At 35.9% G+C, this 72,089-nt stretch overlaps 2 pseudogenes; both read left to right on the top strand.

Moving 5' to 3' along the window:
* The first annotated feature begins 14,758 nt into the window (after nucleotides 1-14,758).
* LOC100734123 (cytochrome P450 2C16-like) lies at nucleotides 14,759-37,875 on the top strand (annotated as a pseudogene).
* A 22,945-nt stretch (nucleotides 37,876-60,820) lies between these two features.
* On the top strand, nucleotides 60,821-61,742 carry LOC100734406 (olfactory receptor 5W2-like; annotated as a pseudogene).
* Nucleotides 61,743-72,089: the final 10,347 nt, after the last annotated feature.

Raw genomic sequence — 72,089 nt, 5'->3', positions numbered from 1 at the left:
TAACTAGTAATACTGAAGCCTCAGAAAATTGAGATATTTCCATTTTTTTCCATTTCCATTTTGTGATATTTAGGATACAGGCCTTCAATTTTTATAATCAAACCCCCATGTACCACGGTTATGTCTATATTCCCTTCTTCTTCTTCATATTACCCTTTCTAATTGGAAATAAAAAATAGAAGAAAAGGCAACAATAGCCTTATGTTTTTCCATTTTGAGAAATAATATGTGGCATGACTCACTGAGCTACAGAATCTCATGAGTGTAAATTAGAGGCTCCCAGGACTTGAGGATGTGGGAAGTGAAGTTCGGTTCACGTATCTACGGGCTTGTCATACCATACAGTAGTGAAGTTGACATTTCCATAGGTGATACTGCCTAATATTTCTGACTAGATACTCTTCAATATGACTAATCTTTCATTGTTTTGGTTCTGTTTTGACCAGTTTTATAACATTTTGAGTTACATTGGATTCATCATAAATACATATGCTCCAAAAAATTTGACAGAAAATAGGATCAATAGTTCCTAGGAAAAGCATATTAGAATTTAATTATAACAGTTTGATAATCATTGGTTCTCTATTGCTGTGGGGGCAACCAAAAGTACAACATTGAGATCTACTCTCCTGCATATTATAAAATATCCAGAGGTCACAGGTATGACCATCAAGTAAGAATTCTTGAAGAAGTCTATCATTACTCTTCTCCTTATGGTGGAATCTATTGTTACTCAGTTGGGAATCTTAAGCCTGATGGATATAATTGGACCATGTAGTGGCAAACAGTAATTGGCTGCATGGTAACAAAAAGCCATGTATGCCCCGGTGGGGGGGGAGCATACATACTGTAATTGATGGCAGAAGCTGAGCAATGATTGGAATGATTTGATATGTGCAGTAGACCTATGATGTTTGATAATTAATCCTTCTGTTCCTAGAAGTGGAACATATTGAGATCCTACTAAATTATTACTGCATTTGTATAAGCAGAAAAATCCTAGGGAAAACCAACAAAGATTTACCTTAAGTGCTAGCAACAGAGAATCGACTTCCGGGAGAACATGGCGGACAGATAGCAGCAGCTATGGAGGCTCTCTGAAACACCCAGCTTAGAATTCAGGAATGGTGCTGAGTAAGGAATCATAAGCAAGAGGAGATATGCCCCGGTGATCCAAGAACGAACTGGGCTGAGAGAAACCAACTGGGAATGCAATCCTGTGCTATAACAGGAACAGATAAAGCCTCCGCATGGAAGCTGGAGCCTGGGCCATTGGAAGCCGTGATTTGGGTTTCCCGCCACGCAGCGGCTGCGTCTACATTGGCTTGGCAGGGAGAGAGACACACGGAAGCTCTGAGAACGGGAATCGGTGAACGGAATTGAGAGCAGGACAGGCAGGGAGCCGTGCATCCATCTCTGGTGAGTGAGGGAAAACTGGGTCTCTTCCCCACGGTCTAGGAGACTCCAACAGAGGATAGTCTGGGACCGGGCAGACTTGCGGGAACAGGGCGCTGCAGTGACTTCAGTCACCAATCCGCCTCTCAAGCAGGATTGGTGAGCAGTGCCTAGCCCACATGACACTGTTGGCTGAGATGTAGTAGGCTAGCACAGCCCAGGTCCCAGCTCCTGAAGGTGACCTGGAGGGGTGGGCCCCGCATAGGCTGTCTGGTCTGTAACTCCCTGGTGTGCTGCGGTGGGCGGGAACACCTAGCCGGCGCAATTCAATCAGACTGTGGCTGACAGAGAAGGAAGTTGGGCCTCCTATATACGCTTGCATATATAAGCAACAAAGAATATGGGAAGAGGCAGCAACAAGAAAGGGTCCTCGGCCCCTAATCCTGAGAAAGAGGCAACAGCAGACACAGCACCAATAGACATAAAGTACTATCTCGAGAGCCTCATAGACAAGTTCAGGAATGAAGTTATTAATGACCTGAAGCTAGACATAAGCAGAATAGTTAGAGAAATGCTAAGCACCACCCAAGAAAAAACAGATGGTGGAATGGAAGAACAGAAAAAGAGGGAGAATTGTTTAATGGAGAAAATAGAGAAAGCATAGAATACGTGAAGCAGGTTCAAAGAGAATACCAGGAAACTAAGAAGTCTATTGAAAACTGGCATAACATCTTGAAATAAACTAAGGACAGATGATCTGAACTGGAGGGCAGATTTTTAATATGGGAGCATGAAATGAAAAACTTCTTAAAAATAACAAAGAAACAAACAGCAATAATACAAAGACTAGAAGATGATAAGAGGGTCTATAACTTAAGAATTAAGAACATAAAAGAAGTAGGGACACAAACAAATGAACTACAAAAGCTACTCACAGAAATAATCCAGGAAAATTTTCCTAATTTAGCAAAAGGAAAAGATACTCAGTTGTATGAAGCATACAGGACCCCAGCCACCTACAACCCAAACAGAGCAACACCCAGGCATATAATAATTAAAATTCTAGAAATCCAATATAAGAACAGAATACTAAAAGCCGTCAGAGACAAGAAACAGATCACTTACAAGGGAACACCCATCAGAATTACAGCAGACTTCTCAGCACAAACCATCAAATCACGAAGAGCGTGGGGGGAAATAATTCAAGCTTTGAAAGATAATAATCTCCAGCCAAGATTGATATATCCTGCACAACTATCCCTGGAAATTGATGGAAAAACAAGGTGCTTCCAGGATAAAGAGGAATTAGGGGAATATGCAACCACCAATTCAACTCTACAGAGAATACTGCAAAATATTCTAAAAAAAAATATGAAGAATCCAGAAGTAGCGGCAGAGAGGCCACAATTAATGGAGCAGAAAACAAAATGAAGAAGACAAACTGACAACTAATGACAGAAAAAAGAGCTCAACAGAAATGAGGCAGAGAAGATTGGATGATAGGAACAGCTATTTTGGAGAAAATGATGTCTTAAGAGGTAATACTGATTTAATATCATCTTGTTTTGAAGTCTCATCAAGCTTTTGTTCTTCTATCTCCATTGGTCTAAACAGGTGGTATCTTATTGGATTTTATTATATATGATACTATAAGTAAAACCTTTTATAGACAAGGAGATTATACAGAAACCATTGTTTATTTTCTGTTAGTTGATTCTAAATACCCTGTAATACTGTCATTCTCTTGAATGGTTTTACATTGTTTTGATATATTTGATGCTACAGTATATGAAGTTATGCTCAAAGATTTCAAGGAAAGAGACAATATGGTAACTACTTTTATGTCAGGATAATCTTGTGGTGAAACACTATTTTGCTTAAATGGTTATGTTTTGATCTGTGCTGATTTGCTGTTATGCCCTCTTTTATCTCAATCTCCATTTTATTATTTACTTTTTTATCCTTTTAATTAAGGGAAAAATAAATTTAAAAATAGCAGGATATATTATAGTAACCCACTTTGACTTTCCATTATCTTGATTTAAAGCCCTATATTGCTCTCACCATCTTGTTTTGACTGATGTTCCTCTATTCTGTTTTGCTTGATAGTACCAGGTTTGAAAGTTTAGGCAACAGCTGTGAAGATGGTAGGATTCATTATGATGCCCATTCTGGTTGACTATTATCTACTTTTGAAGACCTATAATGTTTTGGTTTGAAGACCTCCAATGTTTTGGTTTTGTTCTTTACTGTTTTGTTCAATTTTATTATAACTAATGATATAGGCAATTCTACTAGAGATAGCGGGAGGCATTATGGTAACCATTGTTGATCACCTAGTATTATGCTTTTACATTATCTATTACGTCCACCCTTTTGATTTGACTGGCTGTTCTGTTATGTCACATTTGGTTCTACTCTCTTCCAAAAAAGTAATAAGAACTGTGGGAGCAACAAAACCCAAAATGTGTAATTGTCATTGTACAAAAGAGAGGAAAAGAAAGTGCTCTAAACGATATAACTGCATGTATATTTAAGTGTATAAGATAAATAATGATATTACTGAGTTTTGCTGGATCATTGAACAGAACTGTTTGCAGTCTCACTGTTGGAATGTCCACTTTATAAGCTTTAATTTTGTAACTTGAACAATTGTTTCTGGGGTGACAAAATGTAATCCATTAACTAGTGATTTCCTACTGTTTATTTTTTTCTGTAAATCTGTATAACTTGTACCCTTTCTCCACTTTTTTTTTCTTTTCTTTTTCTCCTTAAATAAAATTAAAAAAAAAAAACAGAGAATCATGGCTCTTCAACCAGTTCCCAGACTTAAGCCACTTTATAGAATCAAAAATTTTTAAATGTCAGTATACTTCGGATTAATGACATTCATTTCCTGCTGGAAAGATGCAACAAGGTATCTTGGAAAAAGCACAATCTGTAAAATCAATCAATCAATCAATCTCCCTATAGCCCCAACCTTGAGAATTAAATCCAACTTGTCTGTTGATGGGTAGTGGCATGTGGCTTCAAAGATGCTTAATCAGATTGTCAGCCCCTGGGAGTGTCCAGTGGCCTACTGTTGGGAGTGAAGGTGTCTTCCACTCGGGTATCTAGGACAAGGCTACTGCCTCTCCTGAGTTTGGTAGGGTCCCATGAGAAGTGGGCACACCTCACAGAGCTGTCACACTTAGTGATTTGACCTTCACTTGAGGTAATACAGTTTTCTCTTGTCTCTGTGAAGCCACAGATTGTTTCCCATGAAGCCACCAAGACAAGCTGACTGTTATGCTAATGGATTAGATTTTCTTCCTTTTCAGGAGTCCACCGTCCCCTTAAACTCTCCATGAACTTATTCATATGCTGATTGTATAAATAAATGTTCTGTGGGTGCTGGGCAGTTCCTTTCTCCCATCAAGTGAGAGGGCTCATCTGACATCAACTTTTGTATATTGAATCCTATCTTCATTCTCCCGACATGCTTCCTCCAAAGCTTCAAGGGATATGCTACATGTGGCACCTGTACAAACACTTGAATCCAGTTTTGAAGGGCTGCCTCCCCTCTTTGCCTCTGCACTTTAATAAATCACTGTGCTGGTTTAAAAAAACTGACAAGCTCAATTTAGGTTGAGACCTAACTGTCCAGTGCCATACATTATACTGAATTGCCTGAATAAGAATCCCACCACATACCTGCCCACCAAGGTGGACCCACCAGATATAACTGCCTGGTACTGACTGGCAAACTGTTCTCAAGCCAACCAGACTTAAAAACAAACCCCCTGAGAGGTGCTAAGTACACTCTGTTTATGGATGGAAGTAGCTCTGTTAGGATTGAAGTCTGGCAGGTGCTGTGGTCACCTTAGACAAAGTTATTTTGGTTGCAGCTCTCCTGCCAGAATGGTCTGCACCAGAGACCTTTCAGGGATCTGATTGACTGGAACACCAGTGACAGCCAGAAAACTCCCAAAGAGCCATCTTAATTAGAGACAAATATGTTTCCATTGTATATTCTGCGAACTCAAGCTGCAGCACTGGCACCTCTACCCGTACAACTAGCTCAGGTTTCAGCGTCTATGTCATTGGCCCTGACTCCACCTGGCATGCAATATAGTGAACTATCCACATTTAAAGATAGACTTCACAGAAATAAAACCTTACAGAGGTTACAAATATCTGCTTGAGTTTGTCTGCACCTATTCAGGCTGGCCTAAGACATTCTCTACCCACACTAAGAAACCAACAAGAGTTTATAGGGTCTAGCTGTAAAAAATCATTCCCAGATCTACAAAGCTAAAAAAAAAAAAACAAAAAAAAAAAAAAACCATAATCCTATAGGAATAACTTGCAACCAGTTCCATAAAGTTGAGCCAAAAAACCAGCAATACCTTAGATACTGTTGCATGCCCCTCTAGAGCCCCTTAACATTTCAGAAATCCAATCTTTGATTCACCATTCCAGAGTTAAAAGAGCCCATCCAAATGACTGCTGGAGAGTTTGCCTGAACCAGGTAGCTCCTCCAGTAAAGAGATGATGCACTCAAAACCCTGCACTAGTCTCTCCAGATGCTAAGCAGTCCATGCACGCTGAAGCCTATCAACACCTTTCAGAGGACCGCTCCATATTTTAAAGCCCCTTAATTGTGTGCCTTTTCACTGCTTACCTCAGTGTTTGCTTCAACTTACATATATGTAATTGATATTGTATTGTCCTCACCTTCTTGCTAGTTGTGGGTTTTGCCTTAGCTCTATGAACACTTGCCCCAAGAGAATAACAAGCATTTGAGGAATATTGGACATGCTTCTGGGTTAAACTGACTTCCTAGCCAGAGTAATATTATAGAATACACAGACCTAAGTAAGTATTTTCATCAAAGCAAGTTAGAAAGAGAGACCCTATAAGAAGAGAAACCAGTCACAGACTCCCGATGGGAAAACTTTCCTATCTTGGAGCTCAAGGCCTATTTTAGGAGTACTGACAACTCTAATGCTACTGCTTCTAGTTAGGACTTATCTCAGAAGATCACATGGAGTATACCCAGCAAGTATTTGCCAAGAAAACTAAAAGAAGTAGGAAATGTAACAGAAAAGTGGTCCCTTCCAACCAGTACCCCAGATTTCTGCTACAATTCCTATTATTTGGGTTTCTTACAAATAGCTGATCACTGTGATGCATACCTGGTCACTATGATGTACACTGAATAAACCAATTCCCAGTTGACAAGCCATTCTGCTTCTGTACTTGCTACTTGCTCATCCTATATAAGCCTTAGACCACCAGAGATCAGGGCCTGATATGGGAATGGTCTAAACAGTACCTGTCAATGTAAATAAATCTACCTCCAAATCTTGGGGGTAGTTTTAGTGTTTCTGTTTGCAAAAGCAATCTTATTCAGATTTCAAATATATAATATGACCAGGGAAATGTTATTTTCTTACCACTCATGATTGTTTTAAAAATTGAATTTCTATAGAATGTTAACATGACAAAAGTTTTTTAGAGACTTGAGAACGTAACATAACATGACTAGCAATCATGATGCCTTCATTATATTAAATGACATGAAAAAATTTTACTTAAATTTTTCATTCTTCAATATAGTTCCATACAAGAATGTACCTGTCCATAGATTTACCTTATGTGACATTGCCTGGACCACACAGTGTTTGAGCTTCTCTAAGTGTTGTAACATGGGAGAGGAGCAAAGATGGCGGATAGATAACAACTGGCTACAGAAGTTTCCTGAGATAATCAACTTAGAATTCAACATAATACAGAATGGGAAGCCCCAAACAGAGGGAGATGAATTCTTTCATCCCAAGAAGAAATTAAGGCGACTTACCAACCATCCAAGGTCTTGCCACTTCGACACTGGGTTTGGGGATCAGTGAGCCAAAAGGAGAGCTGAGGTGGCAGGGTGCCTACGTGGACCTGTGGTGAGTGACGGAAGTAGAGCCATTCCTTAAATAGGGAGCTCCAGTGGATGCTGGACTGGGAAGACTGGCAAGTACAAGGGGCAGCAGTGACTTCAGTCAATTGCTCCCTTCCTGAATGGGATTGGTGGAGTGAGCTAGGCCTGGGTCATGTGACCTGGCTGAGACCCAATAGGTTATCCAAAATCAAGTCCCTTCAGTAGTGGCACACACTAACCATACTAACCCAGTGAAACCTCAGAAGTTTGACTGACAGTGCAGGCCACAGCAGCTTGACTGACCTGGAGGGGAAGTGGTGCAGAGAAATACAGTGCACAACACACCAACTTGACTGATCCCCTCCGCCATGCTCCAGCCACTGCCTCCAGTGCCTCTGGGCTGCTGGAGAGGCCTGTCACCACTGCCCAGGAGTGACTCAGCACCCACCAGCTGCCCCAACCCTGCCCCCACCACCGCTGCCAACCCAGAGGGCACGTGGCACAAAGTCCACTGCCACCACTGCTGCCACGGTGCTCCAGCCACCACCACCCAGAGGGGAGGTGGTGCAAAGTAATACAGTGCAGCCCACATCATTTGACTGATCTGGAGGGGAGGGGCCAGCACATGCTCTCCCTGTCTGCAACTCACTAGCACACAGCAGTGTGAGGGTCATCTAGCCAGCACACTTCAGAAGAATTGCAACCAACAAAGAAAGAAACTGGGGCCTCCTGGAAGAAACAAAAAAGATGGGAAGAGCAAGCAACAACAAAAAGTCCTCAGGCCCCAACCCTGAGAACATTGACCCAGGACAAAGGAGAATGAGAACAGCAAACATGCAATAATAGACACAGCACCAGTGGACATAAAGAGATACCTTCAGTGGGGCTGGGGATTTAGCTCAGCGGCATAAGCACCTGCCTTGCAAGCAGGCAGTCATGAGTTCAATCCCTGGTACCAATAAAAAGGAAAAAGACCAAAAAAAGAGAGATACCTTCGGGACCTCATAGACAAATTCAAAATAGAAATACTTAGTCAAGTAAAGCAAGATATAAGAAGATTAATAAAAGAGATACTAAGCACCCCTCAGGCAGATACAGACTGAAGAAGGCAGGAACTCAAACAGAGAACCATTTGCTGAAGAATATAAAAAAATATAGAATACATGAAGCAGATTCAAAGAGATTACCAGGATATTAAAAACTCTATGTAAAGATGGCAAATCTGCTTGAAAGAAACTAAAGATAGATTATCTAAACTGGAGGACAATTTTGTAATGTGGGATTATGAAAGGGAAATTTTTAAAAAACTAACAAGGAAACAAGCAGTAACAATACAAAGGCTAGAAGATGACAAAATTCCCTGTTTATGGAATGGCTCTATAACTTGAGAATAAAGAATGTGAATCAAGAAGCAGGGATACATAAAAAGGAACTACAAAGGTTATTCACAGAAATAATTAAGGAAAACTTCCCAAACATAGGAAAAGGAAATGATATTCTGATATATGAGGAAAAAAAACCTCTAGCCACCTACAACTAAAACAGAGCTAAACCCGAGCACAAAATAATCAAGACCCCAGAAATTCAATATAAGAACAGAATATTAAAAGCTGTTAGAGACAAGAAACAGATCACCTATAAAAGAAGGCTCATCAGAATAACAGCAGACTTCTCAACACAAACCATGAAGTCAAGAAAAGCCTGGAGTGAAATATTCTGATCCCTGAAAGAAAATAACCTCTATACCAGATTGATATGCCCTGTTAACCTGTCTCTAGAAATTAATGGAGAAGCAAGATGCTTCCAAGACAAAGAGGAACTTGGGAAATTCGCAACCAATCCAAATCTACAGAGAATACTGTAGATTCTAGATCTACAGAGATACTGTAGATTCTACAGAGAATACTGTAGATTCTAGATCTATAGAGATACTGTAGATTCAGGGCATTCTAGAGAGAGAGAAAAGCACTAGTATTACAGGAACAGAGAACAGTGGCAGAGAGGCCTCCATGAATGGAGCAGAAAACAGAATGAAGAAGATAAGCAGACAACTGATGGTGAAAAAGATCATAACAGAAATGAGGCAGAGAAGATTTTATTCAAAACTGATATGATTGATAGTATCAAGTCTGAGAGTATAGGCAACTATGCTGAAGATGACAAGACTCTACGATACACATTCTGGTTTGATAACTGCCAGATTTGAAGTTCTATACTATATGCAATGATGTGTTTTTATTAATACTGTTATGTACTGATACATTCAATTATACTATGTCTGATAACATAGTCAATTCTGTTGGCAAGAGACAACACAGGAACCATGGTAGAACTCTTTGTACATGGTCTTATATGTTTATTTCATTTCATGTGTTTATAGGAATATGTTTTGTTTTGCCTTGCTTTGTTTTGTTTCTCCCTCTAATGTAGAAAGGATAAAAATACTTGTTAAGACTCATGAATGCGGGGCTGGGGATTTAGCTCCACGGCATAAGTGCCTGCCTTGCAAGCAGGCAGTCATGAGTTCAATCCCCGGAACCGATAAAAAGGAAAAAGACAAAAAAAAAAAAGACTCATGCGTGTGTACAATATATAAACAGTTTATGAGAACATGACACATGACACATGATGGACAGTTACTTTGAAGAAAAAGAGACACCAAAATACCCAGTGCTGATCCTGGAGTGTCATAATGTGAAACCCTGCAATAGTATTATTCTTTGTTCAGTGATATTAGCTTGCTTGGGTTTGTTCAATTTTAACATAATTGAAGATATAGATAACTGCATGTAGTTTAACTGTATAGGATTGATAACCATATTTCTAAGTTTTTGTTGAATAGTTGAACAGAACTGGTTACAGTCTCATTGTTTTAATCCCCACTTTATGTGCTCCACTTTATTATCTTGAATAAGTATTTGTAAGAAGACAATCTGTAATCATCAGCTAGCGATTTCTTACTGTTAATTTTTCTCTTTGAAAGTATGTATTATTTCTACCTATTTTCTGTTTTGTTTAGTCTTTCTTTAAATTAAATTTTTTAAAAAGACACTACAGTACCCAGTGCTGATCTTGGAGGGTCATGATGTGAAATCCAGCAATACTATTATTCTTTGATCAGAATGATTTCAAACTGCTTTATTTAAAATTTATTTAAACATAAATGAAGATATGGATAACTGCATGTATGTTTAAGTGTATAGGATTGACAACCATTTTACTAAGTTTTTGTGGGACAGTTGAACATAACTGTTTGTAGTCTCACTGTTTGAATTCCCACTTTACATGTTCCACTCTTGTACCTTGAGCAACTATTCATAAAACGACAATATGTAAACATCAACTAGTGATTTCTTACTGTTTATTTTTATCTCTGAACATATGTATTATTTCTACCTGTTTTCTGTTTTGTTTAGCCTTTCTTTAAAATAAAATTTAAAAACAATTTAAAAAGTAAGTGTTGTAACACATACATAATACACACATCACCTAAGTCTTGCATCATCTGGCTGGCTGCCTCATGCTGAGTTAGCATACACATCTTATCACAAGTAGGTGGAAAACAAATCAAGGAAAGGTGAAATATTTGAACCTAACAAGTTTATCAACATAAACAACTCTAGCCTGGAAGTTAAATGAGCTTTTTTCAGTTTTTGTATCTTTGAAGACCTTTACTTCTGGAAAACATAAATATAATTAATACACCTTAAAGTCAGCAATAATGAGAATCACAAGCTACCTCAGAAGCCAAGGAGCCAACTCTGTGTTATTGACCAGTCTAGGTATTCATATTAATTATGGAGATAAAGCTCATTTCCATATCAATTTCAGAACTAAGAATTAAAGCATTTTTCAACTGGAGAAAACAGTTGGGAGCTGTGGAGAAGCAAGTGATAATCTGACATTAGACACCATATGTACCCTTCATCTCCTTTAAGCCATAGGGAGCTGTAGGAAGGAACATTTTGGGCTCAATGAAACCAATAAGCAAATGTACCTATTTCCTTGTGTAAACTGCATCTTCAGGACCCTTTCTGATATGCTTGAGCCTCTTTTTTTGGCCACCCTTTGGTTTAACTGGGATTTGTCTCTTTCTCTATCCTCTGTCCTTGCCATATTTCTCATAGTAATTTTTCTGATAAAAAGTGTTTTTAACTCTTTTTAGGATAACTTGGAAGACTCAGTGGGGCACCTATTCTATTTTCTTGTTTATGCATTCCTAATCCAACATTTCCATCATTATTTGATTCTAGGAATTAAAGAACATTTTCCTTAATTTCTCTTGTGACCAATTAAGCACTCAAGACTATGTTATTCAGTTTTCATACATTTGTGCAATTTCTGGGGTTTCTTTTGCTGTTGAGTTTTCTACTTTCAATGAAATGTGATCTGATAAAATTCAGAGATTATTTCATATCTTTTATGATATTTAGTCTTGCATTATGTCTGGAATATGATAGTTTGGGGAAAGTCCCATGGGTTGCTGAAAGAATGTACATTACATTGTTGAATAAAATTTTCTGTAGATATCTGTTAAATCTGTTTGATCTATAATGCTGCTTAACTCTAATGCTGCTTTGTCTATTTTTTTATCTGGTGAACAAATTTGTGACAGTGGGATATTTAAGTTATACTCTATAATATTATGATGATTGTATTTTGTATTGATTAAAGCCTGTTTTATAAATTTTAGTGTGCCAAAATTTCCAATTTCCATCTCTTATTGGTGAATTGTTCTCTTTCCCAAAATGTAGTGACTTTTGTCTTTTCTGACAAGTTTTGGTTTGAAACTTTTTTGTCACATATATGCATAGTAACTTATTTTTTCAGATATGTATATCGTAGTTTTCTTGTTTCAGGTTACTCAAAGTACCATTTTCCATCCTTTAACCTTCATTCTGATGTTTCCATGAATGAAGTGTTTTTCTTGTGGGCAAGCACCAAATTTTGTCATAGTAAGTTTCCTAAGACAAGTTGTTTCGTACCCAGGAGATGGACACTAATATAAACACAGAAAGGAACCTCAGTGTAGATGGATCTCATAATTTGATCATGCTTTAATTTTAGAGTGAGGAGCATTTTCAGTGTTATTATTGAATGATACGTACTAATTCCTATCATCCTATTGTATTTCCAGGGTTTGATTTCACTCCTGAACTTACTTAATTCCTTTCCCATGAATATTTATTCTTCCCTTGGATTTGTGCAGATTTCTTTCATTTTCATGTCTCTTTAAAGTCTTATCTTTTCTCAATGTTTTCAAAAATAACTCATTTTTTACTTTTATTAGGATATGCTTGCAGTACATAATTACATTCATGCATGATTACATATATGAATGATTACATTCATACAATCCGTGCATGTATATAACAATTTTCAATTCTTTTTTTCTCCCTTTCCCCAATGCCTTTTATTTTTTCAGCATCAAATTCATTTATCTTATAATTCCCTTTGCATAAAAAGAGAAAGGACCAGACAGGGTGATTAATAGGAATAAAGGGAATAAAATATAAAAATACTCATAAAGCTTATTTTATTGAAAATAAAGGAGTATGGTTTTATTCATATTTAAAATCTGACTTGGTTTATTTACAGTTAAAAAGCTCCATGAGTCAGGCAGAAAATTACTCAACTTTTCTAAATAAAGAGTTCATAAAACCTCGGATTTACGCAAGTTCTAAAGGTTAAAATACAATCAGATTTTCATACCTCCATTTTAAACATTGAGTGCTGCCATGATCAAGCCAATGTTTATTTTAAAAGTCACTGATTAACATCATCAAGGTACACTGAAGATCAGTGCAGCTGGTAAACACTGAATGTTCTTGACCTTAATATTTTTTTTGGCTATAAGTCTGTGAGACTTGTGCTTATGCTTTTAGCGAGACCATTTGCAGTCTATGTTTTCTGAGTTTCTTTTTCTTTGGTTGTTACTGTTGTTGTTTTTCTTAATTTCTGTTTTTGTTATTGCACGGTCATCATATATCATGTTTACATTAACTGTGGGGACTGGATCTCTGAGGCACTGTATCTCTGAGGCCCTGGTTTTTCATGCCAAAAATGGACCAGTTTTACTTTAGTCAAAGGAAATGGAGAGAGTCAAAAGTGATATGATAAGTGTGAAAATTATTTGTTGATTTAACAGAATCTCAATAAATGTTAAAGGAAAGGTTGTATATCTGTGATCTTGACAACAAATTTTCACTATGAAAAGAGCTTATTAATATCTAAACTAGCAAATTTAAAACAAGTGCAATGGTATCTTGACAAGACACACCTTGTGCAAGCACTACTGTAAGTGATCTACTAGCATATATCAATCCAGTGACACAGATCTATGTGTACCAAAATACAGTCTCCCATTAAGATTTTCCCATTGTGCTTCCTGAGTTTTTAGAGTCTCTTTAATGTAGTCCAATCCTTGAAATGAAATAATCATTAATTTGGTGGCAAGCCTGATCCTCTATGAATGGCATCAATGTGGTAGGCATTCAGAGTAACCATTTGGGTATTTTATTTTTTAACATGGCTTTTGAGACAACTGTGGTATCAGCCATCATGCACTACAAAGAGCATCACAAAAGCTCATTCTAATTCTAGTTTTACCATCTATAATCTGTATGATCATTTCCTGTTCTTCCGTAATCTCCTCTTTCCTCACTTGACAAATAAAAATAAGTTTCCCCCTTCAGTGTTTCAGAAAGTTTAACTATAAAAGTTACATATATTTATTTTGTTAGATAATTGAAATATGGTTAGTTTTCAAAATGTATAGCCAATATTAGCTATTTTATTGTCTGATAGTTATATTACTTTGGTACTTTAAAATATTTAAAACATAGCTCTTTTCAAAGACAAATTATTCTAGTATTGATTAAGTAATACAAGTTAAATATATTATATGAAAATCTTAGATACATTGTTTTCTCTACATTGGTCATTAGTATGAGAATCCATAATAATAGGCAATGTTTCAAATCAAATAACTTTTAGCCAGGTGTGGTGGGTATACCTGTAATCCCAGCACTTGGGAGACTGAGCCAGGAGGATTCTTGTGAATTTGAGGCCAGTCTGTGCTACACAGTGAGTTCAAGGCCAGCCTAACAACATAACGAGGCAAAAATATAAATAAAGTAATTTTGCTTTTTCTTAACCCTGGCTGTACACTGGTACCACCTATAGTTTAATGCTTTTTTAAAAAGTTAATAGTTCCTATACTTATTTTAGAATAACTGATCTAGAATGCCAATGATAAAGATGTGGTAGGGAGAACAAGAGTAAAGAACACCTTTTCTTTGCCAAGTGGCCAAGTACAATCTAAAAACTGATTGCAGTTCATTCTCCTGGCAGATTTACCACTTCATATGTCTAAAAGACAGTAGATTCACAGGGACCATAAAAAAGCCTGGGATCACATTTGCATTAGAAATACCAAGGGGTTTGATTGATACAGTCATAGTCCTGGTGCTAGGTCTCTCCTGTCTGTTTCTCCTTTCACTCTGGAGACAGAGTTCTGGGAGAGGGAAGCTCCTTCCTGGCCCCATTCTTCTCCCAATTATTGGTAACAGCCTGTAGATAGATATTTTAAAACTTTTCCAAGTCCTTAACTACTGTATGTTTTAGACTTTTCTAGTGATTTGCAAATGGTAAGTACATTAATGCTTACTTTGCTTGTTTGTTTTTTCATTTGGTATCCAGGGATCAAACTCATGACCTCATGCTGGCCAGACAGGCACTTGTGCCACTGAGCTAAACCCCTGGCGTTAATCCTTATTTTTAAATTAAGTATGTTCCTGGATACAATTATTACAAGAGATTATAAATCTCTTCTATGAAATGCTTTCTATGAAGCTTGATATTTCCTTGTTTTTTAAAGCTTTTTGAATTGTTGTTGTTACTATAGCAGGATAAGGCAGTGCATTTGCATTAAGAGAAACATTGAATTGTCATAAGTTACAGTAAGAATAACAAAATGGCAAAACTCTTCAGCCCTTCATTGTTTCACAGTCATTTGCTGTGTTTGTTCATTTTTTGCCTGAAGTTAAATTATGACTAGTATGTTTGTGATAAGAGATGTTCCTCAAGAAGTTATCCGTAACATGACCTAAAGCCTTGATAATGAACCTACAGTATGTGTGCCACAGTGGGCACGCAGAGCCCTCTTTGCAATATACAAATTGTATGAGTTGTTTTGTCTGAACTAAAATCTAAGTATTCAGGTTTAATTGCAGTGTTGGCACTTTGTGATAAATAAGTAGGTTTTGGATTGCAGTTTGGGCACTTGGTTTCTAACAAGTTTGCCATCATTGACCTATAGATTTTGCTCAGATTACCTATAAAAATGAAATTTCTCTCAAAAAGCAAATTGTGTCAGATATCAAGAAATATCTATGTGATAGAAAAGTGATAGAATAGAAAATTCATCAATAGAGGCCATGATAATTATCATATTTGTGAACAATGTTCAGAAATAAAGTTAAACATAGAATAAAACTATAGCAAGTAGGATAGAGTAACCATTTGAAGCACTCAAAATTTGTAGATCAAGTAGTGATTTATTTTGTTAATATTTGCATTTTTTAATAGTACATGTTTGCAGCACATAATGTTAACATTTTTTGTGAGAAGCTGGTACCTGTACTTAACACATCTCAATTCGTCTTCTCAGCCATTCTCCCCTACCTCCTTCTCTCCGTCTCTTGATCACGCTCCCATTTGAGAAACATTTCTCTACTTCCTGTTATTTATCTTTTATTTTGCTCTTTATTGCTTCTCATGCCCAGTTCTCAAAAGTCTATGGCCCTGTGTTCACCCTCTAATTGGGAATGAAGCCCACTGTGGTGCTGCATGGATATGAAGCGTGAAGGAAGCCCTGGTTGATCTTGGGGAGGACTTTGCTGGCAGAGGGAGTTTCCCAATAGCTGAAAAAGTTTTTAAAGACTGCAGTATGTATGCATGTTCACCTGTGCTCGTTTATGTGCTGTGCAGTGGTTTGAGTGATGAGAAGGATGGAGGAAAAGTTTGGAAGAATTTCTTAGGCAGAGTTTAGCAAGCTGTGGACGCCACACATCACTTCTTCTTCCTTTTTTTTTTTTTTAATCTTTTTCCTTTTTATGGGTACCGGGGATCGAACTCACGACTCCCTGCTTGCAAGGCAGGGGCTTATGCCGCTGAGCTAAATCCCCAGCCCCCTGGTTCTTCTTTCTTACCTATATGTCCCTTCTTGTACCTTCTCCCATGTTAGAAATCGCTTTTAGCAATGGAAACATATGGAAAGAGACTCTGCGTTTCTCCCTCATAACTGCGGAATTTTAGGATGGGGAAAAAGAGCATGACGATCCTGTTCAGGAAGAAGCTCCATACCTAGTGAAGGAAGCTGAGAAAAACCCGCGGTGAGGGACTGTATCACTGGTCTTCATAGTGCCCTCCTCTAGTGAGGTCCTGGAAACATTTCAGAGAGCAGTCAGAGTTTTCTTTCTGTCTTAGCTGACAGATCTCAAGAGAAGTATGGGTTGTTTTTGTTTTGTTTTCCAATCAGAATTCATAGGGGCTGGAGAGTTAGCTTAGCAGCACAAGTGCCTGCCTGGCAAGTGTGAGGTTGTGAGTTCAATCCCCAGTACCAAAACTAAATAAACAATTAAAAATCTTTTTAAATATTCAGCACATAAGTCAGAATTCATTGATATAAGATTTGTGGGGGGTTTTCCCCTGAGTTGAGGAGCAGTGCTTTTGCCATTCCATAAGCATGGGTAACCTATTCCAGATCATTTCACTAGAGACACCACTGAAGACCAAGGAAATGACCCTACACACATTTATAGAGCCCAAAGTGCTATCTGCCTGCAGAAAACTTGCTGACGTATTTCCAGATTTCTTCTTCACATGTTGATATAATTCTGGCTAGTAATGTCATGATACATGTTTTTAATATTTTGTTAGAATTCTCAACAATTACTATGTCTTGTAAGCAAACACAATTTTTAAAAATATATGTTTATTGGTTATGTGATTTGAAAAACATGGTATAGAATAAATCTACAAAATATATAAACAGCAATTTATAAAAATGATTTATATAGCTATATTCTATTAATAATGCTATCTGGTTTTCCTTAAGTGTATTTTGATAGTAATCTCTGAAGTGCTTGTCAGAATTAATTTATCAGCTTAGATTTTAAATAATCTTGTTTTTAAATTTTGTTTCTCAAATGAAGTGAAAGAAAAGATAAACTATCAGATTTTACCTGAGAATGACACACATGAACACAACTATGATCCCAAAGGCTTCTGAAACTACCCCACATCCTGGACTGAAATAAAACATTTTCTAGGAGGTTGAAACCCGGTAATGTTTAAAATAAATTAGCAGCTGACCCATAAGCAGCTAACACAACAGGCTTCTTATAGCTTAGTTATTCTAATATTCATCTAGAATACTTTTGACTCAAATCACCCTTATATAGGGTCTCTCATGAGAATTTGTAAGCCCATTACACATAAAATATGCTCATATTTTAATATCATTGCTTTACCATAGAAATCTCACCCAAAAGGAAACATAACTTTTAATTTCTTTACTTATAATAAGACAGTCCTCACTTAAGTGAAATGTACGAAGTTTAAAATTTATCAAAACATTATTTTGTTGATGACAGTATAGAATAATTTTCTAAAATCCAAAATATCAACTGTCTAAATAAAATTTGCAATTTGTTTGGACCTGATGGACATTTGCTTCAAAAGCAGAGAAATTCATTTTTAAAATTGGAATGAGAAAAAATTGACATTTATCAAATTTGTGTTTTTCTTTGCTTTATCAGGAATTTATATTTGAAATAAAAGGCTGTCATTTTATTTATTTGAACAGATAAATCTACATTCTACCCATTGTTCTCATATTACTTTTTAAAACATATAACAGATACATTCTGACTTTCATATGGGTTTCTTCCAGCTCATGAACTCACAACCTTTCCCTTTAATTCCCTTTAATTTTACTGGTTAAATATATAACTGATTCAAATCATTATGCATAAAAAGTTTCCAAGCCCATGCTGTTCCCTCATTTTCTAGCTCAGTGCTGTATGTCCACAGTCTTTGAAGATAGATTTGATTCTCCTCTGAATACCTGAATTGAATTTTTCAAAAGCCTTCAACTTCGTTCCAAAATAACAGGAAGCTGGGTTAAACTGCCTAAGTACAGGCAGTAGACAAGAAGTGACTATACTAGACTATTGTTTAAGTGGTTGGATTACGATTGCCAACTCAAGTTTAGTGTGAAAATGATATATTAAGTATGCTCAATATTTTGCTTTTAGGGAAATTAGTAAGTGAGGTAGTGCTTCATCTTTATAAAGGTCCTCCACCTATTAACAAAGACATGTATACTTTCATGGTGTTTAATTTTTCCAATTCTTTAGGCTCACCTTGTGATCCCACTTTTATTCTGGGATTTGCCTCCTGCAACGTGACCTGATCCATTATCTTTCAGAATCATTTTGACCGCAATAATCAGAATTTTCTTGTCCTTGCAAAAAGATCAATGAAAATGTTAAGATTCTTAGCCCTCCATGAATGCAAGTGAGTCCAAAATCCATTCTTCCTGAGGAAACTTAGGGTCTTCTTCTGGTGAGTCAAATTCTGTCAAAAAAAAAAAAAACAGTGAAGTGATTGTTTAAACACCACTGTTCTGCCTAGAACATCGTAGAGAAAACACCTGCAAAAGTCACACAGACAAATGAATGCATAAATAGTTTGTTACTCCCTTTAACCTTGAATTTTTCCAGTAAATCATAAAGAGGTGATTCCTTGAAGTACTTTGATAACTGTCCAAAAGATTATAATCTCACTTAATGGACATCATGATATTTTTTGAAAACTTCCACCAAAAAAGCTATACTTTTATCAATAGTTAGAGATCTCTTCATTATATAACTTGGCAGAAATATCTCAATTTTAGGCAAAGAATATGTTCTTCAAATAGGAAAACTATGTAGGATAATAATAGTTACCAGGAATCACTGAATGGAGTAAGAATGTTTTATGCATCTGCTAGGATTCTAGTTGAAAATATGACATTGTTAAGTATGATGAGATGATTGGTTTAATGGTATATGAACCAGAAAAATCATCAAATTTTACTCTGTGTTGAGCTGAATTGTTGTTCAATACTCTACATAAGCAATAACAGTGAATTTGGAGAAGTCACTTAAGTGCTCTTGTGCACAACAGGCCTTTCAAGCATTTTTGAACCTGTCTCACTTCTAGAATACTGACTCCACATCTAAGGCTGATTGAAAGAAATAAAAACAGCAGTACTAGTTTTGTGCTCTAAATCATGTTAAACAAATTCACTTAACTTTTGGTGTTATGCATATAATGTGAATGACAGTAATTTATGGTCTTTTATATTTCAAGGTTATACAGAATAATTGAATAAAATTAATTGATATAAAATGCTTTTGTACTAAAAAACAGTATATCTGTCTTGGAAATGATTATGATCTTTAATCTTTTGGACAGAGCTCATCTTCTTATAAACATAGATAATTACCATGTTTTTATGATAAAAATTTCCCATCAAGGTGACCACCATATCCAATTCATATTTATACCTGTACTTTTAAATCAGGCTTGCTACATGTTGTATATGTCTTCCCCATATGTTTATTTGATAAACTACTTTTTTCCTTTAGGTCTGCAATAATTTCCCTGATTTCACTGATTATCTTCCAGGGAGTCATAAAACAATAATTAAAAGTGTGAATTATCTAAGAAGTTATATGATGGAGAAGATAAAAGAACATCAAGAATCATTAGATGGTAACAATCCTCAAGACTTTATTGATTGTTTCCTGATAAAAGTAGAAAAGGTTAATTGTTAACATATGCTGTTATTTTATTGTTTATACATTTTATGGCTCATTTAATAACTTGGGATGTTATTAAAGGGATGTTTAAGTGGCCAGGCCAGTGATGCTTGGAAAGCACTTCAAATATTCATTATGTGAAGGAATATGCACTAAAATTTCTAAGTAGTTGTGTAATTACAATACATGGACCATTTTCTTCACATAAAAATAATCTACAAAGGAGAACATAATGAACAGAGTAAGTGAAGAGGAAACAATCTCCAGGCAAGTTAGAAAATATCAAATTATCATATCTATCAAATTATCATATCATAATATGAAAATAGACATCATAATTGCAACCAATGGGAGCATAGAGAAGAATGGCTTGACCATTGTGGCCCTCCTGCATTCTTATAGACTGAAATTGACCTTGCAATATGTCCATAAGTGAACAGAAGATGAAATTTCAAATGGGCTGAATGGTATAAGTAGAAATGTTTGGTAGGAAAGAGTAAATGGATGGAACAGAGTAGCCGTTATTAAGTATAACTTCAAATGAATTTCATTAGATATGACATTTGATATTGCTATCAAGTATCTAGTAAACAACTATAATGTAACTGTTTGTGCTGTTATATTTGGTTCATCGGTATTCTGTTAAGATTTTTTACTTGTATATCTGTATGAGATTTAGATCTGATCTTTTGATGTCTGTCTTGCTTTGCTATCAGTCTACTCACAGGGAGTGTATTAGGAAGTATTCCTTCCTCTAATAATTTTATAATAACTGGATTAAGGTTGATTTTAATTTTCTTGAAAACTTGTAGAATTTACCAGCACAGTCACCTGGTTTTATGCCTGTCTTTCTTGGAAGCTCTTTGTTACAAATTCAGAGTACTTATTTGTTGCCATTCTCCATGCTTTCCTTTGCATTTTGAGTCATTTTGCTAATTTGTGTGTTTCTAGGAAATTTTCTATTTGTCTAGATTATATCATCTTGGGCACACAATTATTTATGATACTCTCTTATCATCCTCCTTTTATTTCTTTAATATCCATAGTTACGCTCTCTTTTCATTTTTTTCCTGTTTTAATATCTGAGTTTGATCATTGACATCTTTATGCTTTTATTTGTTTTAGTCAGATAAAGATTAGTCCGTCTAGGTAAGATTTTGACAGTTTGCTGTCAAGTTTCATTGATTATTCTTTTAATGTTCTACTTTTTTATTCTTTCTACTAGACCTGAGTGTAATTTTCAGATCGTTTTCTAGTTCCTAAGTTGTAAAGTTACTTTGTTGATTTGAGTACCTTCTCTTTTGGTGTAGGGGTGGAAAGTACTGCAGACTGGATCCAGGCTTTGACAATGAACTTCATCCTCAGCCCTTTTTTCTGTTGTTTCAAATTTTTAGAAAGGTCTCAATAGATCACCAAATCGACCAGGCTGTGCCTCTTCCTCTTTATTCAGCCTCCCAGAGTGCAGCTATTACAGGTGTGTGCCACCACACCTGGCACCTATTTCTCTTTTAATGCAGATGTTTACATTTCTAAGTAGTCCTGTGATTTTTCTGTATAATGTTATTTTGTTGTGGTTTGATTTCATCTACATTTATCTCTGAATATGTTCTAGTTTTCTTTGTGATTTTTTCATTAACCTACTGTTGTGATCAATTGAATCTTACTCTCAGCGGGAGAATTCTTTTTGTTGGTGAATCTAGTAAGAAAAGAAAAAAAAATGAAGCTGAAACAATGACCAGTGCCTATGCCAGCCAGTCAGAAATCCAAATGGCAACCTTGATTTTTGGAGGCAAAGGTTTCTGTTGCCCAATCCGGGACAAGTAAGCTGAACAACACAAAAAGACTCTTCCCAAACTACCTGTATCAGAACTGTGTTACTGAGAATGGTAGTTTCTATGTGAGATTCCAAATTTACTCAAATTTATGAGATGCTGTCATCATCAATCAATGCACATGACACTGAAGTTGCTTGCTTGGAACCAAAGATCCAAAATAATTGTTCTAGACTGACTATGTAAACTCAGGAATTATTTTAGTGGGAAAACTATTTCCCATACTTCCTTGTTACCATCTTTGTGACATTAATCTATCAATACTATCATAAAACTACTAGTGCTTCCCCCACTGTATGGGATACATTTCTACATATTTAAGTTGTCTTGAATTTCTTTCAATATTGCTTTCTTTAGTCTATTTTAAGTATCCTTTGCTATGCTCCTCTACTGAATCTTCAAATTCACTTGGACATATAAAATTTTCAAATTATTTAATGTTATCTGAAGATTAGAACATTTATAATTATGTATATTAATGACCAACTATACTCAATATTTAAAACTTAGCATTATGGACAATTTGGTATTATATTACCTCCACAAGCCTAAGCTAAGGCTTGTGACTGTCAATGTCTGTACTCTCTTGTCCCCTTTGGCACATAGTGCATCAAATGCCCTTTTTCACAAGTGGATATCACTTCAGTTTGCACAACCACATCAATACATTAACTCTTTTTTAGTATGTTTGTAGCCATAATGATTACATTCATTTTTGGGAATTAGTAAATGTACATATCTCAATTCTTTTCCCCTTTTCCTCCTGTACCGCCTTTTAAAATCAGTATGGAGATTCCTCAAATGACTGAAAATAGACATTCCATTTGACCCAGCTGTTTTTCTTCCCAGCATCCTCCCAAAAGAGTTAAAGACATCATACCATGGTGCTATATGCATACCCATGTTTATAGCACCACAATTAGCAACTACTAAGTCTTGGAAGAAACCTGTAAGTCCATCAACAAATGAACAGATTTTTAAAATGTTGTATTTATAAATACCACAAATAGTACAGTGGGGTATTATTCTGCCATTAAGGCAGATAAACTTGAGTCATTTGTAGGAAAAAGGTTGCACCTGGAGACCACAATGTTAAGACTTTAATTCTTGTGCTTATTCTTTAGACCAATTGCCTTTATGCCCCATCCAGCTTGTCTTCATAATCCAGTCTTTTCCTTCCACATTTTATTGCTTTATTAACCTTTAATGATTTCCATTTCAAAGTCAGTAGATAATATCGAGCCCATGTTGACATAACCTTATAATATTTAACGTATGACTTTCCTTCTTTTTATTAAATAAATTTATGTTTCTATATAAATAAGAGAAAATTTAATTATTAATACCTTAAAGAGTGGGCTTAGTTTGCTCATTAAAGATTCTCATTGTGGACAGTATTAGGGTAAATGAGTAGTCTCAAATTATCCAAGAGGCAAGTACCTTCTGTTTTCCTCCACTGTATTTACCATTTTTATGACTAAATAGTCATCTTCCAAGATGATGTCTGCTCTACCTTCTTGTTCACATTTGTGTTCTGAATAAGGAAAAAATAGTAAAGAGTATCAACACGCTTTTGTTCATAACTTTTTAAGTTATAAATATCCTGCACGGTACATCTAGCAAAGGAGAGTCTCACACACAGAAACTTAAGGCAAGCAAGATGTGAATTGTAGAAATAAAGTTTGAGTCAATTAAACTAAATCTATATTTTCTTCTAACATAGCACCTCCAGGAGCACTGATAAATTTCATAGCATCATCAATTATTTGAAATTCATTCTGAATAAATGTGCTGGCAAGTAATTTATCCCAATATTGTATTAAATCATTCCTAGGGAAACAACAGTGGAGTGTTGGAGTTTACTTTTGAGAACTTAGCTATGACCATAATTGAGTTGTTTGGTGCTGGGACAGAGACAACTAGTTCAACACTGAGATATACTCTTCCACTCCTGCTGAAACACCCAGAGATCACAGGTACGACCATAGACAGCAGGCAAGTAAATCTCAGGAAGATGTTGGGAAGATGTTGCTAGTGTCATTCATCTTTTGCCTTGGCAAAACTTCACTTTCATTCTACCCCAGCAGCTGTCTATATGTAACAATAGTTAGCAGTCAAATCTTTGCACAGATGCAACAATGCTTGAAAGAAATGAAGACAGCATAACAATAAGAAAATTCTAGTACATGGTAGGCTGTATGGAGATGATTTTAGGCAGGCATAGTCAACATCAATTAACATGAGACTGATTTTTTATTATGAAAATGCCATATTGCACAGCACATAAATTGTTAAGAGAATTTTCCTTATCCTGATAATTCTGTATTTGGGATAGAGAAAAGGAAATTCTCCTTACTGAAGCATAATAGAAAGAGCTTACCTAGATGATTTTAAATCTGGGAAATATTTTATAATCCACATTTATTATAAATATTTCCTAAACCATACTCACATGTATAAACATCATATTGCCTCTCTACTGTATGACATCAAAAGAGTAAATAAGAATCAAAATGTACAATAGATACTGTGAAAGGAAAAGAAACTGCTCAAAAGGAAAAAACAACTAGGATAGGGAAAGGAGGAAAAAAGGAGGGGATACATATATATTTTTTCTAAAGATTGTAAAGATACTATATATATATATATATATATATATATATATATATATAGTATACACACACAAGATAGCCAAGATAATTTTACTACTACTAATTCTATTAATTCTTTGAAAGGAACAGTTAGTGCTTATATGATTCAATAAATTTTGCATGCATATATTTGGTAATCTGTGCAACTATCTTAAAGATAACAATATGCAGTATATTATCATTGTTAATTTCCTATCACTTTGTCTTGAAATTCTGCAGTCTTTATTGTTTTGTAAATTCTCTTTAAAATAAAAACATAAATATTTCCATTTATGCAGAAAGTCTTCCTAGAGAAATATTATTATTCACAAGTTTATTTCCATAAAAGTTTTTGTCAACAAAGCAAAAATTTTTGTGCAGGCTGAGCAGGGACTACGATGTTATCTTTTACGGATACAGTTATTAGAAAAATATACTGTTAAGCCTGGTGCAGTAACATACCTGTATTCTCAGCAATGTGGTAGGCTGAGGCAAGAGGATCACCAGCTCAAGATTAGCCTGGGAAACTTAGCAAGACCATTCTTGTGAGGACATAGTTTCGATTCCAGTATCACAGACACAAAAGCAAATAAATAAAAAGAAAGTTATTTTTAAAATTTTATTTTTTGCAGCACATATAAAATATTTAATTTCATTCTGTTTCAGGATTCTTTTGAAGTGATGATAACATAACTGTGAAGGACAGTTCATCCTTTTATGTTAGATGAAATCAGTAAACAGCCAATCAATCTTTAGAAAATATTTGAAGCACAGAGAGGAAAGAAAGGATGGTAACTGAGCAGGCAAGAAAGGATTATAATCTAAATGTCAGAGAGGAAGTTTGATGAAGAAGGAAAAGCAAGCCATGGTCCAACAATCACCCTGTGGATACTTATTTGGAAATCCTAAGTGTCAATGAAGGTGGAGAATCAGGTGGAGGAGAATCCTCATCCTCTGCGTTCATCAATGGACTCTTTCTTTCCTTTTTTCTTTTCTTTTCTTTTCTTTTTTTTTTTTTTTTTTGAAGGTAGTAAAATACAATAAAACAGACTGAACAAAGCCAATCAAGACAATGCAGTGAAATTGGTACAGAACTTCACAGCAGGATACCAGGATAATAGTAATAGGCACCATAGTATATCTCCTTATCTTCACAATAGTTGTCCATTCAATCAGGTATAGCAAAATCAAACCAAAAACAAAACATTATAAAACCTATTGAAACAGAATATTGAAGAGAGCAAAACATCAGAATAAAGCAAAACAGTGAAAACAATATTTGCCTTCAAAGGGAAGATAGAATAAAATCCCCCATATTTGCTATATTGCACGCAGTCGTCCTCCCAAGAGATGCTCAGACCCCTGGCCCTCAGTTGCTAACCAGGGCGGGGGGATGCGACGTTTGATTCTCAGCCCTCAGGCCGATAAGCTCACAGGAGACACTGACTTGTCTCTTCCTCGCTGGCATGTTGCTCGCTTGCTCTCCGCAGCTGCTTACCAGGAAGGAAGGCATGTTGCTTTCTCAACTGACTCCTTTTCACCTGCAGGAAAAGAGGCTCACTCCTGATAAAACTGCTTGACAAGGCTTCTACTCAGGGACATTGGGCACTGATGGAGAAATTCTGAGGTACAAGGCAGAGAAGGTAGCTTTAACAAAGATTTACTCCTTTCATTCATACTCTGAATTCCTTTTTGCATCTCCCTTCGTACAATTCAGCAGGCAGAAATATAATCCAGAGAGAATAAAGAACTGTGGAGTACACACCTTCATGCTTAGATATCTTATAGAAATTCTCTCCAAGCATCCAGCACACTGAAGAAAATAGAGGTACCTACCCAAGACACAGAATCATGGAATTTCAGAACACTAGGATTTAGGCGAAAATGATGAAAACTTTTAGAGAGATATACCAGGTGAAATACAAAGGATTATGATCAGAAAAGCATCAAAAATTTCAAGGATATGTCTTTTCTCGTTGTTAATAGAAAAAATCTTTTAAATTTATACATTTGCAAAAGATTCTATGAACTTTCCTCACATGTACATCCATTTAAATGTCTCAGGCTATTTCAGAGGAAATCATGGGTTCTAGCGGTTGGCAGAGCTCACAGAGGAAGATGAAAGTGTTAGGCAGGTCACTGGGCACCAGACAAAGACATCTACTTCACACTGGACCGGATGATGAGGGCATGAGGGAAACACTAGGAACAAAGAAGTGGTGGGTAATCTATAGGTCCCCACTCACTGGGCATTTATGTGTTTCTTAGAGTTTGAAACATCTTCCTGACAACTTATTGAAAAATCTAATTCAAGAAATTAAAAAATATTAACTATAATAAAAATATTCAGGTAAAGAATATATCAAGTGGGCATACTTTTCTTATCAGAGAATAATATTTACATGGCAGAAAATTCAGGCAATGAATGTTGGGGTAATCAACATTATTATCTAATGTATTTTGATAAATAATTAGGGGAAGCCTTGCATCTGAATGTATTTTTCTGTATCTGTGTTTAAAATACTTTCCAGAAGTGACATGTGTTTATACATGGAACTGAGACAAAAAATGAAAACTCTCATCTTTCATACCAATAAATTGAGAAATATTTTCTACAAATAAAAACAGTGAATACTTGTTTAGAAATACAATTATAATTTTCAGAAGCAGCTGCTAGACTGCTCAATATAGCCACACTTGAGAAATAGAGGATTAGTATGCTATTGTTAAGACATATGAATCACGCACATATGTATAGGTCAATTACAGTTTAATTTCAAAATCTATTTTAAGATAAATTTAATATTTGATGCTATTGTTTTACAAGAACTGTAATTTCTCATCTATATTTTTCCCATTTATTTTTGAAACATTTAATTCATTCTATTTATGTTAGATATCATATGTGGTACTGATGTGTCATGCTGTTGTATTGTGATAACTAGTTTGCATGAAAGTGCTGTTTCTACCTTATCCTGATCTCCTTATACGTCTAAATATACCTCATGTCATAAAACTCCTGTTTACAATGCTGTTGAGTCATTTTCATCAAGTTTCAGGTATTCCTGAATGGCTGTGGCAAATGTATGACTTTTCTCCTATTCTGACTTTTCTTCCTTGAGTTTTACCAGTCAAGGTGTAGGAAGAGATCGAATGTATAATTGGCAGAGACCGGAGACCCTGCATGCAGGACAGGAGCTGCATGCCATACATATGAGATCCAGAGATAAACTGATCTATTTCCCACCAATCTGCCCCATTCAGTGACCCGAGACCTTCAATTCAGAAACTACATCATTCCCAAGGTAGGCTTGTTTCTTCTACCCTGCACTTACAGTGTTGACATCCTCAAACTCAACATGTGATTGCAATCCTCTACCAACAGAAATGAATGTAAAATCTTACATTGAGCTGTTTGATGGGCTTTGTGCTATTCCTGTGGTACTATAAATCTTTCTAATGACCTCAGTATCTGGATGTGTGCATCTTCCTAATTTGTTTCCACTTTCATGATGTCTTGATTATTGTCAGGCATTTACATTTACATGTGAATTTTAAGAGTTCAGCTTATCAAATTTCCAAAAGATACTTTGATTTTTTAAATCATGGTAACAATAAATTTATAGATAAATTTTTAAAGAATTGATACATTAGGCCTGTTGATTATCTCAGTTAATAAATAAGGTTATTTTTCCAATTTGGAATTATATTTTTTCTGGTCTGTTTTGTTTTCTGTGCTGGGGTTTATAAATCTTTGTTAAATTTTTACCATGTAGTTAACATTTTTGTTGACAGTAGAATTTTAATAATACCTTTTTCATTTGATTGTACCTAAGATGTAGAAACCACATTGGTCATGGTGTTGATCTTATGTTTATTGATCTTGCAAAATGTATTACTCTTTGTGAATGTTCCTTTGTAGACTTATTTGTAGTTTCATCTTACTATCCTGCCGTTTGAATTAATACTTTTTATGTCATGTATTTCAATTCTTACATTCTTAACTTCTCTATATTGTCTTACTGTACTAATTAGGATTTCCAGAGTACCATTGAAGACGGTTGGTGGTAAGGGCCATTCTTGTTTCACTGCCCATCTTAATGAAGGAATGAAAGTTTGATATCTCACTTTCAAAGATGATAATTTAAGTATAGTGCATTGTGAAAGATATTCTCTATCAGATTGGAAAAGATTACCCCTTTCTATTATCTTCATGTAAATTTTGGTTCATTAAAATTTGAGCAAATTGTCAAATCTCCCTTTAATCTGCTGGTAGAATGTATATACTGACATGCTCATTAAGTATGCATTTCATTATGCATAGTTACATAAGATCTGTTAAATATTATTCATAGCTTCTTTATTTATATTATTTGACATTTTTGTAAATAGTTTCTTCCTCAAAATTATCTTGAAAATTTTTTATAACAAAATAATACTAGTTACATTAAATTAATGAGAAAAGTTTCCTAATGTGGGTCTGTTTTATTTCCATTCTTCTGTGATCACTTATTGGTATTTTTGAGAGGCTGAGTAATTTTGGTTAAGTAAAAGATATTATATATAAAAAATATAAAATATCAGACCAAACAATGGTCATCTTCCTCCAGCAAGAACTTCCTCTAATAGCGAATTTAGAATGATGTCATATTTCTGATTGTGATCTGAAGCTGCAACACAGTGGGAAATTGGGTAGTCTTCTAGTCTTCTCCCAACTCTGGAATACCAAGATCAGTTTTTGTCTTAACAGTTTTCCAGTGCTCAATAGTTCCTACATCTTGGAGTGAAAGAAAACAACCTCCAATTCAGAATGATGTACTTTGCAAATTTATATTTCAAATCAATGGGGAAATAAGATGCTTCCATGACAAATACTCTATTTTATATAACACAACTTACCTATTCTACTTGAGGCCAGGGTACATAGCTGTTAAAATAAAAATAGCATAACTATAAGTTGTACTTTTGTGATAAAAAAAAATAACAAGATAGGTAAGGTTTCAGTTACTAATGTCATCCCATGGAGATGATGGAAACAACATTACCAATTGGTAGGGGTATTATTTTAATGATGACAACTTTGATAAAAAGAAAAGGATATCAGTCTACTTTGTTCTCAACAAAGGACACATCATTTTTTTCTTTGCCTGGGGCCCAGAATCTGGCTTCCTATGGGTCTCGTAAGTCCAGCAGAGGCTTGGAACTCTCTTCTTCACCTGGGGGCCAGGCTCCAGCTCCCTGGTGGTCCAGTAAGACCAGCAGAGGCCTGAAAACTGTTTTCTTTGCCTGGGCCCAGGTTGCAGCTTCCTGTGGGTTGAGTAAGTCCAGTGGAGGCCTGGAACTCTCTTCTTAGCCTGGGGGCCAGGCTTTGGGTTCCTATCCATGGAGTAAGTCCAGCAGAGGCTGGGAACCCCGCCCCAGCCTGGCGAACTGTTTCCTTCACCTGGGGCAAAGGGATCCAGCTTCCTGTCAAAATCAGTGAGTCAGAAGGGAGCAGGGAATTCTGTCCCAGCCTGGCTGACCTCTCTACCTCACTTGGAACAAAACTTGAAGCTCAAAAATATAGGAAAATGACAAAACGAAAGACCAAAATGCAGTCTCAAACATCAAGCCCATCCCAAGAAATACTAGGAGCCATGTGCATAGAAGAAAATGTATGCCACATTCCTGAAATACCTGAAATAATATAACTGAAATAAAGAAGCAACTCTGGGAAGCCTTAAAGGAAATCAAACTAGAAATAATCTCTCAGGTAAAAGAAGAAATGATAAAAGAAATGAAGGAGATGCTGAACATATCTAAAGACACAGTTAAAAAACTTGAGATAAACAAAAAGATAGAATCTCTGGAGAACAATATAAGAAACAAAAAGAATATATAAAGCAGATGCAAAGAGATACAGGAAATCAAAAGTTCCATCGAAAGTTGTAAAAACCGCCTCAATGAATGTGAAGATAGAATTTGAGACCTTGAATAAAAGATTGCAGCCAGTGAACAGGAAAGGAAAGATCTTTTAAAAATAACAAGAAATCAGGAAATAACAATTCAACACCTGCAAGATGATGCAAAAAGGAACAACATAAGGTGGATAGGGATAAATGAAAAAGAAGGGAACAACATAAAGGATGTCAAGAGGATATTTAGAGAAGTATAGCTGAAAATTTCCTAAACATGAGACTGGAAACCGATATCAAGATCAGTGAAGCATATAGAACTCCAAACAGCCATAATTAAAATAAACTACAACCAGACACATAGCAGTGGCCATCCCAGAAATCAAACAAAAGAATAGAATATTAAAAGCTGAAACAGAAAAAAGACAAATCACCTATAAAGGAAAACCTATCAGAATCACAGCAGACTTCTCAGTACAAACAATAAAGTCAAGAAGAGCATGGAATGAAGTATTTCAGATCCTAAAGGAAAATGATTTCCAACCTATACTGATGTACCCTGCAAAACTGTCCTTCAAAATCAATGGAGAAATAAGATACTTCCATGGCAAAGAACAGCTGAAAAACTACATGATCACCATGCCAACCCTGCAAAGAATACTGAAAGACAGCCTAGATGCATCTAGGAAAAAACCACTAAACAAAGCACACAATTAAAGAGAACCAAAAGACAAAGATGCAACAGCAAAAAGATAACATGTCAACAATAGACCAATATATAACAGATATAACCATTAATGTTAATGGTATCAATGCACCAATTAAAAGAAACAGACTGGCAGAATGAATCAAGAAACAAAATCCAACCATATGCTGTCTAAAAGAAACCCATCTAACCCAAAAGGATACCCACAGACTAAAAGTCAAAGGATGCAAAACAATACTTCATGCAACAGAAACCCAAAAAAAAAAGTGGGGGTGGCTATTCTGTTTGCAGACAATGTGAACTTCAAGCCAATAATGATCAGAAGGGATAAAGAAGGTCACTGCATACTGGTTAGGGGAAAAACTCCAAGAGGAAGAGATAATTATCTTAAATATATATACACAAATTCCAGAGCACCCAGTTATATAAAATAAGTAATGACAGAAATGAAAAAACAAGTTAACAGTGACATAATTCTAACAGGAGATCTTAACACACCATTGACACCAATGGACAGATCAACCAGACAGAAAATCAGCAAAGAAATAAAACAACTGAATCGCACCTGCGAACAAATGGACTTAATAGACATATACAGAGTATTCCACCCAACAACAACAGAATACACATTCTTCTCAGCATACATGGGTCATTTTCTAAAATAGACCATATATTAATTCACAAAACATATCTAAATAAATGCAAAAGGATTGAAATCATCCCTTGCATGTTATCAGACCATAGCACTATGAAATTAGAAATTAATGATAAAAGATACTACAAAATTCCCACAAACACATGGAAACTGAATAACACACTCTGAGTAATCAGTGGGTCACAGAGGAAATCAAAGAAGAAATTAAACACTACCTACAAGAAAATGAAAACACAAATACAATGTACTGGAATCTGAGGGATGCAATGAAAGCTGTCCTCAGAGGAAAATTTATAGCACTGAGTTCACACATCAGGAAAACAGAACGAATACAAATAAATAACCAGATGTTACACCTCAAACATCTAGAAAAAGAAGAGCAAGTCAAGCCAAAAGAAGAGAAGAAATTTAAAAAAATCAGAGCAGAAATCAATGCAATAGAGACTAAAAAAAAATCCAAAAAATCAATAAATCAAAGAGTTGGTCCTTTGAAAGAATAAATAAAATTGATAAGCCCCTAGTCAACCTTATTTTAAAAAGGGAAGGAAAAGCTCAAGTTCATGCAATAAGGAATGAAAGAGGAGAAATCACTATAGACCCTATAGACATACGGAAAATCATCAACACCTATTTCAAAAACCTCTACTCTCAAAGGTTTGATAACACAGAGGAAATGGACAGATTCCTAGAAGCATACAAAGTATCAAAGTTAGGTCATGAAGATGTAAAACTACTGAATAACCCAATTTCTATTAATGAAATTGAAAATATAATTAAACCCTTACCTACAAAGAAGAGCCCAGGCCCAGACGGATTCATGGCAGAATTCTACAAGAAATACAAAGAAGACCTACTGCCAACACTCCTCAGAATGTTCAATGAAATTGAAAGGGAAGCAAACCTTCCTAAGTCATTCCTGGAAGCAAATATTACTCTAGTACCAAAACCTGGGAAAGAACGATCTAAAAAAGAGAACTCCAGACCAATCTCCCTAATGAACACAGATGCAAAAATCCTCAATAAAAATATTGGCAAACAGGATGCAGCAAATCATCAAGAAGATCATACACCATGACCAAGTGGGATTCATCCCAGGCATGCAGGGATGGTTCAATATATGTAAATCAATAAATGTAATACACTATATCAATAGAGCCAAAAGTAAGAACCACATGATCATTTCTATAGATGCAGAAAAGCTTTTGATAAGGTCCAACATTCATTCATGATAAGAACCTTGCAGAAAATAGGAATAGATGCTCTTTACCTCAATATAATAAAGGCCATCTATGACAAACCAACAGCCAATATCATACTAAATGGCTAAAAATTGAAAGCTTTTACTTTAAAATCAGGCACAAGATAAGGATGTCCCTTATCACCACTCCTATTTAATATAGTACTGGAAATACTAGCCAGAGCAATTAGACAAGAGAGAAAAATAAAAGGCGTAAAGATAGGAAAAGAAGAAGTTAAGCTATCATTATTTGTAGATGACATGATACTCTATATAGAAGATCCCCAAAACTCCATTGAGAGGCTGTTAGATATAATAAATAAATTTAGTAATATAGCTGGCTATAAAATCAATACTCAAAAATCAATAGCATTCCTATACACCAACAACAAAGTCACAGAAAGAGAAATAAGAGAAGCCACACCCTTCACACTAGCAACCAAAAAAATGAAATATCTAGGAATTACTCTCATGAAAGAAGTGAAATACCTGTACAAGGAAAATTATATTACACTGAAAAATGAAATTGAAGATGATCTCAGAAAATGGAAATACATCCCTTGCTCATGGATAGAAAGAATAAATACTATGAAAGTGGCCATTCTCCCAAAACTTCTATACAGATTCAATGCAATCCCGATAAAAATACCATCAACATACCTCATGAACTTGAGAAATCACTCCTAAAATTCATCTGGAGTGAGAAGAGACCTAGAATAGCAAGGACAGTTCTAAGCAGCAAAGGCAAGGCAGGAGATATCACAATCCTTGACTTGAAGTTATACTACAAAGCAACCGTAGTAAAATCAACATGGTACTGGAACCAAAACAGAGCTGAAGATCAATGGAATCAATTAGAAGATACAACCACAACTACAAACACACTCAACCACCTTATCTTCGATATTTCTGTAATATGATGCTCTTCAGGGAATATACACAGAAGGAGAATAAACAGGTCAAATGCAATTTGTACTTTTAATTCTTTGAGAAATTTCAAAATGGTTTTACCAGTTTATATTCCATCAACAATATAAAAAGTTTTCTTAGTTCCTGCAGTAAAACCATCATTCAATATTCTTTGATTTCTTAATGATTGCCAATCTTTCTCGTATAAGAAGAAATATTAGTGTTGTTTTAATTTGCATTTCTCTAATGGCCTGAAATGTTGAACACTTTTCATATGTTTATTGGTCATTTGTACTTCTGAGAAGTTTCTACTAATTTCACTTGTACACTTTTTAATTGTCTTTTATTTTGGCTTCCCTAACCTTTTTTGAGTTATTCATTTAGTGTAGATTTAGTGTTCTTTTTTTTTTATTTATTTAAGAGGAAAAAGAGAAAAACACAAAACAAAACAAAGCGGTGTAAGGGTACACGTAATACAGAACTACAAAAAAACAAAACAAACAAAAAAAAAAAACATAACAGTAAGAAATCACCTGTTAGTAGATTACATATTATCATCTTGAAAATAGTTGCTCAAATCACAGTTAGATTTAGTGTTCTGTCAGAAGAAGAGCGGGCAAAATTTCTTTCCCATTCTATATGTTGCCCCTTCATTCTGCTAATTACAGATGCATATTTATAAAAGTGCTATGAACAGCCTGTAATCCCAGCTCTCGGGAGGCTGAGGCAAGAGGATCCTTGCAAGTTTGAGACCAGCCTGGGTTACAAAGTAAGCTCCAAGGCCAGCCTGAACTAGCAAGACCCTGCCTCAAAGGACAAAAATCATACTATGAACAGATATTCTGGATATTTCACAGTAGAACAAAGGCTTTCATTTGTAATGATAATCCACAGGACATATATGAAAACTAAAGTGATGAACAAGAGAATCAACTAATGATGGACTCCAGTGTCCAAAATGGTGAGGAGAAAATAGAAAAGGCTAAAAAGTCTTCCAAAGGCAGTTGGAATGGCGGTTCCACTGACCTGAGTTGTTGAATATTGGGTGTCATGAAGACATGTTAGCAGGTCACTGTCCACCAAGTCATCCCTTTTTGTCACATCATCTATCTGACTGGAAATAACATTGGTTTTCTTGGGACATGGTTTCCTCACTTTATATCAAGAGGCTTAACTATGTGGCTTTCTTTCTATGTAACTTAGTTTGTCTGTGTCTGCTGTTTCCAGGGCACAAACATATTAACATCTTTGACATCTGTGCTATATGATAAGAAAGAATTTCCCAGACCAGAAACTTTTGACCCTGGCCACTTTCTAGATGACAATGGCAAGTTTAAGAAAAGCGACTATTTCATGCCTTTCTCAACAGGTAAGAGAAATTCATTTTCTTGTGTACATCAAGATATATATAGAGGTAGATAGATAGATATAGATATAGGTATAGGTATAGATATAGATATATCACGATATATACATTAAAGGAAATGAAATAAAACAATAAAACAGCAAAAACACTGGATTTCAAAAACAAGACAGAAGGAAAACTCTCATTGTTGCTGTATTGGATATTTTTATCCTCTAAATAGATGCTCACACTATTGGCTTTAGAGCTGCAAAGTCTATTGAATAATACAAGCATTAAGGTATTTGTTTCCTTCAGTTGCTATTATCTCAGCCTGTAATCCTGTGAATCAGCAGGTTGCTTACAGGAATAGGGTGGGAGGTGGTGCTCTTCTTGTCTCTCAGCCTGTGTGTGCTGGCTGCCTCATGGTAAGGTGTGGGTTGGCTTCTTGGTTTTCCTCCCAGCCCATGACTGCTGCTGGCTCACAGGAAAGCATGGGTTGGCTTCTGCCTTCTCCTCCTGACCCACATGGCTGCTCCTGGCTCTCAGAAAGGTGTGGGTGGTTTCTTGGTTTTCCTGGCACATGATTAGTGGGTTTGCTTGTGTGTTGCAGATCCTGTTATATATTATTAGTTGGAATTGTGCCTCCTATTTGTCTGGTCAAATATCTCTTTGTATATGATTGGGAACCTCACTTCCAATACTCAAGCACTTCCTTGCTCATAATATATTGTCATTGTTGGGTGAGGCTTTAGATTTTTTATCACTATCTTTCACATTACAAAAGCTAGAGTATAAGTTGTTTGTATTCTCCTTTGTTTTCATGATGTAGGTACCATTATCGCTTTCAAGAAAGCAAACTCTAGAGAACTTTCTTCACCCACCATGACGATAGTGATCTAACTCTACAATGTGATTATCTTCTATGCAATGCTGTTGTTCACCCACTAGAACCAGTGATGGATATAGCATTCTACCAAAGAACAAAGTAGCACGAGAAGTCTCACACTCACTTAGGGAAGCAGACGTGTAAATAATTCATTACAATATTAATGCTGTGAGAGAAATAAGGACAGATTGTTGGGGAGGGTGCTTATGAGAGAGAAGCTTTAAGCTTCCTATACCCTTATATGTTAATGTGAGGCATAAAATGAATTTATGTAATAGTAATTTATGCTAGTAGCATAAATTATTATTTGAGCTGCATCAAAAGAGGAAAGTAGGAAAAGCAGAACATTTTTAACCGAAGCAATAAAACAGAGGAAAAGAATACTTGTTCTTAGTCAGAAATGTCAGATTTGCCACCAAATAACCAAAGGGAGCACAAAAGTTTTTTGTAACCTTTCTTCCTTCTCCTACAATGATAACAGAGCCCTTGCTTTTTCTTGCAGTCATCACCATAACTCCTGATTATCGGATCTCTCCCTTACAGACAATGTGCTCATCCCCCCTGCATTTATTCTGTGTCTTTTCTGGGTTGGGGGGAGATATGAGAAATTTAACTCAGCCCCTCACACTTGCCAGGCAGGGACAGCACCACTGAGCTAAATCTCTAGCCCTATTCTGTATCTTTTCATGTTTTGTTTGTATCTAGCACTGTAGACCCCACAATTATAAAAACAAAAAATTCTTTTCATAAATTCATATTTCAATGCTTCAATGCAATATAACAATAAAAATAAGTATAAATTTATAATTTCAGGTAGCCTGCGCTTCAATGCATATGAATATATTGTTGAGCAAAAACAGAGAATTCAGATTTTATTGCCTGAAGATCTAAAAAAGAAGGTCCAGAGAATAAGAAACTTGACCTTTATCCAGTGTTTTTAAGTTCACATTAACCAAATGGAATACCATGCTGTAACCTGGAAACTTCATGGCAAGGGATAGTTTAATGAAGTATGTGTATCTAAGTGCTGTGAATACAGTACATGCTGAGGTGATCAATAAAGTGTTAAAAGTGATAGTGTGCAAAATGCTCCTGAATCTTTAGACCAAAAACAGTGCACAAAAAATTGGATGTTTTTCCAGGAAAGCAAATGTATAAACTTGAACTGTCAAGAAAATTTATAACAGGAAAGTTAGTAAAGTGTAGATATGAAGCTAGTACTCAATACACATTTTTGAATCATATACAGTGTTTAATTAAGTTCATATGTTACATAGGTCGCTTATCTGTTTTCTTTTTGCATATTTAGTTGTTCATGCATCTAGTTATCTATCCATCTATCCGTTCATCTTTCTTTCCTTGCTTCTTACAGCAACAATTAGATATAAGGAAGACTCACACTAATTTTTTTTCTATTTTCAGGAAAACGTATTGTGTGGGAGAGGCTGTGGCCCATATGGAGCTGATTTTGTTCTTGACTTCCATTTTACAAAATTTTAATCTGAAATCAGTGGCTGATCCAAAGGATCTTGATACCGCTCCAGTTGTCAACAGGCTTATTTCTGTTCGGCCTTCATACTCACTCTGCTTCATTCCTGTCTGAAGAAGAAGAGACTGCCTGGCTGTTGTTGTGATGTCATCTACTATCCCCTCTTCTAGAGCATATGCTACCTCCTTCTTTTAGGAATAACTTCACTGATACTTACTTTTGTATCTCCCCATTCAGTCACGATCCAGGGAACATCCAAAGCCTGTTTGGAAGAGTTTCCCTGCTTACTATACTAAAATGCAAGCTATTTCCTATATTCTGTAATATTTGCATTGACCACTGCAAGTGATAATATTTTTCTAGGGCTAAACTGTTGATATATTTCCTCTGTTAAAAAGTAACTTTCTTGTACCAATTCAGAGTCAATTCTCTTCAGGATGCTTTTAATACTAAGCATGTTTAATTATCAGTTCTGTTTACAAATGTTTTGTACACAATGGAAGTAAAAATAAGATTATATTCCAAAAGGACAATCTCATAAGGATAACTATAAAGACCACAAAGGAGAAGATATTAGAAAAGCTTTTTGGCTCAGTGTCATGATAGGAACATCACGGCTGGTTACAGGCAATGTCGAGAAGACATTCATCGAGGTCCACAGATACTAAAATGGGGTTGGGGCCAAAACTCAACCACAAGAAGATAATTTGGTGAACAAACCCATTAGTTAAATTCCAATAACAGAAGTGTTTAGAATAAGAAGCAGAATTGCTTCTCAATCTCGGTAATGCTTAAAACCCAGGTCTGGTGAACATCCCATCTTGAGAAAAGTTCAAATCCTTCTAAGAGATAAAATCAAGTACAGAAGCTGCTGCAGGTCTGCAACTGGTGCCTAGCCTAGCAGCCCCCACCAGTACCCAACTTTCATAACTCTCCTCTCACCGAGAGACAGAACCCAGTGAATGAGATGTTGCAAGAGAGAGAACTGCCCTGGACAGGACACAAAGGGAAGCATAAATCAGAGAATCACTCTGAAAGCAGCAACAGAATTAAGACCAGAGAGTTCTAGGCAGTGAGAGGGGAAAAAGGACAATCATAGCTGGTTAGAACCAGGCATTGAGAAATCTAAGAAACAATGATAATCACAAGGTCCTGTGGTGGATATAAGCAGTAGGATCCAGAGGTGGATAAAAGATTGGAACAATGTCACAGAGGCAGTCTTCTACCATATCTCAAGTTCCAATGAGTTCTGTATAGGCTCCCTCCCACTGCTACCCAAAATCACCAAGCTCTGTGTATATGAGTTATATATGTGAAATTGTGAATGAAAATCATTGCTTTAATTTATACAGCATCTTTTATAGACATATGAGATTAACCATCACCAAAATTGTGTATAGAAGACCCAAAAATAAGCTTTCTACCAGCATATTAATTGCTCCCAACCTTCTTAAACCTTTCATCAATTTCCAGTTTATCTCTGTCTTTTTTGCTGAGAATACAAATAACTTCTTATATCTTCTACCCCATTGCCATTCAGATATTTTAAAAAATCATCAAACTCCTATCATTTTTTCTTTCAAAAGCTTTTTTTCTTTCCTTCTTTCTGAGCTACTATCTCCCTTTGTTACTTTCCTTTCCTTCCCTTATCCTTATATCCATGCTACTCTTCAGCAGTACTATTTTATTGTTTTCCTGAATTATTGAATAAGTGCAAACTTTTTAAAACAATTTTTAAATTATATGTTGATATATGATGGTTTATATATGATATATGATATATGATAAGAGGCTGATATAACTGGGAGTTTTTCACTCCCTGTAACACCATGACTACTGCTGATCCTAGAAGGTTAAGTAGGTTGAATAGGTGAATAAACAACAAAACCTAACAAAAATCAAGGTCACATCACAGGAAAAGTTACATTAAGCAAAAACATCACCTATGCTAATTGATCTTTATCACCTTCTACACCAAAAATTCCCACTAAAAATATAAGAAAACAAGAGCTGGGGATTTAGCTCAGTGGCATAAGCACCTACCTTGCAAGCAGGCAGTCGTGACTTCGATCCCCAGTACCAATAAAAAGAAAAAAAAAAGAAATATAAGAAAACAGAGCAATAGGATGAAACCTAAAGTTTGGATGGGGGTACTAGGACTCAAACTTAGGAGCTTGCCCTAGCTAGGCAGGCACTTATATCACTAAGCTATGTCCCAAGCCCATTAACCTAAATCTCTTAACTCCCCAAAAGCAAATGCAAACCTTATACTCAGATAATGAAGGGCCACAAAAGGAAATCAAGGAAGGAATTAAAAAGTCCCTAGAACGAAATAACAGTGGCAACCCAACATACCAAAACCCATGAGACTCTGAAATCCATTCAGAGAGGGAAGTTTACAACTATGAATGTCTACATTTGAAAAACAGAGCAATCCAAATAAATAAATGAGGCATCTTGATGTCCATAAAAACAGAACAATCTAAGTCTGAAAGTAATAGAGATAGTGGAATTATAAAGATCATGGCAAAAATAATTGAGATTGAGAGTTAAAAATTAACACAAAAGATCAGTAAATCAAATGGTTCTTGGAAAAGATAAATGAGATTGATGAACTCACACCAAAATCTACAAAAAAAAAGGAAAGAATATGCCTAAATCAATACAGGAAAAACTAAAATGACAAAATCACAACACATAGCACTAAAATTCAGAAGACTATAAAACTACTTTGAAAATTATATTCCAATGAATGAAGGATCTAGAAGGACTACATAACATGCCTAGCCCCATACAACTACCAAAACTGAACCAAGAAGATAAAAAAAGCCTGATTAAGCCAATAACAGGCAATGGTGAAAAAAACAAATCAAAAAAACAAAAAAAAAAAAACCCTTCTGTCTAATAAGGAAAATGAAGGTCCTGATGAATTCACCACTAAATTTTACAGAATCTCAGAGGACTAACACCAATATGCCTCAAACATTTTTATGAAATGGAAAGGGAATAAACACTGCCAAGCTCATTCTTTAAAGCCACCTAACACCAATGCCTGAAAAGAGTCCACAAAAAGAAAACCATAAACTAATACTTTTAATGAACATAGATGCAAAAATTCTCACAAGATTTTTGCACACAGTATGCAAAAAATAACTAAAAAGATCATGTCATGATCAAATCTGCTTTATTCTAAGGATTCAAAATAGTGTAACATATGTAAATAATAAATATAACATGCCACATAAAGAGAAGTAAGGATAAGATATCAATTACTATCTCAATAGATGAAGAAAAAGCTTAGACAAAAAAATCCCTGCACAAAATATATACGAAAGGACCTCAGGTCAAACTCACAAAAGCTATTTATTACAAACCCACTGCTAACATCATACTAAATGTTGAAAAACTGAAAGCACATCCTTGAAAATCAGGGATGAGATAGTGGACCAACTCCTCCTACTCTTGTTCAAAATAGTGCTGAAAACGTAATCAAGCACAGTGAGGCAGAAAGAAATAAAAGGGGCATGAATAGAAAGGGAAAATCAAATTGCCCATATTTGCTGATGATATGACTCTTTTGATAGAAAAATCAAATACTACATCAAGACAATGTAAATTAATAAATATATTCTAGTTTGGGGGGGGGAGATACTGGGAATTAAACTCATGACCTTGTGCCTGGTAGACACTTAGGCCACTGAGCTAAATCTCCAGCCCTATATTCTAAAATTTTATATGGAACCAGAAGAGACTCAGAATAACCAAAGCAACACATGGCATAAAGAGCCAAGCAAGAGGTACTGCAATCCCAGATATTGAGTTATACTATAAAGCTACAGAAATGAAAACAATATGTTTCTACAAAAAAATTCCACATGTATAACAGGGGGCTAAAAGATACAGAAATGGTTTCTTATACTTTTACCCATTCAGTCTTTGACAACAGAGCTAAAAACAAACACTGTAGAAAGCTCTTTAAAAAGTTATGCTGGGAAGACTGGATATCCATGAGTAGATATCTCTTGCTTGAATTATAAATTAAAATGAATCTAAGACATAAAAACAAAAACAATGAATTTGTTAGGAGATAAAATATAGAAAACACATACACTGGCAGAATTCCTGAACAGAATAGCAATAGCAAAAGAAATCATACCAAGAATTGACAAATGGATTTTTATCAAATTAAACAGTTTCTCCACAGGAAAGGAAGAACTCCACAGAGTGCAGAGACATGGTAGTTGATTTAGAAACCAGCTGATCATGGGGAATTGTACTCTGGGGAATTTCTCAAGTGTCTGCAGCACTACCCTGAAGTGCTTTTCTTCTTTTCCAGTGTTTCTTCTCCCTCTCTGCTCAGTAACGTTTTCTAGACACATCTGACTAGTTTACAGGATGTCTTAGTTACTTTATGTGCATCACTGAGACAAAATACCTGATGCCCAAGTTGGGAAAGGGAAGGTTTATTTCTTACAGTTTTTGGAGGTTTCAGTCCACACTCAGTTGGCTCCAAGACAGGTGGGCATGGCTGGGCCAAAGTTCATGGCAGCTGCAAACAGCAAGCTGGAACCAGCAAAGAGAAAAACACACCTTCCTCCTGCCATTACATCACATCCTGGCTCCACCCCTTTGTGGGTGGAGCACTGACACCATCAACCCAAGCACTAGACAATGAACGAATAACAAATGCACAATTCAAACTCATGAGACCTGGGGGACACAAACATAAACCATGACATTCCACCCTTGGCCCCCAGGACTCATGTGCATCCTTTATATAAAAGACATTTTTAGTCCACCTCCAAGCGTTGCCAAAGTCCTAACAGCTTTAGCATTGCTGAAAAGTCCAAGTCTAAAGTCTCTTCCAAGATCTTTGGCAAAATCTTAACTGTACGCCCTCTACAAATGAAACAAGGTTAAACATTTCTGAAATGCAAAGGCACAAGATAAACATCACCATTCCAAAAGTTACAAACAGGGAAATATAAAGCATTGGAAACAAAGCAAGTCCAAGATCCAGCAGGGCAAACATTAAGTCCTAGAGTTACACAGTCAGCATCTGAAGCAATCTGGTTGCAAGCTCCAAAAGGCTTGGGTGATTCTACCCTCAGGGCACCTCTGGTGATTTCAACTCCCACAGCTTTTCTCTTTAATCTTCTCTGCTCGCTTTTTGCAGCTTCCCTTGGATCATCCACATTCCTGGCTTTTCCAAACTTCTGGGGTCTCCACTGCACCTTCGGCTTCACACTTATATCTTCACAAATTGCCCTCTCGGGGACACACTGCTTGGCCAGCCAGGCCCTTTGCAATCGAGGTGGAAGCCTGCTTACCCTCAGAATTTGTGCATTTTCCTTGCACCTAAAATCAGCACCTTGTGGATGCCGCCAAGGTTTGCTGCTAGCTGAAGCAATAGCCAGGCTTTTCTCTCTCTTGGCTGCAGGGGTCAGTTGCCTGGATTGCAGGGCTCTGTTTACCTGATTGTGAGAAAAAGTTTCTCTATGTTGCCACCATTCTGGAAACTCATGTGGCCTCTGTTGCCATTCTGGAACCTGATGTGACCTCTGTCACCATTCTGGAGAATGGCACTCTGTAGCTTTTTCCTCTGAACAAATCCTTTGACCTTTGCTGTGAGGCTGCATAGGGTGGGGACCCACTTCCTGGGATGCCCAGGGACCATCTTTCTTATCTCTCTGTTTCTCCTCAGGAATCAAAATCTCAACTCTGTCTTTACAATCCACAGCCTTCCTAGAATTTTCCTTTGGGCCAAACTCACAGCATTGGAAATTATCCTGCTGGGCTCATTAAAAGCCGCCAACAATAGCCATGCCACAGCCTCAACATTTGATTGCTTTTTAATTTCTTTTTCAAGATTAATCAGTCCATTGCCCTTTGTCTCAGTCTCAGGCAAAGTCTCTGGGCGGGAGCAAAATGCAGACAAACTTTCTGCCAAGCCATAACGGACATCATGTGGAGTCCAACAACCAATGCAGTCCTTCCCAGCAGAAACCTCCCAAGCCTGGTCTTTACCATTAGGCTTTCTATCAGCCTTCTGGTCTCCTGAGCTCTGACCAGAATCTCCTCTACAGAACAGCCTAAGCTGCTCCAGCTCTATGCATCCAGGCGACATGGCCAAACCTTTCCAAACTCCGCCCACAAGTCATTTCCAAAGCCTCTTGGAAAATATGGCTAGGTATAGTCACAGCAAAGGACCCCACTCCTCAGTACGAATTTTGTCTTAGTTACTTTATGTGCATCGCTGAGACAAAATACCTGATGCCCAAGTTGAGAAAGGGGAGATTTATTTCTTACAGTTTTTGGAGATTTCAGTCCACACTCAGTTGGCTCCAAGACAGGTGGGCATGGCTGGACTGCCTTTCATGGTGGCTGCAAACAGCAAGCTCGACCAGCAAAGAGAGAGACACACCTTCTTCCTGCCATTACATCACATCCTGGCTCCACCCCTTTGTGGGTGGAGCACTGACACCATCAACCCAAGCACTAGACAATGAACGAATGACAAATGCACAATTCAAACTCATGAGACCTGGGGGACACAAACATAAACCACGACACAGGAATAGTTTTTATTTATTTATTTTTATTTTAAATTAAAAAAAAACAATAAAACAAAGTTTCAAAACAGGTTAGTAGGACAGTTACAATAAGGAACTAGTTTTAAATACTGTGCTATCTGAAAATAAACACAAAGTGTAGTGATGAACAGAGAGTTCAGAAGAAACCACACAGTGGCCTCCAACAGTCTTTTCTCAGTGCACTTGATTTCAGCACAGAAACTGAGGACATCAACTTCTCTATAATTCTCCCAAAGTCAGTATAATTCATGCTAGTTTAGATCACTATTCAATGCTTGTATGGCCATGACTATGTAAATGTCATCCTCACTGGAGACCCCAGCAGTGTATATAGTAATTTATTCTTTTACCTCATTTTTGTCTCTATGAATCTAGTGAAGATTTTCTTTCCAAGTGCTTCATTCCTCCAAAGGACTCTAGGTTCTTAACTCTAATCTTCTTTACATTTCAAATGTGTCACTGATAAAATCAAATATATTACATATCTTGCTAGTTTTATCTTCTTGAAGAATCTGCACTCACCTTTCTCCTGATCCTGGGGTCATAATTTCTCCCAAGTTCTGGAGCTCAGCTATTCTATTAGGATCTATCTTCAGTGTTCTCTGAGGTTTTCTTTCTTCCTTGGAAACTCTCTTTGGACTGATGCTTTAACTAGATTCTCCTTTATCTTATTTCATTCTTTTATTTGATAAGCTTTTTTCTAAAAAAGGAAAATTAAGAAAACTTTTCAAAATTTTCCTTCTCATTATGTTGAGTATTGACCAGACATACATTCCAGATTTTGAATAACTTTTCTTTGAAATAATGAAGGCATTTCACTAAAGAATCCTGGTTTACTGTATTTTGAGACACTCAATTTTCCACTGAATCTTGATCTTTTGTGTAGCACTTGCTTTTCTCTTCAAATCCAGAAACATCTGTGTCTCTACCTTGCATTCAGAAACTTCATTGTAAAAATATTTATCAATCATCCTCAACAAAAGCTCATAGCATATACAATAGTTTACTTTGTTTTATGTAATTTACAGGATTTGATACATACATAGTTTATATTTTTGCCTGCTGACCATAGATTGTACTATTATTATACATACTGTTTTGAACGTTTGTTAAAATGGTATTCATGCGCAACTATTGAGCAAAGCCCCTAGGTTACCTTATGGCCACTCTTTGTGTTACACAATGTACAGACATCACAATACATGCAAAGTCATGTGTTCACCATTGCTACAGCATACAAAATAGTTTCACTAACAATATCTGTGCTCTTCCCCCCTCTTGGGCTCCCCAAATTCTCTCAGTCAGTGATCTCTTATTTCTCCATAGTTACACATTTTTCTAAATGTTACATAGCTGGAATTCTGGATATATATTCCGTAGATTGCCTCATTGCTCTGGCAAGATACATTTAAGGTTACTCCATACCCTATGTGACCCAACTGCTCTAGTGGACTCCTGAGTGTTACCATCCGAAAGTGATTAATCACCACAACTGACTAAATTTACATAATAATTGAGTTCAGTTTTTTCAGAATTAGAGAACCAAGTGTCAGGAACAAAGCAAATTTGAATAGTGGCTGATCTATGTTGGAACCCAGAACTGTATCCATTCTCCACAATTTGACTAGCATTGTGTCCTCTCATTTCACTTAGCTCTTGCTGAAGTTCAAAGCTATAGAAGAACTCGATAGTTTTTCAGTAACTTCTTTCCTGCATGTGATATTGACAGAACATGTGGATATGGGTCTCTCTAATACCAGTGTCCTTAGGGTCAGCAATACAGCATGGTTTCCCACTGTGCAATAAAAACCAAATTTCTCAATGAACTAGGAGAGTCTGAAACAAGGTCACAGAATCCAGTTGTAGATACTTCCATTAATGGCTTATAATTCATTTTATACTATTGAAAGAATTATTTCATAATGATATAAACAAGCAAATTATAAATAAGTTGACACTTTATGAGAAATGCACACTTGCCAAGATGTACCTCAAAATTTTTCCTAACTACAAAGCACAGAAGAATAACTTCCAGTGTTTGACTTATTTATACTTGCTATTCATTTAATTACTCTTCCAACAATATTTATTCTTCCCCATGGTTTTGTGGCTATTTTATTCTTCATTGTTTCTGTTTAGGTTTTTAAAAAATATTTTTTATGTTATCTTGATGGCACAATTTTTCTTAGTTCAATTGAAAAGTTTTCAATTTCCTAAAAAATGAAAGGCCAGCAAAGCTTTGGCTAAGGAAAGCTTAGTTGCTGAAAAGATTAGCAATAAAAAGAAGCCAAGTAGGTGCTAAGGAGTATGACCCAAAGGCCTCCACAGCAAACTCACTTAGCTGTGCATCCACATTGGGACTTTGCTTGGAACCTGGTAGGGCCCTGCCCAGAGACCTCAAGCAGCCAAGGAGCTTCAATGAGCCACATGGGATGTGCTGAAGGTATACCCAGTGTACTTCTCCCATTTAGGGAGACTTTGAGTGTCACTAGGGACCTGATAAGGACTGCCTAACATTCCGCAATCAACTGGGGAAACTCCCTGTGGTAGAGAACCCCATTCTCAATCCAAAAAACAACTGAGACTGCATTCAGCTGCCCCAGGGGAACACAGGAAAATGATAAAATTAAAATGCAAAATACAATAACAAACCTGTAGCCCATCCTACACAAGCCTAGGAGATATAGACACAGAAGAAAATGTAAGCCATGTACCTGAAACTTCTGAAATGATAGCAACTGAAATAAAGAAACAACTCCATGAAGCAATAAAGGGACTTGGATCAGAAATAGTCTCCAGAGAAAAGAAGAAATGACAAACATAATGAAAGAAATACTGAACACATCTAAAGAAGACATAGTTTAAAAAAATAGAGGAATACAGCAAAATGATTGAAATTGTGAATGAACAATATAAGAAAGAACTAGAATGCATGAAAGATTCAAAGATATATCTAGGAAATCAAAAATTCCATCAAAAGTGGGCAAAACAGCGGAGCAAAGATGGCGGATATATAACAGCTGGCTACAGAGGCTCCCTGAGGTAGTCAACTTAGAATTCAACATAATACAGTGTGGGGAGACCCAAACAGAGGGAGATGAATTCTCTCGTCCCAAGAAGAAAATTAAATGACATTTTACTAATTTTTTAAACACATTGATATACTTTTTATTTCCAAGTAAGCTAGCTCACTCACTAGAAATTTTATTTTGTAGTGCAGATACAAATGTTAGTTGAGAATTTATATAAACTACATAAATTTAAGACAATCAGGAAATAGACTGTTGACTAAATTTCACAGCAAAAGTCCTAAATTCACAGTGCAACATAAAGCCTTCACTGGATGGAATATTCAGTCTCAGACAGGAGCGGTGCTTCCTTGAGAGTCTTAAGCCTGCTTAAGGTTTTGATATTTACAGGAATCTTAGGTATACAAAGTAGATCCATGAAATTTTGGGACCCAAATCCAGTGAGGTTGGAATATAAAGAATAATTTAACTGTCCCTAGCAGTGTACCTCTGTGTTGGAACTTGCAAATATCAGCTCCTCTATTCCTTCCTCTTGAAAACTTTGCTTTTCCTCTTTCTCATTGTCAGTGCTGTTAAATGATATCTTATGTTTCACAAGAAGGGAGAAATTACTTAAATTACTCATTGCACAAAATGAAACATGATAGCTATGTCTCTTTGTGTTCATTTTTCCACAAGATTTGTGTTGGTTAACCTAATGACTAATAATTGCTTTATGACTCAAAACATACACCTAACATGTGTAATTATTATATGTTATCTGCAGCTCTCATTCAACAGTTAGTGGACACATAGCTGTGAATTTGTAAGTGCAATGTCATGACATATTATGAAATATCACTTCACGTATTTCACACACAAGCTTCTTGAATCTTCCTAGTATGCACAATTTTGGTATGAAAACTTTCTTTAATTTTATTTTTGCCCTTTCAAATTTACCATTCATCAACTTTATACAGCATTTTGTCTTGACACCAATGTTAATAATGTTGAATTCTTTTATTAAAATAATTAAAACAGTATTCTCATATGGTAATTTTTTGTATCATTTCATTTTTATTCACCTTGGTTGAAAATATACCATACTTACCCATGAGATTTTAGATCAGTTTAAGAAATTTTAGAAATGAAATCTCGAACTCTCAGCACATCTGAAAGAAGTACAGGAGACATTGACATAAAGAAGTTGGAAGACACACAACTGAAATTTCTGAAAAGATAGCAAGTGAAGTAAAGTAATAAATCAACAAGCCCTGCCCCTCCACAGGAATTCGTGTCCCTGAGGCCCAGCTTGCCTGGAACTGTGGAGTTCTGAGCAGGCAGAGGAGGGCCACTGGTTCTGTGGGCCCAATGGCTTGGGGTAGCATGGTGCCAGAGTCTCAGTAGCTGCAAACATAGAAGGGGATTTTCAACAGATCCTGAGGAACTTTCAAATAACACTTGAAACACAGAAATATAGGAAAATTACAAAACGAAAGACCAAATTACAACCTCAAACCTCCAGCCCATCTCAAGAAACCCTAGGAGCGATGTATATAGAAGAAAATATATCCCATCCACCTCATATATCGGACACAATAGCTACTGAAATTGAGAAGCAACTCCAGGAAGCTTTAAAGAAATTCAAACTCAAAATAATCTCCCAGATAAAAGAAGAAATGATAAAAGAAATTAAAGAGATTCTAAATATATTTAAAGAAAACACAGATAAAAAATTGGAGAAACTAAACAAAGAGATAGAATCCCTAGACGAGCAATATAAGAAACAAACAGAATACATAGTGCTGATGCACAGAGATATACAGGAAATAAAAAACTCCACTGAAAGTGGTAAAAACCGCCTTAATGAAAGTGAAGATAGAATTTCAGACCTTGAAGACAGGATTGCAGCTAGTGAACAGGAAAGGAAAGATCTTTGAAAATAACAAGGAATCAGGAAACAAAAATTCAACAACTGCAAGACGATGCAAAGAAGAATAACATAAGAATGATAGGGATTAATGAAAGAGAGGGACACAACATGAAGGATGTCAGGAGGATATTTAGAGAAGTAATAGCTGAAAATTTCCCAAGCATGAGATCAGAAACTGACGTCAGGATCAGTGAAGCATATAGAACTCCAAATAGTCATAACCAAAATAAAACTACACCCAGACATATAATAATCACCATCCCAGAAATCCAACACAAGAATAGATTATTAAAAGCTGTCAGAGAGAAAAGACAGATCACTTATAAAGGAAAACCTATCAGAATCACAGCAGACTTCTCAGCACAAACGATAAAGTCAAGAAGAGCATGGAGTGAAATATTCCAGATCCTAAAGCAAAATGATTTCCAACCAAGACTGATATATCCTGCAAAACTATCATTCAAAATAGATGGTGAAATATGATACTTCCATGACAAAGAACAGCTGAAGAACTTCATGAACACCAAACCAACCCTGCAAAAAATATTGAAAGACAGTTTACATACACAAAGGAAAAAACCACTAAGCAAAGCAAATAATTAAACAGAACAGAAAGATAAAGATGCAACAGCAGAGAGACAACATTCCTACAATTAACCAGCATTTAACAGTAATAACCATTAATGTAAATGGTCTCAATGCACCAATCAAAAGAAACAGACTAGCAGAATGGATCAAGAAACAAAATCCAACCATATGCTGTTTACAGGAAACCCATCTAACCCAGAAGGATACTCACAGACTGAAAGTCAAAGGATGGAACAATTCTTCATGCAGCAGGAATCCAAAAAAAGGCAGGAGTAGCCATTCTGTTTGCAGACAACGTGAACTTTAAACCAACAATGACCATAAAGGACAAAGAAGGTCACTACATACTCGTAAGGGGAAAACTCCAAGAGGAAGAGATAACTATCTTAAATATATACGCACGAAACTCCAGAGCACCCAGTTATATAAAATAATTATTAACAGAAATGAAAACTCAAATTATCAGTAACACAATTGTAACAGGAGACCTTAATACGCCATTGACACCAAGGGACAGATCAACCAGACAGAAAATCAGCAAAGAAATAACAGAACTGAATCACACCTGTGAACAAATGGGTTTGATAGACATATACAGAATGTTCCACCCAACAACATCAGAATACACATTCTTCTCAGCAGTACATGGATCATTCTCTAAAATAGACCATAGATTAGCTCACAGAACATATTTAAGCAAATGCAAAAAAGTTGAAATCATCCCTTGCATATTATCGGATCATAGCGCTCTGAAATTAGAAATTAATGACAAAAGATACTGCAAAAATTCCACAAACACATGGAAACTAAATAACACACTCTTGAGTAATCAGTGGGTCACAGAAGAAATTAAAGAAGAAATTAAACAATACCTAAAAGAAAATGAAAATGCAGATACAACTTACCGGAATCTGTGGAATGCAATGAAAGCCGTTCTGAGAGGAAAATTTATTGCACTGAGCTCCCACATCAGGAAAACAGAACGAATACAAATAAATAACTTGATGCTACACCTCAAACAGCTAGAAAAAGAAGAGCAAGTCAAGCCCAAAGCCAAAAGAAGAGAGGAAATTATAAAAATCAGAGCAGAAATCAATGCAATAGAGACTAAGAAAACAATCCAAAGAATCAATGAATCAAAGAGTTGGTTCTTTGAAAGAATAAATAAAATCGATAAGCCCCTAGCCAACCTTATTTTAAAAAGGGAAGAAAAATCTCAAATTCATGCAATAAGAAATGAAAAAGGAGAAATCACTACAGACCCAATAGAAATACAGAAGATCATCAACACCTATTTCGAAAACCTCTACTCTCAAAAGTTTGATAACACAGAAGAGATAGACAGATTCTTAGAAGCATATGAAGTACCAAAGCTAGATCAAGAGGATGTAAAACTGTTGAATAACCCAATCTCTGCTAATGAAATTGAAAATGTAATTAAGTCCTTACCCACCAAGAAGAGCCCAGGCCCAGATGGATTCACTGCGGAATTCTACAAGAAATACAAAGAAGACCTAATGCCGACACTCCTCAAACTATTCAATGAAATTGAAAGGGAAGCAATCCTTCCTAAGTCATTCCTGGAAGAAAATATTACTCTAGTACCAAAACCTGAGAAAGACCCAACTATAAAAGAGAACTATAGACCGATCTCCCTAATGAACACAGATGCAAAAATCCTCAATAAAATATTGGCAAATAGGATCCAGCAAATCATCAAGAAGATTATACACCATGACCAAGTGGGATTCATCCCAGGAATGCAAGGATGGTTCAACATACGCAATTCAATAAATGTAATCCACCATATCAATAAAGCCAAAAATAAGAATCACATGATCATTTCTGTAGATGCAAAAAAAGCCTTTGATAAGGTCCAACACTTATTCATGATAAGAACTTTACAGAAAATTGGAATAAATGGTCTTTACCTCAATGTAATAAAGGCCATTTATGACAAACCAACAGCCAGCAGCATACTAAATGGCCAAAAATTGAAAGCCTTTACTTTAAAATCGGGCACAAGACAAGGATGTCCTTTATCACCACTCCTATTTAATATAGTACTGGAAGTACTAGCCAGAGCAATTAGGCAAGAAAGAGAAATAAAAGGGGTAAAGATAGGAAAAGAAGAAGTTAAATTATCATTGTTTGCAGATGACATGATACTCTACATAGAAGACCCCCTAAACTCCATTGAAAGACTCTTAGATACAATAAATAAATTCAGTAATGTGGCTGGATACAAAATCAGTACTCAGAAATCAATATCATTCCTATACACGAACAACAAAATCACAGAGAGAGAAATAAGAGAAACTGGACTATTCACATTAGCAAGCAAAAAAATGAAATATTTAGGAATTACTCTTATGAAAGAAGTGAAAGACTTATACAGTGAAAATTATAATACACTGAAAAAGGAAATTGAAGATGATCTCAGAAAATGGAAAGACATCCCTTGCTCATGGATAGGAAGAACAAACATTGTGAAAATGGCCATTCTCCCAAAACTGTTATACAGATTCAATGCAATCCCAATATAAATACCATCAACATACCTTATTGATCTAGAGAAATCACTCCTATATTTCATCTGGAACCAGAAGAGACCTAGAATCACAAAGGCAATTCTAAGCAGCAAAGACAAAGCAGGAGGCATCACAATCCCTGACTTGAAGTTACACTACAAAGCAACAGTAGTAAAATCAACATGGTATTGGAATCAAAACAGAACCGAAGATCAATGGAATAGGTTAGAAGATAGAACCACAACTACAAACACACTCAACCACCTTATCTTTGATAAAGGAGCCAAGCAGGTTCATTGGAAGAATGACAGTCTCTTTAATAAATGGTGCTGGAAAAACTGGCTCTCCATTTGCCAAAAACTAAAGCTAGACCCATGTCTATCACCATGTACTAAATTAAAATCTAAATGGGTCAAAGATCTGAATATTAAAACAGAAACACTAAATCTATTGGAAGAAAAATTAGGTAGAAACCTTGGAGACATAGGAGTAGGTAAAGAATTCATGAACAGGACTCAAACCACACAGGAAATACTTCCAAGAATCAATAAATGGGACCATTTCTTATTAAAAAGTTTCTGCATGTCAAAAGAAATCTCCAGCATAGTGAAAAGAAAACCCACAAACTGGGAAAAGATTTTAGTGAACTCTCTCTCAGACAAGGGCCTCTTGTCTAAAACATATAAAGAATTAAAAAAAACTCAGACCTCCAAAATTCAAAGATCCAATCCAAAAATGGGCATCTGAGATGAATATGCAATTCTCAGATGAAGAAATGCAAATGGCAAATAAATACATGAAAAAATGCTCATCATCATTGATCATTAGAGAAATGCAAATTAAAACCACATTGAGATACCATCTTACTCCTGAAAGAATGGCCAGGATCAAGAAAACCAACAACAAATGCTGGAGAGGCTGTGGGGAAAAAGGAACTCTCCTGCACTGTTGGTGGGAGTGTAGACTGGTACAGCCTCTGTAGACATCTGTCTGGAGATTTCTCAAAAATTTGGGATTGGAAATCCCATTTATTCCAGCTATTCCATTTCTAGGCATATTCCCAGAAGAACTGAAAGCATCATACCACAGTGATATATGTGCACCTATGTTTATAGCAGCACAATTTGTAATCGCCAGATCTTGGAAACAACCCAAGTGTCCATCAACTGAGGAATGGATAAAAAAGTTGTGGTATTTCTATACAATGGAGTATTATTCAGCTATATAGAAGGATCACATTGAGATATTTATCAATAAATGGGCGCAGCTTGAGACCATACTCATAAGTGAAATAAATCAATCTCGCATGTGTGAATACCGAATAGTTTCCCTAATGTAAGTAATGATTCAAATATATAAAAATATGTGGTAATCATGATTCCCCATTAGGTGGCCTTGAAGCCTTATAAAGTTTTCACTCATTAATTAGAAAGGCTTTATTCTGGGCTTCTTGATATGGAAATATTTGAAGCTAGAGTAAATGAAGTTTTATCCAAATATTTCAAGGAAAAAGACAGACACTACGGTAACTACTATTAAGTCGGGTTATATGGTGGTAAAGTACTAGGTTGCTGAAACAGTCATGCTTTGACCTCTATTGTTATATTGTTATGTCCTGTTTTATCTCAATCTCCCCCTTATTCTTTTTAAAAAAATTATTTAGTCATTTCTTATGTTTGTCTTAATTAAGGGAAAAAATTTTTAAAATTTAGGATATATAAATAGTAACTCTTTTTGATTTCCTATTAACTTGTTTTGAAGTCCTGTAATACTCCCACGATCTTGTTTTGACTGATTAGACTCTGTTTCATTCTGTATGATAGTATCAAGTTTGAGGATATAGGCAACTACTTTGAAGGCAATAAGATTCACTAAGATGCCCACTCTGGTTTGACTATTGTCTTCTTTGGAAGTCCTGTAATGTTTACAATGCCTAAGTTTTATTGGTCTTGTTCTCTACTGTTTTGTCCAACTTTATAATATCTAATGAGATAGACAATTCTTTTTAAGGGAACAAAAGACAACGTTGATAACCATTGTTGATAACCTTGTACTCTGTTCTACACCATGTGCTATGTCTATCCTTGGTTTTGACTGACAGCTTTGTTTTGCCATATTTGACTGTATTCTCTCCCCTCCAAAAAAGTAATAAGCACTAAGGAGTAATAAAATCCAAAATGTGTAAATTTTGTTGTAAAAAAGAGAGGGAAAAAAAAGAGCTCTAACGGATATAACAGCAAGTTTGTTTAGGGGTGTTAAATAGCTGACTATATCAATGTTTTTGGATCATTGAACACAGCTGTTTGTAGTCTCCCTGTTTGAATGTCCACCTTGTATTCTTTGATACTGTGATTTGAGCAACTATTTTCAAGATGATAATATGTAATCTATTAACAGGTGATTTCTTACTGTTATGTTTTTTTTTTTTGTAGTTCTGTATTACGTGTACCCTTACACCGCTTTGTTTTGTTTTGTGTTTTTCTCTTTTTCCTCTTAAATAAAATTAAAAAAATATAAAAAGACCAGAGAAAGACCCAACCAAAAAGGAAAACTATAGGCCAATCGCACTAATGAACATTGATGCAAAAATTCTCAGTAATATACTGGAAAATAGAATGCAGCAAATTATGAAGAAGATTATATATCATGACCAAGTGGGATTCATCTCAGAAATGCAGGGACAGTTTAGCATATGCAAGCCAATAAATGTAATACACAACAGCAACAGGGCCAAAAAACAAAAACCACATGGTCATCTCAATAGATGCAGGAAAAGCTTTTGATAAAGTTCAACACCTGTTCATGGTTTAATAAAACCTTCAGAAACTCAGAATACATGGTGTTTATCTCAATCTTATAAAGGCCATCTATGACAAACCAATGGTCAACATTATACTAAATGGGCAAAAACTGAAAGCTTTTGCTTTAAAATCAGAAGCAAGATAAGGATGTCCACTGTCACTACGCCTGTTCAATATAGTTCTGGAAACACTAGCCAGAGCAATCAGACAAGAGAGAGAAATAAAAGGAATAAAGATAGGAAAGGAAGAAGTTAAATTATCACTATTTGCAGATGACATGATACTCTATATAGAAGACCCAAAATTTTCATTAAAAGACTACTAAAAGCAATAAACAAACTGAGCAGTGTACTTGGATACAAGGTCAGGGCTCAAAAATCAATACCATTCCTGTACACAAACAAAAAACTCACCAAGAGAGAAATTATGGAAATATCACCCTTCATAATATCATCTAAAAAAATGAAATATTTAGGAATCAGCCTAACCAAAAATTTAAACGACCTATATGCTAAAATTATCCTCTGCTGAAAAAGAAGATTAAAGAGGATATTTAAAAATGGAAGGCTATTCCTTGCTCTTGGCTACAAAGAACCAACATTGTGAAAATGGCCATACTTCCAAAACTGTTATACAGATTTAGTGCAGTCCCAATCAATATACCACTCTCGTACCTCACAGATCTAGAGAAAACACTCCTAAAATTCATTTGGAAACAGAAGACACTCAGAATAGCAAAGTCAATTCTGAGCAACAAAGGCAAGGCAGGAGACATCTCAATTCCTGACTTGAAACTATACTACAAAGCCACAGTGATAAAATCAGCATGGTACTGGCAAGAAAACAAACCTGAGGATCAATGGAACAGATTAGAAGATGCAAACTCAAATACAATGACACTCATCCACTTGATTTTTGAAAAAGTGGCTAAACATATTCACTGGAAGAAGGATAGCCTCTTTAATAAACAGGTATGAAAATTTGGCTCCCCACTTTCTGAAGACTGAAACTAGACCCATACCTATCACCATGCACAGAGCTAACATCTAAGTGGATGAAAAATCTAAATATTAAAATAGAAACACTAAATCTACTGGAAGACAAAGTAGGTAGAAATACTGAAGACATGGGAGTAGCCAGAGAATTCATGAACAAAATGTAAACTGTATGGGAATCACTTCAAAGAATCAACAACTGGGATCTCATACTATTGAAATGTTTTTGAATTTCAAAAGAAATCACCAACAGAGTGAAAAAAAACCCCACAAAATGGGAAAGAATTTTAACAGGCTACCCCTCAGAAAGGGGGCTTATATCCAGAACACATAAAGAATTGAAAAACATCAATCCTCCCAAATTCAAAAACCCTCTCCAAAAATGGGCATCTGAGATGAGCACACAGTTCTCACATGGAGATATACAAGTGGCAAATAAATACATGAAGAAGTGTTCACCATCACTGGTCATTCAAGAAATGCAAATTAAAACAGCATTGAGTTTTCATCTCACTCCAGAAAGAATAGCTGCCTTCAAGAAATCAACTAATAACAAATGTTGGTGAGGCTGTGGAGATAAAGGAACACTGCTCCACTGTTGGTGGGGGTGTAGACTGGTGAAATCACTACGGAGATTTCTCAGAAGAGTAGGATTAGAAATTCCGTTCAATCCAGCTATTCCTCTCCTGGGTATTTTCCCAGAAAAACTGAAAAGATTATATCACAATAATATATGTGCACCCATGTTCTTAGCAGCACAATTTGTAATAGCCAAATCTTGGAACAACCAAAATGCACATCAAACACAGAGAGGGTGAAAAAGATGTGATATTTTTGTACAATGGAATATTATTCAGCTTAAAAAGATGATATTGAGGCTTTCATATTGAAATGGAGGCAACCTGTGACTATCCTCATAAGTGAAATAAATAAGAATCATATTTATAAATATCGCATTGTGTCTCTAGTGTAAAAAGGAGTAAGAACTATAGGAGTAATAAAACCCCAAATGTGTAACTGCTACTGTAAAAAAGAGAGGAAATGAAAGTGCTCTAAAGGATATAACTGCATGTATGTTTAAATGTGTAGGATTGATAACCATATTACTATGTTTTTATTTGATCATTGCACAAAACTCTTTGAAGTCTCATTGTTTGAATATTTACCTTGTATGATTTAATTTTGTAATTTGCACCAGTATTTATAAGTGGACAATATGATATTTATTTATTAGCTAGTGATTTGCTACTGTTTGTTTTTTGAAATTTTGTATGATTTCTACCTTTTTTCTGTTTTGCTTTTTTCTCTTTAAATAAAACTAAAAAACCTCAGTTAAATAGATCTGCGTGGTCTTTGTGGCCAAGGTCATTTCCCAGCTTTACGGAGAAAGCCCTGAAAAGCAGTGAGGCGGATAAAATGTCCATTGGGTTCTCTTTGTTGCCTAAAAGTCGATTGGGTAGTGGAGACTTCTAATATTTTTCTCAGCCTGAAAGCAGGCCCCCAAAACATACTTTCCTCTTCTCCTTCCTCAAGAACAGGGCAAATAATGTTCAAAATTCCAGGTCCAGAAGGACCAGGCACACTTAGGTCACTTTTAAATAAGAATTTGATGATCTAGGCAAGAAGGAAGGAGTTTCAAAACACAGCAGTTTGGTCTTGTTTCACTGGTGCACTGCTGTATCAGGTTTCCTGCTCTGCTGGAGACCGGGCTAAGGTTCCTCCCCTTTAACAGGTGGGATTCATGCTCAGGAGTTCTTGAAAGAAGCTTCCAGCTTGCTGCAAGGGGCCTAGTAGGATTCTGGACAGAGGGATAAGATTCTTCTGGAGCAGCTAGAAGTCCCAGTAGCAGCCAGGCCTGGGGTTGCTGGTCAGGGAAAAGGGGCCCTCTACAGCGATGCATTCAGACCATCCTACAACCCTTCCTCCTTTGTGGTGGGGCTGAGAGAAGTCCAGGTCTAGAGAGGTCAGCCGTACCCCCACAAAGTTCTGCCATTTCCACTTATCCCCACAGGCTTTCTGTATTTACAGTGACTCATCTCGGGCTTCTCCCCAAAGGGCCTGGGTTTTCTGGGGTTCACCTACTGAGTTAATGGCTATTTGATTTTGATTTGGTTTTCTCTATAAATTTCTATCCTGGCTTTTTCCATTTCAATTCTTGTGATTTATACCAATAAATTTCACCATCATTAAAAAAAACTCTATTAAATAAAAAGGGGGAATAGTGTTACCCCCCATAAACACAGTTAGATTTACTTTTCACTTTAAATTTTTAAAATCAAGCTGCTGATAATAAATTGACTCCAGCAGAACTTCATTGTTCAGCATCAAGTAATGATACTTAGCACAGGGCTCAAGCAATTTGGAAAGACATCCATACAGGAAAATGGGAAGGGCCAGTGCAGCTAATAATGTGGGGGTGAGGTTATGTCTGTGTCTTAACGGGATGGATCCACAAGGTGGCTGCCATCAGAAATGTATGACCCACATGAAAGACATGACTGATGGTTCCACATGATCGCTCCAACAATCTGGGTCCAGAAGATGAACCTGTCTGAAGAGGCCCACCCACAGGGAACTACCAGTAAGCCAGGAAATCCACTGGTAGCTTCTACAGGGGAAGAGGAAAAAGGATGGGTGATCCAGTGGAATGACAGCCAAGCAGTGATTCATGAGGCAAGAGATATAGTTACCAAAAAGGGAATTACACAAAAACTCTGATAATCTTTCAGTGACTTTTATGACTTTTCTGGCAGTATCCATATGCATAAAAGCTGTTTTAGGTGTAGAGTGGATTTATATCCATGGGTGGCTATACTGTGATATATTCTTGTTAGACCTGTATGAATGGGATTGATTTCATTTTTCATTTGTATAAGAATTGTAAAGCTTTTACTTAATATTTAGTCAAGATTTATAAGTAGTCAGCTCTTTGTAAAAATCATGCTATTTGATACATGTATATTTCTATTTATTTCAGTTTTATTTAAATAATGAGTTAATATATATAAATTTATAGAAATTGAAGTCTTTTTGAGTTCTCTACCATAATAATATCTAGAATACATAAAAGAATTCTTAACCTATTCCAATTTTTTATGTATGAGCATATACACTGAAAACATCAAACACACATATATGAATAAATATTATAAAGACAATAAATTGAAAATTGCATATCTGAGAGTTTCATTATTTCTGTCATTTTCTTTTTAATAAAAAATTGAAAAAGTCAATAATATGCCTGTTTGATTGACATAAATTGCTACCTCCCCTTACTTTCATCTTATGCCTTTGCTTTTTCAATTAATTTGTTTTGTAGAGTAAAATGACATGGTAAAAGCAGTGTCATAAGCTGTGGAAAATAAATGGTGGTGCTTCAAAAAATAATTTTAACATGTTTATTTTGTAATAAAAACTGGGCAATAGCACAATTTAAAATACCTTTCATATTGAATGCAGTATCACCATCAGCCCTAAAATAGATAATGCTTCCTGAACACTGTCAATTACAACTGTTTGATTAAGGTATGGAATATACTTTACTCTTATATCCCTTGGATGAATCCATTACACTCTATACTTTTATGTGTGTTTGAATCCAAGATCAATGTTTGGATTCATTTCAATTTACATTATCAAACTATCAGCACAGAGTATGTTATATATCTAAAGATTTGTAATTAATGTGTAATCAAGGTTGATGAACTTAAGAGAGATTATTTCTTTTGTTTTTTAACTTAATGCAAATTTTTATTACATTTTATTTGTATTCATGTATATTTGTTATGCATAATTTGTAGGGATTTGGTACAATTACCTAGCAATCTTTATTCTTTTTGTACCCTTTCTATACTCTTGCTTCCTTCTCTCCATCACTTGAAACTCTTTTTTTTTTTTTTATTTAAGAGGAAAAAGAGAAAAACACAAAACAAAACAAAGCAGTGTAAGGTTACATATAATACAGAACTACAAAAAAAAACATAACAGTAAGAAATCACCTGTTAATAGATTACATATTATCATCTTGGAAATAGTTGCTCAAATCACAGTATCAAAGAATACAAAGTAGACATTCAAACAGAGAGACTACAAACAGCTGTGTTCAATGATCCAAAAACATTAATATAGTCAGCTATTCAACACCCCTATACATATTTGCTGTTATATCCATTAGAGCTCTTTTTTTTTCCCTTCCTCTCTTTTTACAACAAAATTTACACATTTTAGATTTTATTACTCCTTAGTTCTCTTAACATTTGAGAAAAATTTATCTCCCCACTCCATGTTCTCTATGTAATATTATATTCTTTAATTATATTTAAGGTTTCTATAAAGAAGAAATCATGCAAAATTTAATCTTGTCTTTCTGATTTCTTTCACTTCACATTATGGTCTCAAGGTACATCCATTTCCTCGTTTTCCATGCTAAATGGAGGAGTAGGATTTACTATTGTCATTTGCCTTGAAAGCTTACAATTATAAAGAAAACAGTTTATAGAAACAAAGCATGAACTACCTCAGTCACATTGTTGGATATGAAGAAAAATCATTCTCTAATCTATCATTGCATTGTTGATTTTTCCAACAGTTTATAATAAGAACAAAGAATAATGAACAGTAAAAACTATTTATCATTACCAGAATTCTTTCCTTGGGAATTACCAGTAACCCAGAAATGAAAGTCATTCTATTTTTGTCACTTCTAGTAGTTTACCTCATTATTCTCCTGACAAATCTAGGAATGATCATTTTAATCAGAGTGGATTCTCGGCTTCACACACCCATGTATATTTTCCTCAGTCACCTGTCATTCTCTGACCTCTGCTATTCCACTGTGGTGGGGCCCAAGATGCTGGTGGATCTGCTCGCCATGAACAATTCAATTTCCTTTGCTGGCTTCACTGTGCAGTTGTTCATCTTCTGTGTCTTTACAGACACTGAATGTGTGATGCTGGTAGTGATGGCCTTTGACAGGTATGTGGTCATCAGCAATCCCTTATTCTACAGGCCCTGCATGTCTAGTAGGCTGTGCTCACAACTCCTGGATGGGGCTTACCTGGTGGGACTCACAGATGCTCTGATTCATACCACACTGACAACGCGTTTATGTTTTTGTGGTTCTAAAGAGATCAATCATTTCTTCTGCAATATCTCTCCTCTCTAAATATCTTGTTCAGATATTCAAGTCAATGAGTTAGTGATTTTCACTATTTTTGTCTTCATAGAATTATGCACAATCTCAGGAGTCCTTATCTTCTATTGCTACATAATCTTATCAATCTTAAAGACTTGTTCTGCTAGGGAAGTTTCAAGACTTTCTCCACCTGATTCTCCCACCTCCCTGCAGTTGCCATCTTCCAGGAAACCACGGTCTTCATGTACTTCCGCCCCAGTTCTGCCTTCTCCCTAGATCAGGACAAAATGATCTCACGGTTTTATACCCCAGTAATTCCCATGATGAACCCTCTGATTTACAACCTATGGAACAGGGATGTGAAAGAGACCTTACAGAAGCTGAGAAAAAGAAAGTAGTTTTAAATAATTTTAGTCTACCTATGTGTAACATATAGAATGGTGGATATTTTCAAAAAATAAAAAGAAAAGCTTTTGTTCTGATACTTAATTAGAAGAAAATGCAAATCCAAACTTGTGCAGTTTGATTATTTACTTTGAATTAAACTGTGGAACATTTTCTTGATTCTTTCAGGTGTGTCAAGGTTTCATTCTTCATTCTTTTTATTTAACAATCTATAGTCAGGTATGTTAAGTTTTACTGTCTTTTGTGCTGTGTATCTAATGGCTGCTCCAGTAGTATATTACTGGCGTATCATGTATTTTAGTACAGAGATCAGACTTTACCCAAACTAAATACTCAAATCACTAACAACAAAAAGTCTCTAAACAACACTGGAATACAGACAGTTTCAGGTAAGAACCTGAGAAAAACCTACCAACCCAGAGTTCAAAAGGAAGCTTTTCTCTGATGGAAATATTCAGTCAGTCTCAAAACTAAAAATGAACATCATGGGTAATAACATGAATTTTAGGCAAATGGTTTAGCAAGTAAAGAGAGCACAGCTGCATTGGTTCAGAAACTAAAGAAATCTTGAGGCTTACATTAAAAAGTTTATTTTTAATAAAAATTGACTTTATTAGTACATTTATAGTCCATAAAGATTAACTCATCATAAGGAGTGAGTATATTTTCTCAACAAATCTTTGTCATTTTAAATTTTTACCACTCTTCGAATTTTATTTATTTTTAATTTTTATTGGTCCATGTTCAGAGTACAACATAAATTACCTTATTGTGAGGAGGTGGTACATGTGCATATTTTTTCCTCTTTGTCTCTAATCCTCTTTTTGCCAGCATCTGATTTATTTATCTGCTATGTATGTCCTAACAAACTTAATTACATATACATGATAATTTAAAGGCACATCTGAGTGCTAAAAATATAGGTCATTGTCTCTACCTCCTTCTCTTTATTTTTTTCATTCCCATTGCTGGTCTTGGCTAAATGTTTCTCTTTGTTCTTCATCATCATAAATGTAGCTCATTATTTAGAACTAAAATTTCCTAAAACAACATCTTTATAAGTACGTAAGCATTTTAATTTTTGCCCTGGGGCTGGGCAGTTAATCACAGCTACAAACACACACACACAAAATACAAATATCTGTGGGAAAAGTGAAACATGAGATAATATAACATTTATGAATGCTTAGTACATGCTAATATTACAAAATTTACTGAAGACACTATATGTGACAAACATCCACAAAATATCCTCTACACCTGCACATATACTATTCCTTTAAGAAAGCATATCATATGTTCATGTGTCAAAGGCAATGAATCTGAAAAAAATGGATCATAATTTCAGGAGAATGTACAACTACTGTCTGTGAATGTGCTTGATAGTTTTCTTTTTAACCCTTCTCTGGACTCAAACCCTGAACAAGCTTCCTGGGAAAACACATATTGTATACTTGTATGCCCACATCAAACACAATGATTTTCTTTTTTCTTTTATTTTAAAAACAAAATAAAAAGGTTAAAAGATACAAATTTTTTAAAAAATAAGAAATTAATACTAGTTAGAACATTATATATTGTTATATTGAAAGTAGTTGTTCAGGTTATAAGATTTAGGCATGAAAAAAATGATGAAACAATCCTCTTTGCAAATCAGTGTGGCAACTCCTCAGAAAACTATGATTGGAGGTCCCACTCATCTAAATATTCCCTTTCTGAGTATATTCCCATAAGAACTGAACACATCATGCCATAGCAATATATGTGCACCCTTGTTTATAGCAACACAATTTGTAATAGCTAAATTTTGGGAACAACCCAAAGGCTTATCAACTGCAGAAGGGATTAAAAAATATGTATTTTTATGAAACAAAGTACTACTCAGCTATGAAGAAGGATAAATTTGAGGCTTTTGTTGGCAAGTGGGTAACAGCTACAAACCACAATGATTTTCTTAAATATCCACTGCAATTATGGAGGCTGATTGTAGGCATCACAGAGGAATTCTTTTAGGAGATGGTAAATTAATCAGGTAAAATCTTCAGGCACAAGAATGCTGCAGTTATAAAGCTGGAGAACAGCCTGGTGTCTTCTGCCATGTAAAGACAGTAACACCCAGTTATCTGTGAAGATACCATAGGCTCACACAGACACTAAATCTGCAGGATTTGCAGTGCGTTTGAGCTGATGTACTGAGTAGTGCTGCTGCATCTGCAGGCAGGCTTTCATCCTGTGTGTGAGATTTCTTCAGTCTGTAAAGGCTTGACATTATTTTATATACCACTACTGCCAATGCCACTTTCCAAAACTGCACACAGAGTCACTCACAAGTTTGCTAAGCTAAATCTATCCAAAATGAGTAAAAAAAATGTGACACTTGAAAGCTACTTTGAAGTGAAAAAGATTTTGTGATGAAGTAGAGACTCTAAGTCTTCTGAAAGGAAAAAAAGCTTTAAAGAAAATAGAAACCTGGTTGGCCAAAAACTGTTACATAAAATTAACAGTATTTTACAGGATGTGATTAAAATCACCAACCATACTAGTATTCTTGCATACAGAAACAGTCTGTCACACCAGAGGAGAATCATAACTGTTTAAGTGAGTGGGTAGATAACTGGTCACAGTCAAAGCTGAAGCAGACATATAGAGACAGCAAATGAACATCAGGACTACTGACACATCCAAGCATCAGCAAGGATTATGAAGGAACCTGGTTCATGACCACATAGCTCAGTTCTCAAGAATTGAACATTAATTTCCAGCCCCAGTGATTCCTCCTAACTGGGAAACAATGATGTGCAATCCATTTGGGAATAGTGCAGATGAGTGGACTTTGTCTGTGCAAATAACAATGGTCCTAAAGAGAAGAACATTAGAGGCACTGCCAATTCTCCACACATTCCAAAGTAAAGTCAATGGAATAGCTTAAGGTTGCTACAAAAGCAATGAGATAGACTGATTGTATGCAATAAAGTTAGGGTGTCACTCTCTGCCATCACCCCCAAATGGGCCTTTCTATTTGCAAGAATGCAACCTAGAGTCTTTTGGTTTCCACTGATTTTACTGTAAAATGCAATAATAGTAATAATCGAAAATAGCATACAATATGCAAATTGTTCTTGAATCATATTAAGACCTACTGCCAACTCTGCTAGCTGGAAAATTGTCTTCTTATGAAATCAGTCCCCAGAAAAAAAATATTGGGGACCACAATGTCAGAAAAATCTCAGTAGAGAGAGCTTCCTTAAAAGTTGTTATATCACAGAAGCTGCAGGACAACACTCCATTGATAAACACCCACTCTCTGTGGGTGTTTTCATACTGTATGATAAGACAGATCTTCCCAAACCAGGGCTAGCATTGTTGAAATGTCCAGAAAAGATAAATGATTAAATATGGCAGTCTTAGGTATTATTTCTGTTAGGTTTGGCAGTGAAAATGTTACAGCCATAAAATAATTTAAGTGATGGTGCTTGACATGCAGTTGGGGTAGATGAACAGACAAAAGTGAATGAAAACGACAACATGTTTGATCACTGTTTGTCTAAACCTTGAAGAAAAGTGCTTCAGAAATGAACCAAACAGGATGAAAGAGATAAAACCACATGGAAATCAGGACAGATTTGGCATGTAAATGGATTTGCACAACCTCTCCATTCCCTTTTAATTCCAAACCACATCATTTTGCACAAAATATTCCATGGTAGTAGTCAAGAGACTATTCTCTGTAAGGGAGGAAAAGTTTATTGCAACTCACACATTCTAGATGCTTCAGATCATAGTTGGCTTCCTTGAAGGCAGGGTGACATGACAGAGGGCATCGCAAAGCAGAAATCATTCATGGCAAAAGGCAAGAGGATAATTTTAAGATAGGGAAAAATTTATTCTATTTTTTGTAGTGAAAAACTGATTAAAAACTTGTCAGTTTTAGTTAAATTTTATGCCTATAATATATCTGAAATTTATTGATTACTTATGGATCTCACTTTTGAAATCTGTTCAGGGAAATTGCTAGTTATGAAAGTATGATATAATTTATTATGACATATATGACATACATGGAGATATATAGCACTAGAAAGCTGCCTGACATTTGGTAAGATATCTATGGTGGTTTATGTTTTAATTCATAACATTTTCTATTACAACAAATGAAGAATTGCTGAAAGTACACATTTGTAACAGAGAGAATACAGACATAATATTTTTGTCAGAAGAATGGAAAGGAAGAAGTCTGTTCTTCGTGCCATGGAGAAGTTCTACAATTTCAGAGATAAAAATACTACAGGAAGTAAAATATTCTATGGTATCAGTAGGTAAAAGTCAAGCTTATACATGTACTTCTGAATTTCAATACCTCTCAGTTATCAAAGAATTACACTAAATAATAGAATGCAAAGTTTTTAAAAATAAATTTGGATGTTTCTCAAAAGAATTATTCAAACATAATTTTCTAAAAACTCAATCACTGTTATACAGGCAAACTCTGTTTAGCAAAAGTAGATTTCAACTCTTGTCTATGTCTACTTTTTTGGACAACCACAAGCCTAAAAACCTGGATATTTGTACATTTCACTAAATCTTTATTCACGCAACTGTCTATACTATTTACTGTAGGAGAGTAGAAACACATGTATACACTAAAAGAAGTAGACTACAATGTGCAGTGAAAATGTTACAGCCATAAAATAATTTAAGTGATGGTGCTTGACATGCAGTTGGGGTAGATGAACAGACAAAAGTGAATGAAAAAGACAACATGTTTGGTCTCTATTTGTCTAAACCTTGAAGAAAAGTGCTTCAGAAATGAACCAAACAGGATGAAAGAGATAAAACCACACGGAAATCAGGACAGAAAGGATATATTTCAGTTCCATCAGGTGTCTGATTTTAAGAGAAGAGATTGGTGAGTCATGATAAGCAATGAACACTAGGGTTTAAAAAATCTTGTTAGTGCTCCATACTGATCAGAATGCTAATGAGCAAGAAGACCTAGAAGTTTAGCTCTTGCTGAAGTCCTTGCAGTATTCCCAGGGGAACATATGGAGCCAAGGATCTCATTAACCATGTTGGAATAGCATAAAAATGTGCAGGCAGAGGATGAGAAAAATCATCCAACAGTATGAAAATAAATATGTTCTACATATTGTCCAGGTACCAGAGAAAACAGCAGGAAGACATGCTTGTCTCGGGTTGGTATTGGAATTTAAAGAATAGATTTTCCTTTATCAAAATGAGGACTCAAATATTGTGGAATGTGAAAATGTATGAGTGGCCCAAGTCAGGGGGAATTATCTTCCTGGCCTGGGGGCCAGGCTGCTGTTCCCTGCCGGAACCAGTGAGTGGGGACAAGGCACAGAATCCCGTCCCAGTCTGGGGGAACTCTCTTCCTCTCCTGGGGACCAGCCTGCGGTTCCCTGCAGGAACTAGTGAATGGGGACAAGGCATGGAATCCTGTCCCAGTCTGGGGGAACTCTCTTCTTGGCCTGGGGGTCAGGCCGCGGTTTCCTACTGGGTCAAGTAAGTGGGGACAAGGCATGGAATCCCGTCCCAGCTGGCAGAACTCTCTCTCTCACCTGGGTGCCAGGCCGCAGCTTCCGGCCAGGAACAGTGAGTCCAGTCCAGCTGCGGAACCCAATGCGGAACCCCGTCCCAGCCTGGTGGACTTCTCTCCCTCACTTGGAACAACACTTGAAGCTCAAAAATACAGGAAAATGACAAAACAAAAGACCAAAATGCAGTCTCAAACATCCAGCCCATCCCAAGAAAGCCTAGGAGCCATGTGCATAGAAGAAAATACATGCCACATACCTGAAATACCTGAAACAATAGTAACTGAAATAAAGAAGCAATTCTGGAAAGCCTTAAAGGAATTCAAACTAGAAATAATCTCTCAGATAAAAGAAGAAATGATAAAAGAAATGAAGGAGATGCTGAACATAGCTAAGGAAGACACAGTTAAAAAATTGGAGGAACTAAACAAAAAGAATCTCTGGATGAACAAAAGAAACAAACAGAATATATAAAGCAGATGCAAAGAGATATACAGGGAATCATAAACTCCATTGAAAGTTGTAAAAACTGCCTCAATGAATGTGAAGATAGAATCTCAGACCTCGAAGACAAGACTGCAGCCAGTGAATAGGAAAGGAAAGATCTTTTAAAAATAACAAGAAATCAGGAAATAACAATTCAACACCTGCAAGATGATGCAAAGAGGAACAAGAGAAGGTTGATAGGGATAAAGGAAAAAAGAAAGGGATGACATAAAGGATGTCAAGAGGATATTTAGAGAAGTAATAGCTGAAAATTTCCCAAACACGAGATTGGAAACTGATATCAAGATCAATGAAGCATACAAAACTCCAAATAGCCATAACCAAAATAAAACTACACCCAGACATATAATAATCACCATCCCAGAAATTGAACAAAAGAATAGAATATTAAAAGCTGTCAGAGAGAAAAGACAGATCACCTATAAAGGAAAACCTATCAGAATTACAGCAGACTTCTCAGTACAAATAATAAAGGCAAGAAGAGCATGGAGTGAAGTATTTCAGATCCTAAAGGAAAATGATTTCCAACCTAGGCTGATGTACCCTGCAAAGCTGTCCTTCAACACAATAGAGAAATAAGATACTTCCATGACAAAGAACAGCTGAAAAACTTCATGATCACCAAGCCAACCCTGCAAAGAATACTGAAAGACAGCCTAGATACATTTAGGAAAAAACCACTAAACAAAGCAGACAATTAAACAGAGCAGAAAGATAAAGATGCAACAGCAGAAAGATAACCTGTCAACAATAAACCAATATATAACAGTTATATCTATTAATATAAATGGACTCAATGCACCAATTAAAAGAAACAGACTGGCAGAATGGATCAAGAAACAAAACCCAACAATATGCTGTCTATGAGAAACCCATCTAACCCAAAAGGATACTCAAAGACTAAAAGTCAAAGGATGCAAAACAATACTTCATGCAACAGGAACCCCCCCCAAAAAAAAGCGGGGGTAGATATTCTGTTTGCAGACAGTGTAAACTTCAAGCCAATAATGATCAGAAGGGGTAAAGAAGGTCACTACATACTGGTTAGGGGAAAACTCCAAGAGGAAGAGATAATTATCTTAAATATATATGCATCAAATTCCAGAGCACCCAGTTATATAAAACAAGTACTAACCAAAATGAAAAACCAAATTAGCAGTAACACAATTCTAACAGGAGATCTTAACACACCATTGACACCAATGTACAGATCAACCAGACAGAAAGTCAGCAAAGAAATAAAAGAACTGAATCGCACCTGTGAGCAAATGGACCTAATAGACATATACAGAGTATTCCACCCAACAACAACAAAATACACATTCTTTTCAGGGGTATATGGTTCATTCTCTAAAATAGACCATATATTAATTCACAGAACATATTTAAATAAATGCAAAAGGATTGAAAATATCCCTTGCATGCTATCGGACCATAGCGCTTTGAAATTAGAAATTAATGATAAAAGATACTGCAAAAATCCCACAAACACATGGAAACTGAATAACACACTCTTGTATAATCAGAGGGTCAGAGAGGAAATTAAAGAAGAAATTAAACCATACCTAAAACAAATGAAAACACAAATACAACTTACCGGAATCTGTGGGATGCAATGAAAGCTGTCCTCAGAGGAAAATTTATTGCACTGAGTACCCACATCAGGAAAACAGAATGAACACAAATAACCTGATGTTACATCTCAAATATCTAGAAAAAGAAGAGCAAGTCAAGCACAAAGCCAAAAGAAGAGATTATAAAAATCAGAGCAGCAATCAATTCATTAGAGATTTAAAAAATCCAAAAAATCAATGAATCAAAGAGTTGGTTCTTTGAAAGAATAAATAAAATCGACAAGCCCCTAGCCAACCATATTTAACAAAGGGAAGAAAAATCTCAAATTCAAGCAATAAGGAATGAAAGAGGCAAAATTACTACAGACCCTATAGAAATGCAGAAGATCTTCAACACTTATTTTGAAAACCTCTACTCTCAAAGGTTTGATAACACAGAGGAAATAGACAGATTCCTAGAAGCATACGAAGTACCAAACCTAGGTCATAAAGATGTAAAACTATTCAATAACCCAATTTCTATCAATGAAATTGAAAACGTAATTAAATCTTTACCTACAAAGAAGAGCCCAGGCCCAGACAAATTCACTGCAGAATTCTACAAGAAATACAAAGAAGACATAATGCCAACACTCCTCAAACTCTTCAATGAAATTGAAAGGGAAGCAATCCTTCCTAAATCATTCCTAGAACTAAATATTACTCTAGTACCAAAACCTGAGAAGGACTCAACTGAAAAAGAGAACTACAGATCAATCTCCCTAATGAACACAGATGCAAAAATCCTCAATAAAATATCGGCAAACAGGGTGCAGCAAATCATCAAGAAGATCATACACCATGACCAAGTGGGATTCATCCCAGGCATGCAGGGATGGTTCAACATCGTAAATCAATAAACATAATACACCATATCAATAGAGCCAAAAGTAAGAATCATATGATCATTTCTATAGATACAGAAAAGCTTTTGATAAGGTCCAACATTCATTTATGATAAGAACCTTGCAGAAAATTGGAATAGATGGTCTTTACCTCAATATAATTAAGGCCGTCTATGATCAACCAACAGCCAATATCATACTAAACAGCCAAAAATTGAAGGCCTTTACTTTAAAATCAGGCACAAGACAAGAATGTCCCCTTATCATTGCTACTATTTAATATAGTACTGGAAATACTAGCCAGAGCAATTAGACAAGAGAGAGAAATGAAAGGCATAAAGATAGGAAAATAAGAAGTCAAATTATTATTATTTGCAGGTGACATGATACTCTATATAGAAGATCCCCAAAACTCCATTGAAAGACTCCTAGATATAAAAAATAAATTCAGTATTATAGCTGGATACAGAATCAATACTCAAAAATCAATAGCATTCCTATACACTAACAACAAAGTCACAGAGAGAGAAATAAGAGAGGCCACAACCTTCAGACTAGCAACCAAAAAAATGAAATATTTAGAAATTACTCTCACGAAAGGAGTGAAAGACCTATACAGGGAAAATTATAATACACTGAAAATGAAATTGAAGATGATCTCAGAAAATGGAAAGACATCCCTTGATCATGGATAGGAAGAATAAATATTGTGAAAATGGCCATTCACCCAAAACTTTTATACAATGCAATCCCGATGAAAATACCATCAACACACGTCATAGAACTCGAGAAATCACTCCTAAAATTCATCTGAAGTAAGAAGAGACCTAGAATAGCAAGGACAGGTCTAAGCAGCAAAGGCAAGGCAGGAGGTATCACAATCCCTGACTTGAAGTTATACCACAAAGCAACTGTAGTAAAATCAACATGATACTGGAACCAAAACAGCTGAAGATCAATGGAATCGATTAGAAGATACAACCACAACTACAAACACCCTCAACCACCTTAACTTTGATAAAGGGACCAAACATGTTCACTGGAACAACAACAGTCTCTTTAATAAATGATGTTGGAAAAACTGGCTCTCCATAGGCCAAAAACTAAAACTAGACCCAAGCCTATCACCATGTACTAAAATAAAATCTAAATGGATCAAAGATCTAAATATTAAAACAGAAACAGTAAATCTATTGGAAGACAAATTGGGTAAAAACCTTGAAGACATAGGAGTAGGTAGAGAATTCATTAACAGGACTCAAAGTGCACGGGAAATACTTCCCAGAGTCAATAACTGGGAACACCTGTTATTAAAAAGTTTCTGCACGTCAAAAGAAATCTCCAGCATAGTGAAAAGAAAACCCACAAACTGGGAAAAAATCTTAGTGAACTGCCCCTCAGACAAAGGACTTCTGTCTGAAACATATAAATATTTAAAAAAAAATCATCAGGCCCCCAAAATTCAAAGACCCAATCCAAAAATGGGCATCTGAGATGAATAAACAATTTTCAGATGAAGAAATACAAATGGCAAATAAATACATGAAAAAATGTTCACCATCACTTGTCATTAGAGAAATGCAAATTAAAACCACACTGAGATTTCATCTCACTCCTGAAAGAATGGCCAAGATCAAGAAAACCACCAAAAACAAATGCTAGAGAGGCTGTGGGGAAAAAGGAACTCTCTTGCACTGTTGGTGGGAGTGTAGACTAGTGCAACCATTGTGGAGGTCAGTCTGGAGATTTCTCAGAAAGCTGAGACTGGAAGCCCCATTTGACCCAGCTATTCCACTTCTAGGCATATTCCCAGAAAAACTGAA

This window comes from Cavia porcellus, unplaced genomic scaffold (assembly GCF_034190915.1).
Source record: "Cavia porcellus strain 051 isolate PalLab524CR breed Dunkin Hartley unplaced genomic scaffold, mCavPor4.1 scaffold_2, whole genome shotgun sequence".
NCBI lineage: Eukaryota > Metazoa > Chordata > Mammalia > Rodentia > Caviidae > Cavia > Cavia porcellus.
This window is presented reverse-complemented; position numbering and strand designations above follow the sequence as displayed.